The 72089-nt window shown below is 43.6% G+C and overlaps 1 protein-coding gene across 1 annotated transcript; it reads right to left on the reverse strand.

The window, feature by feature from the left end:
- Window positions 1-4488: 4488 nt before the first annotated feature.
- Window positions 4489-23567, reverse strand: LOC120913875. Its single transcript, XM_040324187.1, has 6 exons — window positions 23434-23567; window positions 19481-19601; window positions 17544-17665; window positions 13648-13718; window positions 7335-7476; window positions 4489-6022 (listed from the first exon to the last, which is right to left on the reverse strand). The coding sequence occupies exons 1-6, from the start codon at window positions 23547-23549 to the stop codon at window positions 4792-4794; spliced, it is 1803 nt and encodes a 600-aa protein (XP_040180121.1). The 5' UTR covers window positions 23550-23567; the 3' UTR covers window positions 4489-4791.
- Between the last annotated feature and the right edge of the window lie 48522 nt (window positions 23568-72089).

Genomic DNA, 72089 nt, shown 5'->3' on the forward strand with positions numbered 1-72089 from the left:
AAGACGGACCTGTCAGAGCCCCGCTCTCCTCTATGGGGAGATCGGATGAAAATGGACCGCTTGTCCGTTTTCATCCGATCCGCCAGATGGATGTTAAATAGGGTCATCCGTCTGGATTTCATGGACAGGAGCGGGGCTTCAGTGGACATGTCACCGCTGACATCCGCCTCTCCATAGGGCAGAATGGAGTGTCCGATTAGATCCGTGTGAAAAACTGACTGGTGGACCTGATTGGAAAGCCTGTGTGAAAGGCCCGAACAGGTTGCTTATCGATTTCTGGGGCTGCAATGTTCATCCAGTTTGGTTTCTACAGAGCACAGGAGGCTCTCTGAGCCCTGTAACTATTTATTTTACTGGATCCTCATAACTGTTGGGTGTCGGTTTTCTGCACTCTGCAGATCAAACAACAAGGTTTACATTTGCAAGGCTATTGGTGGATTGCCATTCTGGTCATTTCCACTGGACTGCGGCAGACTCATTGGTAATATGTTACTTTAGGTCTAGAGATCTTCTGCAACAGGCTGGTTGACTTTTTAAGGGCCTATGCACACCCATGTATTTTCCATTTAAATCAATGGAAACAAGTCAACATTCTTTACCATCCATTGTCCTGTGTTAATGTGCGTTGCAATGCACTTTTTGTGTTGAATGTCAACATGCATCATAACCTAAATTGGCACGTGTAGTGCTACATTGATGTGCAGAGTTATCTGTTTAGTCCGGTGGTAAATGTTTATATACAACTTGCAGCCCTGTGGGGTACAGTGTAGTCCCAATTTTTATTTTATTTGGGTGTATATATATTTTACAGGGGCAAAGAATTGTTTTCAGTCTTTTTATTCATTCGGTTGTGTTAAATATATGAATTGTCAGTTGACCATATCCTTATTTACGCACACACTCGCTCTGGATCTGATTTTTGCTTTTTGTAGAAATGTGTTTATTTTTTACAAAACTGAAATAAAATTTTGTTTTGATAATACAGTTGTACAGTTGATTGGTAATTTTTAGTATCTTTCTTTTATATTTACCCGTCCTTCTATATCATAATGCATCACATACAAGCTTTTTATATGGCTTTATTGCAACCAATTTAAAGGGATACTGAATTCTGGAAGCGCTGTGAAAAAAGGCAGGCATAAGGCAAAGGACTAGTCACCAGTAGAGATGGGCTCGGGCGTGTTTGGGATCCCACCAGGAAGCCGACACTGCACACCGCTAATCACAGGCAGTGACATTTCTCAATCTGTGCAGCTGCAGATCAGGAAATGTCTCACTGCCTGTGATTAGCGGTGTGCAGTGTCGGCTTCCTGGTGGGATCCCAAACACGCCCGAGCCCATCTCTAGTCACCAGTATTGCCTTTGGTCTCCCTGCAGCTGATTTTGCCACAGACTTATTAAGAATTTTTTCTGTGTATGGAGGCCATCTTGGTAGAGGCAGGGATTTTCTTCTTCATGTCAGAGGCTCCAGCAAGAACAACAATGAGCATCTATCGGAGGAAACCTTTTCTTTTTGTAACATTGCTGACAGTCACTTTATAATGCATTGGTGTACTGCATGGGTCTTCAAACTACGGCCCTCCAGTTGTTCAGGAACTACAATTCCCATCATGCCTAGTCATGTCTGTGAATGTCAGTGTGTTACAATGCCTCATGGGATGTGTAGTTCTACAACAGCTGGAGGGCCGTAGTTTGAGGATCCCTGGTGTAGTGCAATGGGCTAAATCTTTCTGTAAAATTGTAGCTTAGAGTGTGTGATATATATTTGTGAAGTGGAAGGAAAATAATAAATGGCTTTAATTTTTTTTACAAATATCAGAAAATTGTCCATTTCAACCCCCTACTCGGATACCCCTAACTAAAATCTAGTGGAATCAATTGCATTCAGAAGTCACCTAATTAGTAAATAGAGTCCACCTGTGTGTGATTTAATCTCAGTATAAATACAGTTGTTTTGTGAAGCCCTCAGAGGTTTGTTAGAGAACCTTGGTGAACAAACCGCATCATGAAGCCCAAGGAACACATCAGACATGTCAGGGATAAAGTTGTGGAGATGTTAAAAGCAGGGTTAGGTTATAAAACAAATATCCCAAGCTTTGAACATCTCACGGAGCACTGTTCAATCCATCATCTGAAAATGGAAATAGTATGGCACAACTGCAAACCTACCAAGACATGGACGTCCACCTAAACTGACAGGCTGGGAAAGGAGAGCATTATTCTGAGAAGCAGCCAAAGAGGCCCATGGTAACCCTGGAGGAGCTGCAGAGATCCACAGCTCAGTGGGAAAAACTGTCCACAGGACAACTATTAGTTGTCCACTCCACAAATTATTATTATACAGGATTTATATAGCGACGGCAGCGCTTTACAATATAAAAGGGAGACAATACAGTTATAATACAATAAAATACAAGAGGATTAAGAGGGCCCTGCTCAGAAGAGCTTACAATCTAATAGGGTGGGGCAGGTGGTACAAAAGTTTGTAACTGTGGGAAATGAGCTGATGGAAGTGGTAAAAGATTAGTTGGGAGACGTGATAGGCTTCCCTGAAGTGATGAGTTTTCAGGGATCGCCTGAAGATAGCAAGAGTAGGGGATAGCCGGACAGGTTGAGGTAGCGAGTTCCAGAGGATAGGAGAGGCTCTGGAGACGAGAGAGCTTGACAGTAGCAGGTCTTGAGAAGAGCAGAGAGGACGGTTTGGGATATGTTTGGAGATAAGATTGGTGATGTAGCTCGGGGCAGAGTTGTGGATGGCTTTGTAAGTTAGTATTCGCTGGGTGATCGGGAGCCAGAGTAGGGATTGGAAGAGAGGGTTGGCAGACACTGAGCAGTTGGTAAGGTGGATAAGTCTGGCAGTAGCATTCATGATAGACTGAAGAGGGGATAGCCTATGGAGAGGTATGGAAGAGTGGCAAAAAGACAGCCAAAAGAAGTCCCGTTTGCGAGAAGCCGTGTGGGGGACACAGCAAAAGTGGAAGATGGTGCTCTGGTCAGATGAGACCAAAATTTTACTTTTTGGCCCAAAAGCAAAACTCTGTGTGGCAGAAAACTAACACTGCCCATCATTACCCTGAACACCCCATTACTACCGTGAAACATGGTGGTGGCAGCATCATGTTGTGGGGATGCTTTTCTTCAGCAGGGACAGAGAAGCTGGTCAGAGTTGATAGGAAGATGGATGAAGCCAAATACAGGGCATAGAAGAAAACCTGTTAGTCTCCAAAAGACTTAAGACTGGGGCGGATGTTCACCTTCCAGCAGGACAACAATCCTAAACATACAGCCAGAGCTACAATGGAATGGTTTAGATCAAAACATATTTATGTGTTCGAATGACCCAGTCAAAGACCAGACCTAAATCCAATTGAGAATCTGTGACAAGACTTGAAAAATTGTGTTCACAGACGCTCTCCATCTAATCTGACAGAGCTTGAGCTATTTTGCAAAGAAGAATGGGCAAAAAAAAAAAAAAAATATCACTCGCTAGATGTGCAAAGCTGGTAGAGACATCCCCAAAAAGACTTGCAGGCAAAGGTGGTTCTACAAAGTATTGACTCAGGGGGGCGGAATACAAATGCACATCACATGTTTCATATATTTATTTGTAAAAAAAAATGTTGAAAACCATTTATCATTTTCCTTCCGCTTCATATTTATGTGCCTCTTTGTATTGGTCTATCACATAAAATCCAAATGCAATACATTTAAGTTTTCAGTTGTAACAAAATATGGAAAATTTCAAGGGGTAGGAATACTTTTTCAAGGCCCTCTATATGTCCTAACTAAAAAATTGTGTTTGTTTAACATCGTTTCCTTATCAGTAAAGATATGATACTGTCCCTGTGGAACCAGCTGAGGTGATATTTGTTTGGCAGTCCCAATGTCATGGCTGGAAATTGCAACAACTCTTTCCCATGCTGAGGTAAAGGGCACTTGTTAGGTATTTTGTTTCATAAGTGAAAAGCCTCTGATGTAGGCTGGCATCTTCTAACCCCCCCTGCAGTCTCATTTCAGAGCAGTGAAATACTGTATGTTGTAAAACCAATGGCCCTGCTTCATGCCCAATAACTAGTTTACAGTCCTGAATCAGGGAATGGCAGGCATCATCTCTCCATGTTTCTGCCACCAGGGAAGAGTGATTGTCATTTACATCTATATAACCTGATGTAGCTCAACATGAGAAAAGGATGTAAGAAGTGATGGCGTTGGAAATTTTGGTTATAGAGATTTGTTCAGGCATGCTTATAAGAGAAAATAAATGTTTATTTTTATGTAATTTGTAACGCTGAACTGGTCTGTTCTCAATGATGAATTCACAGTTCTTGTAGAGCATTCCATAGCTCACCAATGAAAACGATAAAAATGCTGTTGTCTACACCAGTGGTCATCAACCCTGTCCTCAGGGCCCACTAACAGGCCAGGTTTACAAAATAAATCACAGGTGATATAATTTGCTGATCAGTGATTGCAGTATTCTAGTCTTAATCTCCCCAAGGTAATACATAAAACCTGGCCTGTTAGTGGGCCCTGAGAACAGGGTTGATGACCACTGGTCTACACCAACTAATCACCTCTTTTTCCCTACAGGGCGGAAATAGGTAGATTCTGGTTGCTATGGACATCCTCTTTTCCAAGCTTCCGTCTACCAATCCAATCACCTCTGGTGACCATACAACCCACTATGTAATGACTCTGTGTCCCGTGGTGTACGATAAAGAAAAACAGCAAGTTGTGAGTTGATCTTTCCCACAATGTGCACAAGAGGTATTTTGTCTGAAGCCGTGTCTTCTAATCCTCATCACTATCTTCCTCCATCAGTAATATTTTGGGGATGTCTTTTGGTATTTCATCTCCCTGGTATTTATCTTGAAATGAAATGGAGAGGTCCACAATCCCATAGAGTGGAGAGCAATTGTCTTTTGCAGAACTTTCTGCTCCAAATGATCCTGGAGTAGATTCAGAGTTGCCCTTTGCAGCTGGAAAATACCCTTGAGAAGCAGAGGACTTCTTCAGGACACTTTTGCTGAATGAGGGTCCTCTAGGGGTGCATGGCCTTGTAATCCTGGGTTTTTTCTCTTTGACCTGATTGCCGTGCTTGTCTGGTAGCGACTGAGGCAATGCGGTCCAGTCTATGCTGTTATCAGGGGTGAACTGAAAGTTAAGTTTAGGGATAAAGATTGCATTTTCTTCTGTACTTCTTGTTAGTACCAGTACTCCCTGACTCCTCCTTATGACATCATTTCTCCTTGAAGAAATGTGTGACTTGGTGTCCTCTTGGCTACTAGATGCTCTTATGTCTGCTATATTTGAGGCTTGGCCAAAGTCCACACTGATTTTCTGTGCCAATAGGTTCTCTTCTACTGGTAATGACACACACCGTTCATCTGTACCCTCTGCATCATTGGCCCTAGGACTTTTTGATGTAATATTTTCACTGCTTATTTTGACCCTAGGACTTTTCTTCAAGTGTTCATGACTTGATATGGTATCTTCTTGACTCTGCGTTTTGGTGCTCACTTCTCCTTGTGTGTTGTGTAAAGCATTTGCTTGAGACTGTGTAAGGTCAGAAGATGCTACCTCAGGCTGAAGTCCTTCAGTTTCATGGTTCTCCTTACTACTAAGGTGTCGTTCATAATCTGACTCAGTTTCTCCTAAAAGTTGTCCTTGGATTTCTACTTTTTTCTTTGTTTCAAAATCTTCTTCTTTGACATCTTTAATATCCAAAATTCTTTCTCGAAAGGTCAGCATTTCCAGTGGGTCTCTATTTTTGGTTTCTTCTATGGAACTACCATCAATCCAAGCTGTCTCATCATGTTTGCTTTTACATTTCTCATTGGTAATAAGCTGGGGTAAAGTTTGAGGGTTATAGGACTCTTGCCCGATGTTGGATGAGCTGGATTCTGATTCTGAAGCATCCTTCTCACTAAGGACCAGACCATCTATTTGGTGGGTCAGCAGCAGATGGCTTTCATGATCTTCTGAGGGTTTGTTCTGTTTTGTAGATAGGTTACTGTCCTGCCTGGAGAGAAGTAAAATCATTTTATGCATCACTAATTGTGTGTTATACAGCAAGTAGTAGAACAAAGATCAGATTGATGGTCCCGGAGCACGCAGTTGCAAAAACAGGTTGGCCATAGAACTATCTGGGCAAGTTCAGTTTAAACTCTCTACTTCCTGTCCCAATAAATTGTTCGGGATCATCTACCCTCTGATTGGACAATGAAGGAATACAGACATTGGGGCAGATCCACATACATCTGCGCCGGGCGCAGCGTATCTAAGATACGCTACGCTGCTGTAACTTACTTTTGTTTGGTTTGAATTCTCAACGAATTTGTGCCGTAAGTAACGGTGGCGTAGTGTATCTGTTGCGGCATAAAGGGCGCGGAATTCAAATGGAAGTGATGGGGGCGTGTTTTATGTTAATACGTCGTGACCCGACGTAAACTACGTTTTTTTTTAACTGCGCATGCGCCGTCCCTGGGGGTATCCCAGTGCGCATGCTTGAAATTAAACCGGAACCAGCCAATGCTTACGACGGTGATGTCATTCTACGCAAATTCCTATTCGGCGAACGACTTACGCAAAAAATTCAAAATTGTACGCGGGAAGGACGGCCATACTTAACATTGAGTACGCCTCAGAACAGCAGCTTTAACTATACGCCCGAAAAAGCCAAACGCAAACGACGGAAAAAAATGCGCCGGGCCGACGTACGTTCGTGGATCGCCGCAAATAGCTAATTTGCAAACTCGACGCGGATTTCGACGGAAACGCCACCTGGCGGCCGCCGAAAAATTGCATCTAAGATCCGAAGGCGTACGCCTGTCGGATCAAGCTGAGATGCCGTCGTATCTTTGTTTTGAGGATTCAAAACAAAGATACGACGCAGGAATTTTGAAATTACGCCGGCGTATCAATAGATACGCCGGCGTAATTTCTTTGTGGATCTGCCCCATTATCTTTTCTTTTCTGTATGCTTTCTTTCCAATAAACAACAAGGACCTATTGGCTCATAGTGATGCTGTGCACGGGGTCATGGAAAGCTTACAGAGGTACTTCTATCCTATTTAAAGATACATGTAACTATTTTTCTAAAGTAATAACTCAATAAATAAACTGTACCACTCACCTGATTTTTTATTTATGCCACACAAAAATAAACTCAAAAGAGAGACACGTTGTTGGGGCAGTGCCAAGGAATGTGGTAGAAACATCACAGCAATCCACAAGAGATATCAAAGCCATTAAATAGACTGAACCTATGTTTCGTACAAAATAGGCACAAGCTGAACATTATCTTTTGTTACATAATAAGTAAACTCTCTCACCGTCTTCTAGGAATTCCAGCGCTCTTCCTTGAAAGGGACACCTGTTTCACTGGGAATCTGAGAACTGTTATGTGCCTGGAGTTCAAAGAACGCTGCTTGCTGGCATGTTCCTGGTGAAGATATGAGTGCAATCTCGCCTCTCCTGCTCAAACAAACATGCAGAAGGGTTTTAGAGTCAGAGAGGAATATATAGGCTGTAAATAAAACAAACTGCCCTCAGCCCTTGTAAGTGCTTCCTTCTCATTGGAATTATAATATCAAAGTACCGGTAATATTAAAATTCCTACATTTAACGTATAACTTTATTTCACAGTAGCAATCAGTTGTTTGTGTAGCACCAACAATTACTCCTACTCCAGAGGGTCTTACATTCTAATGTCCCCACCATAGGATATGCCCACATATTCCAGAGAACACTGAACAATTCATATGAGTTTCTGCATCAGAGAGTTTACACTCTTAAGTCTCACCACTATCATATGCTAGTGTGTGTGTATATATATATATATATATATATATATATATACACAGCGCTGACACATTCTGTAGTGCTGTGTGTGTGTGTGTGTGTATATATATATATATATATATATATACCCCATGCACCAGGGGAGCTTACACTCTGTTTCCACAACATATGTATATTATCCCAGTGAGGGATGGGGCATGGGACTGTACGAATGCTGTTGGATAGTTCTGAGACCACAGAAACCATACACCAGAAACAGTTTACAGATAAAAAAATATATAATTTTAATTTTACATATTATATACATACAAAAATCGAATAAAATCATATATTAAGTTTCACCAATAGTTGATTGTTGAAATATTATATACAGTGGGGTGTCCAACATGTTTCGCCCATTCGGGCTTCCTCAGGGACGTATGCACATGTATATATAAAAAGATCTCAATCTACAATAAGAAACAAAAATGGTGAAGACATCTTTACCTAATATATATAAATGTATATTGCAAGAGTATTTTACAAAACATATTCATGTTGTTATTAAAATAAGTGTGATTCTATATGTCTAATTCTTTAAGATAATGGAGATAACATACTAGCGAAAAGTCGCTGCTTTTTTGCTGTTCCATAATGGCACCCCTATTCATACAGGAAATTACCGACTTGTGTAAATAATTACCTCCTTGGTAAATTTCTCTCACTGGCCACAGAAAACGTAGACATAAAAACCCCAAAGGTGGGCAACCGGATCAAGGACAGAAAGCATGTAGTGCTAATCAATCCTATTTGGGTGTATAAGGATATTGAGTTAATTATCAATAATGACAATGATCAGAAAAACGAAAATACTTATAAGGTACCATGTATTGCTGGTCATACCTATTAGTGGGCACTCAGGGATGACCGCCAGGCGCATTCCAGCCCTGAACCATGGCGGAGGCTGTGATGTTGTGGTCACCCGTTCTATGTGTCTATCGCAGCGCGTTATAACAACCAGCGCAGGGAATCCCTGTTCTCAAAGCTCCACCCACGGGGCGTGCTACACATCCCCGCCTTGCCACTCTGATGGGCTACCAGCGCTGCGTTCATTGGAGGTGCTGCACACACCCCCTTTGACACACACATCCCGCCCACCACTGCGCTCTGACGTGTGCTACGTCAGAGCACACTGGGATTATATAAGGCTTCATTCAGCACACACACCGCTCAGGCCACTAGGAAGCCCACACGCTTTCAATTGCATGACAGGTAACTAACTTCTGCTTCTCAACCAATTTGTTTTATATTATCAGTCTGACGACTGCCCCTAAAACTCGATTGAACTATTTTTCCTTTGCTTGTCAGACATCTGATTAGCGTCGGCTGTGTTCATTACAAAGTCTAATCTGGTTTACCCTCCTCTATTGAGTGCCTTATAAGTGAACATTTTCAAGGTATTTTTTCTCCTCACATTTTTTTCTCCTCTTTTTTCATGCATTACTCTACACTCCGCAGACATTGATGTTCTATCATTGTCTTATGCTTATACATTTATGTGATTATCTTACACAGTTCCAACTTGCAGCTGCGGTGCACAATCAGTGCATTGTCTGCCAGCATAATCACGGCTTCCTATCAACATGTATACGTCCAATCGTAGCAACATATGTGAGTTCAATTAAGTATGCAACTTTTTATATTTCATATATATATTTTTTACGTTTTTATACATTTTTATATTTTCCCTTTTCATCATTATACTCTATTTCTTTTACACAGCTCCTCATTTACACAAATATACAATATAATTTTATTAAAAATAAAAATATAATGCTGAATATATACTTCCTATTAATTATTATTTTTCTCTTACCCATTCGTTGATTACATCCATTGAATGGTATCCATGGTTACTAGCTATGGACACCTAAATATGCGACACATATATATTTTATATTATTAATTGTACCTAATGTAGCTATCAAGGAGGCTTATGCCCCTGATTAATAAATCTGGACGCCATACAGATGCATTCATGGGTAGTAACAGATTCACTAATACATTAATTTTTAGATCTTTATTAGATCTTTGTACCAGTGCATATATTCCATTATTGCTTTTTTCTTATACTACATTTTCTTCTTGATGTATGTTACATATTAAAATAGCCCAATATACATTTGAACCATCACGACTCTCTCAATACATAGTACCTTATAAGTATCCAATTAATTAATAAATTTTTTCGTTTTTCTGATCATTGTCATTATTGATAATTAACTCAATATCCTTATACTCCCAAATAGGATTGATTAGCACTACGTGCTTTCTGTCCTTGATCCGGTTGCCCACCTTTGGGGTTTTTATGTCTACGTTTTCTGTGGCCAGTGAGAGAAAGTCACCAAGGAGGTGATTATTTACACAAGTCAGTAATTTCCTGTATGAATAGGGGTGCCATTATGGAACAGCAAAAAAGCAGCGACTTTTCGCTAGTATGTTATCTCCATTATCTTAAAGAATTAGACATATAGAATCACACGTTTTTTTAATAACAACATGAATATGTTTTGTAAAATACTCTTGCAATATACATTTATATATATTAGGTAAAGATGTCTTCACCATTTTTGTTTCTTATTGTAGATTGAGATCTTTTTATATATACATGTGCATACGTCCCCGAGGAAGCCCAAATGGGCGAAACATGTTGGACACCCCACTGTATATAATATTTCAACAATCAACTATTGGTGAAACTTAATATATGATTTTATTCGATTTTTGTATGTATATAATATGTAAAATTAAAATATATATTTTTTTTATCTGTAAACTGTTTCTGGTGTACGGTTTCTATGGTCTCAGAACTATCCAACAGCATTCGTACAGTCCCATGCCCCATCCCTCACTGGGATAATATACATATCTTTAGGGACGGTAATGCTCTTGGCTACTCATTACAATATTTCCTGTGCACACTCTATGCTTAATTAATTTTCTCTCTGTTTCCACAACAGTCATATACAAAATTGTTATTTAGCTCTGATATAATGCACAGTGCTGTACAAAGTATACTGTTCCATTTACATCGGTATCTGCTTTGAAGTATTTTACACTAATGTCTCACACTATTATTTTACATTAATAAATCTCTGACGTATTCCATAGTGTTGTATGAGGAACACTGAGCCATTTACACAAAACACAGGAGCTTACATTCTAATTTCTCACCACAAGCACACACCCAATTATTATATAATGATAAAGCTATCACATATTCCACAGTGCTGTCCTATTAGTGACAGTCTCTGCACCTTGCCATTTAATGTCCTATACATTCACACACTATTATTACTACCTAGCTCTTCTAGGATTTGGGTAGCAACAGCCCCTGCTCAGAATCAAACTTTAAAGTGATTGTTTTTTTTTTCCTATAAAAATAAAAAACAAGTTATACTTACCTGCTCTGTTGCAGTGGATTTGCACAGAACAGCCTGGATTCTCCTCTTCTGTGCTCCTGGCCCCTCCCTCCTGTTCAGTGCCCCGACAGGAAGCAGCTTACTATGGGGGCACCCGAGCCGAGTCACAGCTCCCTGTGTCCATTCAGACACAGAGTCCCAACCCCTCTTTCCCCTGATTGCCTAGCTGAGTTTGATTGACAGCAGTGGTATTTTGGGAGCCAGTAGCGCTGTTGCTATGTCTCAGCCAATCAGGAAGGAGACTCTGGAGGGCTGAGACATTCGTGGACATTGCTGGACAGAGAGGGACCTCAGGTAAGTTTTTTAGTGGGGCTGCTGCTGCACACAGAAGGCGTTTTATCTTAATGCATTAAGATTTAAAAAAAACTTCTGCCTTTACAACCACTTTAACCACTTGCTGACCAGCCACCGTCATTATACTGCCGCAGGTCAGCCCGTTCCCACAAACCACTGTAGGTGTACGGCGGTCACTTTAACAACTATAGCGAGCACATGCGACCGCCGCATGGCAGGGGAGCTGGTGCTCTTGATAGGTGGCCACAATATCTGCTTGCCACCCCCGCTCCACAGAGAGGCAGAATGGGGATCTGTCAATGTAAACAAAAAGATCCTGTTCTGTCAGGGGAGTAGAGAGTGATCGTCTGTTCCTAATGATTAGGAACAGTGATCTCTCTGTACTCCCAGTCAGTCCACTCAGCCCTCAGTTAGAAACCCCTCCCTAGGGAACACATTTAACCCCTTGCTCGCTCCATAGTGTTAACCCCTTCCGTCAGTGTAATTTATACAGTAATTGGTGCATTTCTATAGCACTAATCGCTGTATAAATGTCAGTGGTCCCAAAAAAGTGTCCGATTGGCCTGCCGCAATCCCGCTAAAAATCGCTGATCACCACCACTACTAGTGGGAAAAAATGTATAATAAAAATGGCATAAATATATCACCTATTTTGTAGACGCTATAAATTTTCCGCAAACCAATCAATATACGCTTATTGCATTTTTTACCAAATATATATAAAAGAATACATATATTGGCCTAAACTGATGACATTTTTTGGGGGATATTTATTATAGCAAAAAGTAAAAAATCTTTTTTTTCAAAACTGTTTTTTCTGTTATAGCACAAAAAATAAAAACCGCAGAGGTGATCAAATACCACCAAAAGAAAGCTCTATTTGTGGGGGAAAAAAAGGACGTCTAATTTGTTTGGGTACAACGTCGCACGGACGCGCAATTGTCAGAGGTGACACAATGCCATATCGCAAAAAAATTGCCTGGTCATTAAGGGGGGAAATCTTCCGGTCTGTAAGTGGTTAAGCTAAGCCAGATAACTGTAAACTATGGAAATGATCATGAGCTCTAATGGTTTATTACAAAGCTGAAACAGCATGTTTTCTTCACAGATCCATACCCGAGTCTCAGGCCCCATACACACCATAGAATCTATCCGCAGATAAATCCCATCAAATGGGTTTCTGCGGATAGATCCTATGGTGTGTACACTCCGTCGGATATTTATCCGCGGATAAATCTCCCCTGGGATGGATTTCCAGCAGATGGATATTTGCTGACATGCTCAACAAATCCATCTGCTGGAATCCATTCCAACGGATGGATCCGCTCGTCTGTACAGACTTACCGGATCCATCCGTCCAAAGGGATTCCCCGCACGCGTCGTAATGATTTGACGCATGCGTGGAATTCCTTATATGACAGCGTCGCGCCCGTCGCCGCGTCATAATAGCGGCGACGGCGCGACACGTCATCGGCAGAGGATTTCAGTGCGGATTTCAATGCGATGGTGTGTACACGCCATCGCATAGAAATCTTCTGAAATCCTCGAGAGGATTTATCCGCGGATACGGTCCGCTGGACCGTATCTGCGGATAAATCCTCTCGTGTGTATGGGGCCTTATGCCGCGTACACACCATCACTTTATGTGATGAAAAAAAATGACGTTTTTAAAAACGTCACTTTAATTGACCGTGTGTGGGGGAAAACGTCGTTTTATGTCTTCTAAAAAACGACCAAAAAAAATTGAAGCATGCTTCAATTTTATGTGTCGTTTTTCAAAACGTCAACTTTTACTTCACAGAAATTGACCGTGTTTAAAACGACGTTTTTTCACCCGCGCATGCCCAGAAGCTACTTATGAAGCGAGCTTCAATGGAAAAACGTGGTGAACGTAACCTCGCTTTGCTAGAACATTGTGAGAAAAACGATGGTGTGTAGGCAACTTCGTCTTTGAAAATTGAAGTTTCAAAAACGTAATTTTTTACTTCACAGAAAATGTCGTTTTTTTTCATCACATAAAGTGATGGTGTGTACGCGGCATATCACTAAAGATATAGAGAAAAAAATTAAAATCCCCCCATTGCAGTACCTGACTCAAAAGGCATAGCTGCTGCTAGGGAGGTCAAATTCTTCACTTTCTCAGGGTCCAAAAGTTTCAACCTGATAAACATAATCACAGAAAACATTACACAGCAAGAGACAAGCTAACAGTGCGCTATGTATAATGCAGAATTTTGTCTATGCGGCAGAAACAGATTAAAGTGCAAACAATGAACTGCAAATAGGCACTGCCCTTTCCCCCTCCCCAATTAATGAATTAATGTACTTTCAAAGTGTGACATTAAGGCTTCATTCACACTGTGGTGTAGACATCAGGTTTTCTGCACACGTTGTTCAAGGGCACAAAAAAGAATTGTTCTCTATGTGCACTGGTCACACTGTTTTTTCTGCGTATGAATCTGCAATGTGTATGTCGTTTTCTGCACAGTAAAAAAACTGACATGACATCAACATTGCTGTGAATAGGGCACTTAACTGACGTGCGTGAAAACTGATGTCTCTGCAAGTGAAATCTGTGCGGTTTTCATGCATGTATGGTGTGAAGGAGTCCTAAAACAAACCTGTCAGCCATATTAAATCTTAGAAAAGTGAATGTTCTCCCTAAGAATCGATATCACAAGATACGTGCCATTATCTTTGTTAAAAACCTTCCTCTCTATCTCTCGGTAACTAATTGCAGGTTGATGGTTGGAACCGGTCTTACCTGACTTCAAGGCTACGCAACATCACCTATGGTTACCTTGTTCAATGAGACTGTCCTAACTGGCATCTGATTGGAAAGGGGATGGTAGTTGGTGATGCCTATCCTGGTCTAAAGCTATTTGAAATTAAACACAAACAGGAGGTAACAGGAAACATTTTGTGGCAGACACTTATGGGTTTTGTTCCACCTTAATTTAACAGTTTAAAAAAAAAACTGTTACATTCTCATCACATGCCAGGAATGTAACTGTCACGTTTGTTGTACTCTCAACCAGTGGTGGCTGGTGCTCATTTTTTTTTTGGGGGGGGGGGGGGGCGCAAACAAACGGAAAAAAAACACATCAATTGCAGCCACTGTGCACATCAAACGCTGTCACTGTGCCATCAAATGCTGCCACTGTGCCCATCAAACGCTGCCAGTGTCTCTATCATATGCTGAAAAATGGACAGGCGGACCTGATCGGACAGCATGTGTGAAATGGGCCCTTAACCTCTTAAGGACTGACCATGTAGATATACGTCGGCAGAATGGCAAGGACAGGCATAATCAGGTACCTATACGCGGCCCTTTAAATGCCTGCCGTGTGGTCGCGAGCACTCTGCCGGTGGCGAGCTCGCGACCATGCCACCTTCCCCGTGGGTCCCGCAATCGTCTCACAGAGGTATAGAGCAGGGAGATGCTTGTGTAAACAAGCATCTCCCCGCTCTGCCTAGTGACAATGACACTGATCTCCGCTCTGTGTACTCGGAGCGGAGATCAGTGTCATGTGACAAACAGCCCATCCCCCCTACAGTAAGAAACATTCAATAGGGAACACTTAACCCCTACAGCGCCACCTAGTGGTTAACCCCTTCACTGCCAGTGTAATTTTCACAGTAACCAGTGAATTTTTATAGCACTGATCGCTGTAAAAATGACAATGGTCCCAAAAATGTCCCAAAAGTATCCGATGTGTCCGCCATAGTGTCGCAGTCAGGATAAAAAAAAAAAATCGCTGATCGCCGCCATTACTAGTAAAAATAAATATTAATAAAAATGCCATAAAGCTATCCCCTATTTTGTAGATGCTATAACTTTTGAGCAAACCAATCAATAAACGCTTATCAAAAATATGTAGAAGAATAAGTATCGGCCTAAACTGAGGGAAAAAAATGTTTTTATATATTTTTTTGGGGGATATTTATTATAGCATTGCATTGCATAATATTGCATATTTTTCAAAATTGTTGCTCTATTTTTGTTTACAACGCAAAAAATAAAATCCGCAGAGGTGATCAAATACCACCAAAAGAAAGCTCTATTTGTGGGAAAAAAAGGACGTCAATTTTGTTTGGGAGCCACGTTGCACAATTGTCAGTTAAAGCAACGCAGTGCCGAATCGCAAAAAGTGGCCTGGTCTTTGACCACCCAAATGGTCCGGGGCTTAAGTGGTTAACCACTTCCCGACCTCCTCATGTACATATACGTCAGCAGAATGGCACGGACAGGCACATGTACGTACCTGTACGTCCTCTGCTAGACGTGGGTGGGGGGTCCGATCGGGACCCCCCCGGTACATGCGGAGGTCGGGTCCGCTCGGGGAGCAATCCGGGACGACGGCGCGGCTATTTGTTTTTAGCCGCTCCGTCGCGATCGCTCCCCGGAGCTTCGCTGTGGCGGCGCATCGATCGGGTGATCACCCTTTATAGGGGAGATCCGATCGATGATGTCATTCCTACAGCCACACCCCCCTACACTAGTAAACACACACACAGTGATCCCTAAATGTTACAGCGCCCCCTGTGTTTAACTCCCAAACTGCAACTGTCATTTTCACAATAAAGAATGCAATTTAAATGCATTTTTTGCTGTGAAAATGACAATGGTCCCAAAAATTTGTCAAAATTGTCCGAAGTGTCCGCCATAAAGTCGCAGTCACGAAAAAAATCGCTGATCGCAGCCATTAGTAGTAAAAAAAAAAAAAAAAAAAATGCAAAAAAAGTATCCCCTATTTTGTAAACGCTATAAATTTTGCGCAAACCAACCGATAAACGATTATTGGGATTTTTTTTTACCAAAAATAGGTAGAAGAATACGTATCGGCCTAAACTGAGGAAAAATAAAAATTGTATATATGTTTTTGGGGGATATTTATTACAGCAAAAAGTAAAAAATATTGCATTTTTTTCAAAATTGTCGCTCTATTTTTGTTTATAGCGCAAAAAATAAAAACCGCAGAGGTGATCAAATACCACCAAAATAAAGCTCTATTTGTGGGGAAAAAAGGACGCCAATTTTGTTTGGGAGCCACGTCGCACGACCGCGCAATTGTCTGTTAAAGCGACGCAGTCCCGAACTGTAAAAAACCCTTGGGTCTTTAGGCAGCAATATGGTCCGGGGCTTAAGTGGTTAAAGTACAACTAAAGTCCAATTTTTTTTTTTTTTCGATTTGGACAGAGTGGAGATGAATTTGAACACCTGTCAGTTTTTATTGCTAGCTGTGCCTTTGTTAGTGAGAGTCACCCTCTTTATTTATCCTGAAAATTCTAAATTTTGGGTTGTCCCCAGAAAAGTAATAGAGGGGAAATCTTCCAATGGGGACACTAGTTCTGGTGACCTGGAGGTCCCCAAGGAATTCCCTTAATTTGCAGGGATTTCCTCTTACTTCCTGTTTGACTATGTGACAGGAAGTGAAGGGAAATCTATGCAATGGGACACAGATGGGGGAAAAAAAACTTTGGGATTTATAACCCTCGCTTAAGCCCCGTACACTAAATCAGAAAATCGTTTGAAAAATACCGCTTTCAAATGGATCGTACGATAATCGGACCGTTAGTACAGAGCTTTCAAAAGCCAGACATGAGAGTTCATGTGATATTATCTTAATACGAAAAAAAAAAAATCGTACGATGCCATGCGATTTTCTTTTTAATCAGTATAGCTGTCATTGGAAAATACAATACAAATACATTTTGTATGTAATACATCTGTCGTACAAGAATTTTTGTGACTTTAGTAAACTCTTCAGATTAGATCTGAGGTTAGTATGCAAAAGTAAGACCCAGCGCTCTCAGTAAAATCGGTGCAGCGCCGCAGATGCAGTGTTGCACCGATTAGGACGGTGCCATTTCTGGCAAATGAAAATGCCGCCGATTAGAAATGCGATTTGACAAAACGCATATGCACTTATATCCCACCATTGAAATCCCTGATTCAGACAAAAATACCTTGCACTTACTTACCCAGCCTTCTTCATCCTGACTGGTACCATCATGTAGGTGGCCTGTCTCTGAGTGCGAGGCTGTGCTAAAGGAGCACTCTGCCTCTCTCTAGGAACCCCAAGACTCGTACTGCTTGCACCTTGCTATGGAAAACAGATGCATTTCTTTTATTGAATTTTATTAAATTGTATCCATCAATCATGTTGAATTGTAACAGAGATACATTTCAATCCAGTTTTATGTTAAAGTGTTACTAAACCCTCAACAGTAAAATCAGTGTCTATATACAGAATAGCGTGCTTGTTATACTCGCTGTGGAACTTAAGAGTTTAATCCTCTGCATTGTGTAAAAAGGCTGCTTTATCCTATATACATAGATCCTTCCGTTATGAACTTTCTGTGTGGGGAAGGCCAGCTAACACTGGCAGGGTAGCCGACCTGCACATGCTCAGTTGTCTTTTATGCTGGAGAGAACAGTTACATGTTTTCAAACTACGATTGTCATTTTCACAGTAAACAGTGCATTTTTATAGCACTTTTTGCTGTGAAAATGTCAATGGTCCCAAAAATGTGTCTAAATTGTCTGATGTGTCCGCCATAATGTCGCAGTCACAAAAAAAAAAAAAAACGCTGATCGCCGCCATTAGTAGTAAAAAAAAATTATTAATAAAAATGCAATAAAACTATGCCTATTTTGTAAATGCTATAAATTTAGCGCAAACCAATCTATAAACGCTTATTGCGATTTTTTTTACCAAAAATAGGTAGAAGAATACGTATCGGCCTAAACTGAGGAAAACATATGTTTTTTTATATATTTTTGGGGGATATTTATTATAGTAAAAAGTAAAAAATATTGCATTTTTTTCAAAATTGTCGCTCTATTTTTGTTTATAGCGCAAAAAATAAAAACCGCAGGGGTGATCAAATACCACCAAAACAAAAGCTCTATTTGTGGGGGAAAAATTACGCCAATTTTGTTTGGGAGCCACGTCGCACGACCGCGCAATTGTCTGATAAAGCGACGCAGTGCCGAATCGCAAAAAGGGGCAAGGTCCTTAACCTGCATAATGGTCCGGGTCTTAAGTGGTTAATGCATAAGATGCATTAGGGTGAAAAAACATGAGGGTTTACAACCCCTTTGAGGCTGGGTTCACACTATCTTCGCATGCGGCTCACAGCAGGGGTCCGGTGTGTCACCGTTCACAGTTTCAGGTCCGATTTCAGCCCGAATTCACTCCGGAACCACAGTGGAGATGTGAAACGGCTCCATAGGGAGCCAGTTAAAATCTCCTGCTATTGCGAATTGAATGCGAACAGCCCGCATCCAATTCACAATAGTGTTAACCCAGCCTGAGACTTGAGCGTGTCAATCTACGCAAAGGATTATCATCAGATAAGGTATAAAGAAGCAATTTTGTATGTAGTCATTTTTCTTTATAGATTTAAATCTTTTCTTAGAGAGGTATAAACTGGAAGTGAATAGACACGCTTCATCAATTTCCATTCATTTTCAATGAGAATATAATAGTTTTCTCTTGTTTTTATTTTTCATTTCAATCTTTTTAGGCACAGAAAATCTATCCAATAACAAAGTAATGTTGTGGGTCTGTGCTGCAATTTTAGACAGCTCACAAACCGGCACAACATAAGGCATCATTGACGGAAAATGTTCTACCTGTATTAGAAAAGTAGCTGCCGAATCTGTAATCAGAAATACAAATTCTCTGGAATGACATCACCAGGTCAAATTGAAGCTTTGCCCATAAACACAAACTGGACCTGAAAATGACCTCTGACCTAAGGCATCTCATCTATAACACTGAGTGGGCAACAATAAAAGACTAATCTTGTATTATTTGCCCTCATTAAGTCATTAGACATGATTATCTTTAGCTATGAAAGTGTTATCTGAAGAGCCAAACAGATATTAATCATTGTCTTGCTGGCATACTAACCTTAGCTGTAAGTGGTGGATTTGTAGCTGTTTTTCTCCCTGCTGGCAGTCGAACTATAGTGGCTGGTGCACTGGCACATGTGGGTTTATGAGATGGCAATCTAGAAATCACCTTTGCTTTGCTGGGAAAATAATTGTAAATGTCAAATACCATGCTTGTAAAACTTTTTCATGATTCAACAGTGACAGCAAAGTAACATAGGAACCGGTCAGCTATTTATAAATGTTTTCATATAAAAACCATGTCTAAGTACAGTCTTTTAACCACATCTTATGTGGCTGTGGAACTACAACTTCAAGTATGTTGGGTTGGCTGTGCAGGGTTCTGTAGTTATACTGGGTCCTTAAAGCGGTGGTTCACCCTAATGAAACATTTTTTTTTTATAGCATTAAATTAGGCATAGTAGCGCGAGCTACAGTATGCTTGTATTGATTTTTTTATCCCCGTACTCACTGTGCAATCCTCTATAGAAGATTCCGACTCCCTGCGGGGAATGGGCGTTCCTATCAAGAGGGAGGATGATTGACGGCCGGCTATGGCATGTCACGCTTCTCCGGAAATAGCCGAAATAGGACTTGGCGCTTCACGGCGCCTGCGCATAGTCTGTGCGCAGGCGCCGTATAGCGCCGTGAAGAGCCGAGACCTGTTCCGGCTATCTTCGGGGAGCGTGACGTGCCATAGCCGGCCGTCAATCATCCTCCCTCTTGATAGGAACGCCCATTCCCCGCGGGGAGTCGGAATCTTCTATAGAGGATTGCACAGTGAGTACGGGGATAAAAAAATCAATACAGGCATACTGTAGCTCGCGCTACTATGCCTAATTTAATGGTAAAATGTTGTTAGTGTGGGTGAACCACCACTTTAACCTCTTGACCACTGGGCACTTAAACCCCCTTCCTGACCAGACCAATTTTCAGCTTTCGGTGCTCTCACAATTTGAATGACAATTACTCCGTCATACAACATTGTACCCATTTGAAATTTTTGTCCTTTTTTTCACACAAATAGAGCTTTCTTTTGGTGGTATTAGATCACCTCTGGGTTTTTTATTTTTTGCGCTATAAAAGAAAAACGACCGAAAATTCTGTAAAAAAACAAAAAACAAACATGTTTCTGTCATATTCGCAGGTTATTTCTCACACACAGCATATGCATACCACAAATGACACCCCAAAACACATTCTGCTATTCCTCCCGAGTATGGCGATACCCCATGTGTGCAACTTTTACACGGCGTGGCCACATACAGAGGCCCAACATGCAGGGAGCGCCATCAGGCGTTCTGGAACACCCAGGCCAATTCTGACATTTCTCTCCTACATGGAAATTTATTTGCTAGAAAACTACATAGAACCCCAAAACATTATATATGCGGAGTATTGGGGTATTGCGGAGTATTTGGGTATTGCAGAGTATTGGGGTATTGAGGGTATTGCAGAGTATTGGGGTATTGCGGCGTATTTGGGTATTGCAGAGTATTGGGGTATTGGGGGTATTGCAGAGTATTGGGGTATTGCAGAGTATTGGGGGTATTGCAGAGTATTTGGGTATTGCAGAGTATCACGCAGGTTATTGGGGTATTGCAGAGTATTGCGCAGGGTATTGCAGAGTATTGTGCAGGGTATTGCAGAGTATCGGGGTATTGCAGAGTATCGGGGTATGGCAGAGTATCGGGGTATGGCAGAGTATCGGAGTATCAGGGTATGGCAGAGTATCGGGGTATGGCAGAGTAACGGGGTATGGCAGAGTAACGGGGTATGGCAGAGTAACGGGGTATGGCAGAGTATGGGGTATGGCAGGGTATGGGGTATGGCAGGGTATGGGGTATGGCAGGGTATGGGGTATGGCAGAGTATGGGGTATGGCAGAGTATGGGGTATGGCAGAGTATGGGGTATGGCAGAGTATGGGGTATGGCAGAGTATGGGGTATGGCAGAGTATGCAGAGTATGGCAGAGTATGGGGTATGGCAGAGTATGCAGAGTATTGCAGAGTATCGGGGTATGGCAGAGTATCGGGGTATGGCAGAGTATCGGGGTATGGCAGAGTATCGGGGTATGGCAGAGTATCGGGGTATGGCAGAGTATCGGGGTATTGCAGAGTAACGGGGTATTGCAGAGTATGGCAGAGTATGGGGTATGGCAGAGTATGCAGAGTATGGCAGAGTATGGCAGAGTATGCAGAGTATGGCAGAGTATGCGGTATTGCAGAGTATGGGGTATGGCAGAGTATTGCTGAGCTGGGAGGGATGGCTGGATCTGTGACTGCAGTTGTCACAGATCCAGCCACAGCACTGCTGACACCCCGCGCTCCCCCCCTCCTCTCCTCTCCTCTCGCACTGTACCGAACGGTACAGAGAGGAGAGGGAGGAACCGGCGTCATCAAATGACGCCGGTTTGTTTACAAGTGATCGCTCCGTCATTTGACGGAGCGATCACGTGGTAAACAGCCGCGATTCGCGGCAATTTACCGTGATCCGTGATGCGCCGGGTCTTCTAGACCCGGCGAGCACGGACACTTCCGCGAGCGCGCCCCAGGGGACGCGCAAACGCGGAAGTGCACGAGGACGTCCCAGGGACGTCCTGTCACAGTAACTCGACCGCGCTGTAGCAGTATTTTTGCTATAGCGCGGTCGGCAAGTGGTTAATTAAAGTGGAGTGCCACCCAAAAATGGAACTTCCGCTTTTCGGAACCCTCCCCTCCTCCGGTGTCACATTTGGCACCTTTTAGGGGGAAGGGGGTGCAGATACCTATATAACACAGGTATTTGCACCCACTTCCGGGGAGAGACTCCCACGGGAGTCACTTCACTTCCTGCCCCCCCGCCTTCTGGGAAACACACAGGTCCCAGGAGACAGCGGGGACCACCGGGAAAGCGCCACGCTACTCGCGCATGCACAGTAGGGAACCGGGCATTGAAGCCGCAAGGCTTCACTTCCTGATTCCCTCACTGAGGATGGCGGCGGGGCAGCAGAGAGACCAGCCATTGCTCGTCTTCTGCGGCCAACATCGCGGGCGCGCTGGATAGGTAAGTGTCCATTTATTAAAAGTCAGCAGCTGCAGTATTTGTAGCTGCTGGCTTTTAATATATTTTTTTTCGCCGGACCTCCGCTTTAAGCCTTTCAATAGGATTTGGCTGCTCTGTTCACACCAATTGCTAATTGAAAAAATGAAAAGCAACTGTCCATTCAAACAAAGGAAGTTTTATCCTGGCATTAAACATGTGAACCTCTCTGACCTGCTAACTAAATTTGTAATTGCTATTATTTTTATCCTCTTAAATGCCCAGATTTTGTACCTGCATAAAGTCTCCTTATGTACTGGGGCATGAAAAGGAGCCAACAAAGCCCATGTCATGCCCTGGAGCACTGGAAGGAAGCGTATGACTCTGGCTATATGTGATTATAAAATATTATTGAACTTGGGTTTGCCCATCAATGCCCAAGCAACACATTTACTTTATATTAGGGATGCACCTATACCCGTTTTTTTAGACTAATGAAAAATTATTACAGTTTCTTTATAATTATGAACAGTTCCTCTGCGGCTTTTAAATCGCGCTACTTCAGCACGATTTCAAAGCCGCAGTTCGGTGCATTTTGGACCTCGGATTTCATTGCCACTTGCAACTTCATTTAACAGAAGTCCCAATGGAATCACAAAAAAAGTGTTTGTTTTAGTATCGGAGCATTTGTACAAGTACTCATGCAAATGCTTAGTATCAGAACCACCTGAAGCTGCACATTCTAACCTTGTCTTTGCTCCTCACCACTCCATTCAAGTGAGGAGAAGCCTTGGGTAACTCTAAGTTGCTCTGGTAGCAGCTTACAGAGAACTAAGAACTCTCTATCTGCATGGCATGGCATGAGTGCCTGAGCGACCAAACATACACCATTGCTGTCATATAAAAGGAAACAGACTAAGCCCTCCATACCTGGAAGTACAAATGATTTACCTTGCACTGGATATGGCTCCCGGATTTGTACTAGATGAAATTTTACGCTCTTGCCTCTGTGTCGCCATTCTCTTTGCATATGGAGATAATACTCTTGCTGCTGAAGAATTCTTCATGTTGGCTGCACGATTTACATTCTGTAAAATACAAAGTAAAATTAAAGTCTTAAAGACAGAAAAGACTCCTCATCCGTCGCGACTGGTGCTCCATTCTTTGGGGGGCGGCAAACAAATCATTCAGTCGGCCGTCCAGTCCCCCCCAAAAATCCATACCAGACCCTTATCTGAGCAAGCAGCCTGGCAGGCCAGGAAAGGAGGGGACGAGCAAGCGGCCTCCCCCCTCCTGAACTATACCAGGCCGCTTGCCCTCAACATGGGGAGGGTGCTTTGGGGTCCCCTCCCCCAAAGCACCTTGTCCCCGTGTTGATGTGGACAAGGGCCTCGTCCCCATAATCCTGGCCCGGTGGTTGTAGGGGTCTGCGGGCGGGGGGGGCTTATCGGAATCTGGAAGCCCCCTTTAACAAGGAGGCCCCCAGATCCCCCCCATGTGAATGGGTAGGGGTACAATGTACCCCTACCCCTTCACCAAAAAAGTGTCAAAAAGTAAAAACCACAATACACAGTTTTTGACAATTCCTTTATTCTCTTCAATCACGCCGCCCGACGGACCTGAAAATAAAACAGCGCTGCCTCGATGGGAGGCGTACCACCGACTTCTGTCTCTTGGCTGTGACAGCTGTTATATAGGCAAGGGCAGGGCCACCCGGTGACGTAACCGAGTTAACCCGTCCCTTCTGATGTCATGTGCTGCCAGAGGGGGGGCGGGATTATCCGGTTATGTTAGGGGTGACCCCGCCCTTGCCTATATAACAGCTGCTAGAAAGAAAAGACAGTAGTCGGCGGGATGCCTCCCATGGAAGCGGAGTATTTTATTTTTTGGGTCCGTCGGGTGGCGTGATTGACAATTGATGTACTTTGCGGGACATTTTTTTTACAATTTTACAATGTACCCCATTCCCATAGGGGGGATGGGGCCGGGATCTAGGGACCCCCTTGTTAAAGAGGGCTTCCAAATTCCGATAATCCCCCCCGCCCGCAGACCCCCACAATCACCAGGCAAGGGTTGTGGGGACGAGGCCCTTGTCCCCATCAATATGGGGAAAAGGTGCTGATACATCTTCAAATGAGGTTGTTGTTTTGAAAAACAACAGATTTACTGGACAGATCACCAAGTGAAAATAGAAGAAAGAAAGCCTAAAAAATAAACTAATACAGTTTGCAATACAATTGCTTTTGGGTTTAATACTACTTTAAAATAAAATTGCATGAGCAAACTAGTAGCTCACTATAGATATAAAAACTACTGTAGGCAGGGTCAGATTTAGATCTCGGGGGTCCCAGGGGGCTTTTCAAGTGCAGTAGGCCCCTTATACACAGGAATTAATACCAGATCTCCAGATTTACAAAGCCTGATTATTGCATATTATTGGAATGGAAAAGATATACATAAATAAAAAGGGTAAATAAACAATATGTTTGAAGTACATGTAAATACATAAAGTTAAAACAACCACTAGCCTGACCTACATGTGCACAAAATGTCCTTAGTAACCAACTTTCCTCACTAACTGATAACTATGGAACTGTTTACTTTCTCAATGGCAGTCACACATTTTGAAGCAGTAGTAAACTGCTGGCTTTTTTTTTTCTCTGCAAGGCAATGTCATAATGTGCTAGTATGCTTTGCATACTAGCACATTATCTGGAAATTACCTTAGAACAAAGCCCTCCAGCAGCGCGCTGTCACCACTGAAGGTGCTTCCATCCTCACCCAGTCTTCCTTTCAGGTTTGTAGACTTTGGATGTGTGAGTGGCCGAAACAGCAAAACGTCACTCCCGCGCATGCACACGCCGTTTACAAGACAGGACTTAAAGCACTCTGAAGGACTGGCACGGGTATGCCGTTACATCAGAGCGCATGCACCGGTGACGTCACCGGCTGCATCTACAGTAAATACCTACTAAACGGCGCACGTATAGGAGATATTGACAGTACCTGTAGGTAAGCCTTATCCTTGTCCATAGCCTTAGGTAAGGCTTACCTATAGGTAAAATTCGTGCATGGGAGTTTACATCCACTTTAGATATGTGTGAGGTTGTATGTGCATGCACAGTGTAGGCCACCTCCCTTAAAGCAGAACTAAACTGAGCACCACAAAACAAAAATGCTATTTAATTCATTTTTAATAGTCAAACCAAACTCACCCACACATCCATGTCTCTATGCTTTTTTTTGTTTTGTTAAAGCGGAGGTTCACCCTAAAACATTTTTCTAACATTACATTGTGCTCACGTGCAACATTGACAGTATGCGTTTTTTTTTTTTTGCTGTACATACCGTCGTATAGCTATTCCCCCCCCCCCCCCCCCCCCGGCTTCTGGGTAGTGGCTCCCGCAGGAGTGGGCGTTCCTATGCAGCAGAAAAGTGATTGACGTGATGACAAAAACTACCCCCGTCGCAAAAGGTTATCAGTTTGTAGTTTTTAATGAACTTACCGTGGCACGGCGTGTTCATTCATGCTTCCTGTCAGATTGTATCTGCTTACCTGTACGGGATGTACAGGCACTCAGATATACTGACAGATCTGAAGGAGACCTGCATGAGATCAAGCGGTCTGATGATCCCTTATGCAACGCTTTACAGACTAAAAAAAAAAAACATATGTGCATTTATTTTTTCCAAAAATGTATCCTTTAAATCCAACTGTGGCCACAAAAATAAATAATATATATATATATATATATATATATATATATATATATATATATATATATATATATATATATACACACACACACACACACACACATATATATATATATATATGTGTGTGTAAGATAGATAGATAGATAGATATAAAGTCCCCTTGCAGTGCCCCTCCCCCCACCCCTCAGAGCGGGGGATGGGGTAATTAATAATACCCGTTCCTCAACCCCCTAGAAATAACCAGCATTTAACCCTTGCAGGGTGGTATTTAACCCTACAAGGGTAGATGTCTTCTCATTTCTGAAGTTGGCCTTTAAAATGATACAACAAACCATATCTAACACTTTTACAGATGATTGCAGGAAAAATGTTGCCTCCCACGATAAGTTTCAATACAGACTAACATGATAAAGATTCTATGTTTGTATGGGGGACGGGTGTATCGCCCCTCTCGCCCTCTTATAACTTTATAGCACAGATTGTAGATTGCATTGAATGCAGTTGAACGTGCTAGAAAATGTCCCCTACGTACGGACCCCCCACAAGTATAATGCCCCCCAAGCTGGCAGCCTAAGGAAACACATATTGCCCGGTATGTCCCCGCTGTTACCTGCTCAGGTTCCCCTCGGACCCCCATATTGTCCCGGACACGCTTCTCCTCGCAGGCTGCCATTCAGCGTCCTGCGTCTCCTAGGCAACCAGGCACAGCGAGGATCGCTGCTCAGAGGACAAAGAGTGCCGATCGCATCGATACGGAGTCAGCACCCTGGACAGCGGTCTGAGCGAAGAGTGCAGCCAATCAAAGAAGTCGTGTGTGAGGGGGCGGGGTTGTTATGCACACAGACAGCTGAGCGATCAGAGCTGCACGTGGCTGAGATTGAAGAATATTGTAGATTGGCTGCAACGATCTATAGAACCGATCACACCGGACAGACCCGAATCTGAACGTTTCCAGCATCATAACGGCACAAGAGGATTATGGAGTATTATGTTTCTTATACCTGATTGTTCCCTTCCAGCTCCTGAGTATGCATGACGGGCCTCAAATAACACACTCCTGAGGTCATCAGAGGGTTTGAGACAGTTCATGTATTTTAAAAGCTGGCCTTCTAGAGATTACAAAATATAGCAGATTCCTATGTATGCCCACTATACACGGCATGAATGGATGAATCTTCCACTCCAGATGTTGTAGTTTAAGGTGACCAGACATCCCCAGTTTCAGGGAACAGTCCCCTGATTGAGGACACTGTCCCCGGACCAAGTCTGTCCCTGGTTTTGTCCCCAGATTGGATTTAATAAGGGGCAGGGGCAATTTCAAAGACAATCAGTGCAGAATTAAAATAAAAAAAAATGAATTACACGCCCCCCCACTCCGCTGTGCCTACTAGCATAGGGGGGTTGTATTTTTCCCATTATCTGTGCCCCTTTCGGATGATCATGTGCTGGTCAGAGCGGAGGGAATATTTCTTCAGTTTCGGGCGCATGCCCATTCAGCTCCGCTCGCATGTTCTTCTGTCTTGGCTCAAATCCTGGCCAGCCACCTGCCTATCTCCTTGCCTTCCCTGGCGAAGTGATCTTCCTCCGCTCCCCATCCAGTAGTAGCCCGGGCCCGAAGAGTAAGACTTGTGAGGCGGGCGGCGACGGGCAGAGAGTCGCTGATTGTTGCCATTACTAGTAAAGAAAAAATATGTCCCCGGATTTCATTTTAAAAATCTGGTCACCTTATTGTAGTTTGGTCATTGGCTGTGCCAACTGATACAATCCCTGAACACTGCTTGCACTTGATTGGCTCCAGGTGCTGTTCAGCCAATCATTTGCCATCAGATCCTTTCAATTTCAATCAAGGGATTTCGAGGCGGCCAACAGATCCATACACTGAGTGAATTTCAGACACTTCATCAGTAACTGTCCAAAATGTGCTCAGTGTATGGTCAGCCTCAAACCAAGAACTTCAACCTAGATTAGACAGCAATGTACAGAGACATCCTTGATGAAAACCTGATCCAGAGCGCTCTGGACCTCAGACTGGGGCAAAATGTCATCTTCCAACAAGACAACGACCCTAAGCACACAGCCAAGATAACAAAAATGTGGACAACTCTGTGAATGTCCGAGTGGCCTAGCCAGAGCCCAGACTTTAACCAGATTGAACATCTCTCCAAATAGATCATAAAAATGGCTGTGCACCGATGCTCCTCATCCCACCTGATGGAGCTTGAGAGGTCCTGCAGAGAAGAATGGGAGAAACTGGCCAAAAATAGGCGTGCCAAGCTTGTAGCATCATACTCAAAACTACTTGAGGTTGTAATTGGTGCCAAAGGTGCTTCAGCAAAGGCTGTGAATACTTCTGTGATTCTTTTTATTTTTAATAAATTTGCAAAGATTCCAAACACCTTTTTCGTGTCATTATGGGGCATTTTGCAGAAAATGAGGGCTGGCGATTAGCTGGGAGTAGGGGTACGAGCACCGCTGGCGGGGTTGATCAGGAGCCGTTTTCCCGGTGGAAGAGTGACTGGAGTTAGAGGAGAGCCGCAGGATCACTGAGCGGTAAAACACGCTGTAACAGCATTACATTGAAACTGTCTCCGCTCTGCTTACTGATCTCACACAGGCCCGACTCCTAACTAACCCTGCGACCAAAATTTTACCTTTTAACAGCAAAATGCTATGTGTGGCGGAAAACTAAGACTGGCCATACACCTATAGATTATCTTTCGATTTTCTATGGGCAGATGGAAAAAGTGGGATATTCTTCTATCCACACAGTTAAGCGTACATGGAGAAATCTGTTGCACCTTTTCCATCTAACCATAGAAAATCTGCAGATAATCTATAGGTGTATGGCCAGCTTTACACTACACATCACCCTGAACACACCATCCCCACTGTGAAACGTGGTGGTGGCAGCATCATGTTGTGGGGATGCTTTTCTTCATTAGGGACAGGGAAGCTGGTCAGAGTTGATGGGAAGATAGATGGAGCCAAATACAGGGCAATCTTAGAAGTCTCATACACAAAAAAAATGAAATTTTTAATGATCTAGAAAAAAACAAAGTTTTTTCAACCCAATCGTTAAAACGGCCTTGCCTATACACGATCGTGAAAAAAAAAAGCTCTAGCAAAGCGCGGTGACGTACAACACGTACGACAGCACTATAAAGAGGAAGTTCCATTCGGATGACGCCACCCTTTGGGCTGCTTTTGCTGATTTCGTGTTAGTAAAAGACGATTCGCGCTTTTCAATCTGTTACAGCGTGATGAATGTGCTTACTCCATTACGAACGCTAGTTTTACCAGAACGAGCGCTCCCGTCTCATAACTTGCTTCTGAGCATGCACGTTTTTTTCACGTCGGTAAAGCCCACACACGACCATTTTTTACAACGTTAAAAACGACAACGTTAAAAACATAGTGATAAATTAGAGCATGTTCGAAATTTTTAATGGCCATTTTTTTCATCGTGAAAAATGCTCTGGAGCCCACACACGATCGTTTTAAATGACATTTTAAAAAAAAATTAATTTTTTACAACCCGAAAAACGGTCGTGTGTACGCGGCATTAGAGTCTGCAAAAGACTTGAGACTGGGGCGGAGGTTCACCTTCGAGCAGAACAATGACCCTAAACATACAGCCATAGCTACAATGGAATGGTTTATATCAAAGCATATTCATGTGTTAGAATGGCCCAGTCAAAGTCCACACCTAAATCCAATTGAGAATCTGTGGCAAGACTTGAAAATTACTGTTCACAAACGCTCTTCATCCAATCTGACAGAGCTTGAGCAATTTTACAAAGAAGAATGGGAAAAAATGTCACTCTCTAGATGTGCAAAGCTGGTAGAGACATGCCAAAAAGACTTGCAGCTGTAATTGCAGTTAAAGGGGGTTTTACAAAGTATTGACTCAAATGCACACCACACTTTTCACATAAAACAATTTGAAAACCATTTATCATTTTCCTTCCACTTCACAATTATGTGCCACTTTGTGTTGGTCTATCACATAAAATACATTTACATTTTTGGTTGTAACATGACATAATGTGGACAATTTTAAGGGGTATGAATAATTTTTCATGGCACTGTAAGTATACAATTCCACACAAAAAATATACAAACTGCATTTTATCATTGGAAAGCTGTCCTTGAGTTTCAGTGACAGGAAGTAGATGCTGACCACGAATGATGCCTGAACAAAGATGGTTCTGTCCTTCTGGAGAGAAAAGCACTGAATACATTGGGCCAGATCCATGAAGAAGTTACGACGGCGTATCTATTGATACGCCGCGTAACTTCTAGTTTGCTCCGGCGTATCTTTGTTTTGTATCCACAAAGCAAGATACGCCTGAAGCGGGGCTAGATCTGACTGACGTACGTCTTAGTACGCCGTCGGATCTAAGGTTCATATTTACGCTGGCCGCTAGGTGGCGCTTCCGTCAATTTCCGCGTTGAGTATGCAAATTAGCTAGATACGCCAATCCACAAACGTACGTCCGGCCAGCGCATTTTTTACGTAGTTTCCGTAAGGCTTTTTCCGGCGTAAAGTTACCCCTGTTATATGAGGCGTATCCGATGTTAAAGCGGTGGTTCACCCTGATTTTACACATTAGGTCTATGCAATTAGTAGGCACTGACAGTAACCACACCATTTTTTTTTTTTTTTTTTTAAAGTCCTCCTTACCTCTTTTCAGCAGCCGTCTGTGTCCTGTCACTCAAAATCCCCCGCGGGGAATGGGCGTGCAAGTCCATTCTCCCCGTCCTGTCAATCAGTTTCTTACACTCCTCCGGAGACGCGCTTGACAACAGGGCGTGAGCTTGTGACGCCGGCCGTTGTTATGGCATCAGTGTAGTGTTGACGGCGACGCTCGCCGTCAACACTACACATGCGCGGGATAGAGCGGTGAATGCTGGGAGGCCAGCATTCACCGTATCCCGGAAGAAGACCCTGTCGGCTTCAAAGTGCCCACAGGTAAGATGGAAACGTCCATCGCCTGAGAATATAAAATCTTTTTAGAATTTTAGTGCTTACGCCGGCTCTAGAAGTGGGACACCCTGGTAGTGCGGGAGTACAGGTAAGCCCTGAGGATTACTGCACAAAAAAAAAACGATATCCCGCCGAACCCCCGCTTTAAGTATGGACGTCGTTACCGTGTCGAATTTAGAAAATTTTACGTCGTTTGCATAAGTCGTTTGCGAATAGGGCTTTGCGTAGAATTACGTTCACGTCGAAAGCATTGGCTTGTTGCGGGTTAATTTGGAGCATGCGCACTGGGATACCCCCACGGACGGCCATGCACCGTTCAGAAAAAAAAACGTCATTTACGTCGGGTCAAGACGTATTAACATAAAACACGCCCCCATCTCATCCATTTGAATTGTGCGCCCTTACGCCGGCAAATTACACTACGCCGCCGCAACTTTAGAGGCAAGTGCTTTGTGAATACAGCACTTACCTCTCAAAGTTGCGGCGGCGTAGCGTTACTACGATACGCTACGCCTGCCTAAAATTACGATCCGCTACGTGGATCTGGCCCATTGTCAGACTGATCTCTGTGAGAGGTAATACATTCCTCAAAGTTTAACATTTATATATCAGGTAGCATGCATGCACATGACATGAAAAACATTTCTTATGCTAGGTCTGCTTTAACATTTCACTACTGAAGTTGATATGCTGCTGAAATATGACAAATAATAATGCAATATAGAAATCAGCTGACATGAAGTCCTGGGCATGCATTTCTGCATATACTGTAGCACACTGCCAATCCCTGCTGTGCATTGCCTATGGCGGAGAGCCGTGTAGATCTTCAGAGCTGAAGGGACCATGCAGTACAATGTATGTTATTGATCTGGCTGTAAGTCATCAGACCAGGCGGCTGTGTGGTGACTGTGACACAGACATCTAGGGCACATGCCAAGGGGGAGGGGGGATGACTGTAACTGCTGTGTTGCAGCAAACCAAGGTGAGGCATGCCTATGCTTGGCAACTGCTGTTACCATGGGAACTGGATCTCCCAGCACTCAATCAGTACACCCATCAATACTGACCCTGGCAACGTACGACTACAGGGTGTCAAGACTGCCACGTAATCACAACTTTGCTAATAGGGAAATCGAGTAGTAGTGCAATGGACTTAAAGCAGAACTGTAGCTAATAAATAAACAATTGCAATCAGGAAGTTTTTTTTTATTACATATAATAATATACAGTATACCTACCTTTCTGTTAGTAATTTTCTTTAGTGTGTACACTGAGGTGTGCATGCACAGCCCAGTGTACAATCGCAGTATTGTATGCACGGGAGTGACATCATCCCAAATTAGCCAAGCAAGATGGCTGTAGATGCCAAACCATAGGTGTGTACAGCCTTTTGCATTAGGGTGTGCACCCCAGAGCTCAAACACACATGCTTGTGTGTTTGTGGTGTGTATAATATATATATATATATATATATATATATATATATATATATATATATATATATATATATCACTGTCAATGGGACAGTGGATGTGTCAGTCAGTACAACAGTGGACTTTATCTTAAGGGCAGAGGGTGGTGCTGGTAGAGCAGTGGACTGTGTCTGTAGGGCTTTGGATCAATCTGTGCTTCTAATGCACTAGTCGAGTGCCAGCAGGGCCAGTGTTACCACTAGGCAAACTAGGCAGCCGCCTAAGGCACCCTGCTGCCTAGGGCGCCTGGCCACTGGTGTTCCTACACTCTTCTCTCTGCAGCAAGCAACTAGGTCTCAGCATCAGGAGGCAGCTGCCTCTCCGTTCGAACATGGAGGTTATATACAAAAGGCAAATCCACTTTGCACTACAAGAGCACTTGGAAGTGAAGTTGCTTTAAATCTGAGGGGAAGATCTGAATTGAGGGGAAGCTCCGCTGATTTTATCATCCAATCATTTTCAAGCTAAAATGCTGTTTTTTATTTTTCCTTGCATGTCCCCCTCGGATCTACAGTGACTGCACTTTCAAGTGCACTTGCAGTGCAAAGTGGATTTTCCTTTAGTAAATTAGGTGTCCCGCCTCCTGAATAAATGGAAGCAAGCAATCATTAATTGATGGATAGGCTGCATTTGATGGGCGCTGGTAGGCTGCATTTGATGGGCGCTGGTGAGGCTACATTTGATGGGCACAGGTGAGGCTGCATTTGATGGGCACTGGTAGGCTACATTTTATGGACGCTTCATTTAAAAGGTGGGGTATAAATGGGGGTGGAGTCAGGGGTGGAGCCAATGGGGGGTGGCAAAATTAGGTTTTGCCTAGGATGTCAAAAATCCTTGCACCAGCCCTGAATACCAGTCACATCCAGTACCATGCTTTCCTTTCTGTTAGGGTTGTCTGGATCACAAGACTGACTGAGCAGAATTGTGTTTGCTAGTTCTGGATCAAATGGAAACATTTCTACAGACGACTGACTTCCTGTGTACGGTAGTAGGAAGGTGACTGTAGGCCGCCTCTGATCCTTTACCCTGGCCATAGATAGTAGATGTCTTGATGAGCAGTGAGACAAGCTGTCCCCCATCAAACACATTCCCCAAACACAAGCGCATTCTCGTCGTAGTCGATGACGTCACCGCGTTCTTGCCATTCAAAAGAACACCGGTTCTTTTAAATGGCCCGTGTGTACAATCGGCGAACAAGGAAAGCTTGCAAGGAATCTCATCAGGAAAACCAATGTTTTTTTCCTGACGAGATTCCCGACCTTGTGTACAGGGCTTTAGACAAAATTATATTGGTATGTTATCTTGCTTTCTCATACATTAACCCAAGAGAAAGAGAGAAAAGGGGATTCAACAAATTCGAGTGGAAACTCCTCTCCTCCATTTACTGTAAAGCCCTATAAAATATGTCTGAACTAGACAAAAAAATAACAGTTGTGTATCTAACTGTGGCGAGGAGTGTAAGCTCCTCTGGTGCAGAGACTGATGTGAATGTTTCAATGTCCTCAGTACAACACTTTGGAATATATCAGAGTTAGGTAAATGTATAATAGTAGTGGGCATTAGGGTGTAAGCTCCCCTGATGCAGAGACTAAAGTAATTAGTACAATCTTGATAGTACAGCACAGTGCAATATATCAGAGCTATATACTGTAAATGTATGTAACCTGGACTATAGCTGAAACTTCTTCCTTTGTTGCTCATGTACTATCCTTCTGCAGTGTGGACAGGGTTGAATTGAATATTCATTAATGCAGCAGAGGGCGGCCATTTTGGCTGAGTCTGGGTAGATCCTGGTAAACTGGACACAAGAGCATTGTGTTGGAGCTTTAAAAATGTATAGTAATAACAGTGTGACTGGAGGAACACAGACGTGTAAGCTCCTCTGGTGCATAGATTTACTTGACTGGATTAGTGCTCTCTGTACAGCACTGTGTAATGTATTAGATCTATATTAAAGTGGAACTAAACCCATGGGTTTAAAGTAGAAATTAAGGTCAAAAATAAAAACTGGAGAACAGAGACGAATTTGAATGCAGAAGAGACATGCTTTGTCTCTTCTGCATTAAAGTTACTTGCCTGCCTGTCCGCCCTGTACAATGAGCCGCGCACATGCAGTTCACTGTACAAATTCAGCAATGCCAAAGTTGACTGAACTCATGTACAGGAGTGATGTCATCCCTGCCCGGCCAATGAAAGTAGCCGACGATTGAAACATGGCTGGTGTCATAGCAGATTACATGTACAGCATCATGGCAGTTGAATATCAAACAGAGACCAAGATGGCAACTTCCTTGGCTGAAAATGATAGGAGGGTGTAATAATATTGCCATGTGGCGGTGGTGGAACATTAAAGGGGTTGTAAACCTTCGTGTTTTTTTTTTTTTTCCCCACTTTTATGCATTAAGGTGAAAAAACACCCCGCAGTGTCCAGCCCCCTAGCCCCCCATTTTACTTACCTGAGCCCCAAATTTCCATGTGCTCAATCCCGCGTCGCTCTCTCCACCGCTTTTCGGCTCTTCATTGGATATATTGATAGCAGTGTAGCCATTGGCTCCCACTGCTGTCAATCAAATCCAATGACGTGGCCGCCTGGGGGCAAGTCATACACTCAGCACTTATGGATGCCACGTGTATGACATGGGAGCGTGCCGCAAGGTAACCCCCTTGGGAGAGAGCTTCCCAGAGGGGGTTATCTATTGCGGGGAGGAGCCGTGAGAGCCGCCATGGGACTAGGGTTGCCACCTCATCCCTTTAAACCAGAACACATATTAATTATACAGGTTCTGTGGCTGATTAAGGTGGTAATTAAACTCACTTGGTGCCTTTCCTGCATTAAATTAGCCTCAGAACCTGTGTAATTCATATGTGTTCGGGTTTAAAGGGATGAGGTGGCAACCCTACATGGGACCTCAGAACAGGAGGATCGGGGCCACTCTGTGCAAAACGAACTGCACAGTGGAAGTAGGTATGACAAAAAAACGGAACCTTTACAACCACTTTAAATTGTAGGCGGCTCTGGTGTAGAGGTTGATGTAACTGGCTCAATGTTCTCTGTACAGTACTGCAGAATTGATCAGAGCTATATAGACATAGGTGTGCGCAGTGTATTGCATTAGGGTGTGCACCCCAAAGCTCAAGCACACACTACTGATCACTCACAATGTTCATTGAGAAAGGGGATGGTCAATTACATATTTACCGGCCCCTTCCTCCACTCATTCTAAAACATCCTTGCAGCAACAGCTGGTGGGAGAGGAGAGAAGCTGGTAGCACTGCAGGGGGAAGGGGGGAGCCAGGGTAGGAGGGGGAATCTGTGCTGTAAAGGGTGATTAGAGTGTGCCTGGGCACCCCTGGCACACCCTGTGTGCATGCCTATGTATATAGATAATAGTGTGACTGTGGTGGAACATTAGAGTGAAAGCATCTCTGGTGCTGAGGTTGATGTAACTGACTCAGTGTTCTTTGCACAGCATTGCGGAATATATCAGATCTACTGTATATCAATGTATAATAATATTGCCATGTGACTGTGATGGAACATTAGAGCGTAAGCTCCTCTGGTGCAGAGATTGATGTAACTGGCTCAGTATTCTCTGTACAACATTGCAGAATATATCAGAGCTATATAAATGTATATTAAAAACAGTGGCGGAACATTAGAGTGTAAGCTCCTCTAGTCTCTGGAGGATGTAAATGGTTGAGTGTTCTCTGTACAGTACTGCGGAATATATCAGAGCTGGAGAAATGTAAAGCTGTGAAACCTGCTGGCTGTATATAAAGGAATAACATACAGTATACAAGTACTCTATATCAGTGGGGGCTTATAGCATGGGTGGGATGGCAGAGAATTAGCGTTGCAGCAGGCATGAGAGAGCTACATGATTGGTGGATGTGAGAAAAGAGCAGATTAATTATAAGGCAGACAATGCTCTGGTAACACACAGGACAGATGCAGCCTCTGTTAAATACATGTCTGCTCCTTGTAGCATCCTCCTCCCCCCATCCCCTGGGGGGGCTTCTACATCATTCATGAGTCTTCCTCATCCTCCGTCTCCTGTGCAGCGATCACATCTACACAGCTCGTCATCCACCTCTGTCGTCTGCCATGGCAGGGGAGATGGACTCTGAGCACCCCCAAATAGATCCCCGCATCCTCATCTTCCTCCTCTATATGGTCATCCTGCAGGAACTGGTCAGTGGCTGGATGGAGTACAAGAAACTGGCATGTAAACCCAAGAAGAAGGCTGGACCAGTCTGGTCATCCAGGTGAGTCCCTGCCCAGCTGTAGACATTCCATTATCTGTGGGTAACCTATGACTTGCTATCTGCTGGGGGACTACAAGCTTCAGCATCACCTACTTGTAGTCCTACAGATCCTCCTCTGCTTATGAGCAATCTCTGGCTTTCTACGCCAGGGGATTACAAGGCCCAGCATGACATGTACTAAATCTTCTCTTGTTGTAATGGGATAACATTCTGCCTAATCCGCAAAGAAAAAAAATGGTTATACATCCATCCTATGGCTGTACTACACTTATAAATCTTTGTCTTATTACCATAAAAACATATCACTGAGAGTGTATCTAATGTAGTATATTGATAGCTAGACTGCATTTGCATGGAGTTTGTATTTGGGTGCATTTGCCAAGGGTCACTTTATAGATAATTTATATTGCAAATATAAAAAGGTAGTGCGGTCAACTGTGTTTAATATGCACAAACCACAGTTTGGACACACTGGGCCAGATTCAGAAAGGACTTACGACGGTGCAGCGCCATGTACGCCGTCGTAAGTCCTAATCTGGCCCGTCGTATCTATGCGACTGATTCTTAGAATCAGTTACGCATAGATATCCTTTAGATCCGACAGGTGTAAGTGTCTTACGCCGTTGGATCTAAACTGCAATTTTTTTTCCCCTGCTAGGTGGCGCTTCCGTTGATTTCCGCGTCGAGTATGCAAATTAGCTAGATACGCGAATTCACGAACGTACGCTTGGCCAACGCAGTAAAGTTACAACGTTTACGTTAGGCTTTTCCCGGCGTATAGTTGCCCCTGCTATATGAGGCGCAGCCAATGTTAAGTATGGCCATCGTTCACGCGTCGAAATTTTAAAAAGTTACGTCGTTTGCGTAGGTCGTCCGTGAATGGGGCTGGACGTCATTTACGTTCACGTCGAAACCAATGACGTCCCTGCGACGTCATTTGGAGCAATGCACACTGGGATATTTTAGGAACGGCGCATGCGCCGTTCGTTCTGGGCGGGGACACGCTTCATTTAAATGATACACGCCCCCTACCTGCCGAATTTGAATTCCGCCGGGTGATTTACGCTACGCCGCCGCAACTTTACAGGCAAGTGCTTTGTGAATAAAGCACTTGCCTGAAAAACTTGCGGCGGCGTAACGTAAATCGGAAACGTTACGCCGCCGCACAGATACGCCAGCTGTACCTGAATCTGGCCCACTGCTTTCATCTCTATTTAGTTCAAGTGTCTGGTATTCTTCAAGTTTTTAGGATTCAAGATCATTCCGATTAATAGGAACAGGCTAGAAATACTTGAAATACAATGTGGAAATGAATGTATGAATTTACAATTTTTTTTTTCCACAAACTATTTATTTATGAGCAGCAATTCCCAAAATAGCAAGACATTGTAAAAGAACACAATATACTGCATAGTACAATATACCTCAAAGATGTCCTGACGTTCATGTAAACAATGCAGAATGACAAAAGAGGACAAGTAACAGATATCCTGAGAAGTCTAAAAACATCAACTTAGTATAGTCCCACTCACCAGGAAGTGCAGGTATGGAGACAAAGGGGCAGATCCACAAAAGAATTACGCCGGCGTATCTATTGATACGCCGCGTAATTTTAAATTTCCTGCGTCGTATCTTTGTTTTGTATTTACAAAACAAGATACGACTGCATCTCGGATCGATCCGACAGGCGTACATCTCAGTACGCCGTCAGATCGTAGATGCATTTTTTCCCCCGGCCGCTAGGTGGCGTTTCCGTCGAATTCCGCGTCGAGTATGCAAATTAGCTAGTTACAGCGATCCACGAACCTACGTCCGGTCGGCGCATTTTTTTACGTCGTTTGCGTTTGGCTTTTTACGGCGTATAGTTACCCCTGCTATTATGAGGCGTACTCAATGTTAAAGTGGAGGTTCACCCAAAAAGTTAATTTTTAACACTAGATTGAGGCTCATTTTGTCAAGGGGAATCGGGTTGTTTTTTTAAAATCGAAGCAGTACTTACCGTTTTAGAGATAGATCTTCTCCGCCGCTTCCGGGTATGGGCATTCCTATTTGATTGACAGGCTTCCGACTGTCGCATACATCGCGTCACGATTTTCCGAAAGTAGCCGAACGTCGGTGCTCAGGCGCCGTATAGAGCCGCACCGACGTTCGGCTTCTTTCGGCTACTCGTGACGCGATGTATGCGACCGACGGAAGCCTGTCTGAAGACTGTCAATCAAATAGGAATGACCAGTTCCGAAGACCATACCCGGAAGCGGCGGAGAAGATCTATCTCTAAAACGGTAAGTACTGCTTCGATTTAAAAAAAAACACCCGATTCCCCTTGACAAAATGAGCATCAATCTAATGTTAAAAAAAAAATTTCGGGGGAACTCCCGCTTTAAGTATGGCCGTCGTTCCCGCGTCGAATTTTGATTTTTTTACGTTGTTTGCGTAAGTCGTTCGCGAATAGGGATTTGCGTAGAATGACGTCACCGTCGTAAGCATTGGCTTGTTCCGTTCACAAAAAACTTTTTTTTACGTCAGGTCACAACGTATTTACATAAAACACGCCCCCATCACATCCATTTGAATTCCGCGCCCTTATGCCGCCAAAGATACACTACGCCGCCGTAACTTACGGCGCAAATTCTTTTGAGGATTCGAAAAAAAAAGTTACGGCGGCGTAGTGCATCTTAGATACGCTACGCCCGGCGTATATATGCGCTAAAGTACGTGGATCTGCCCCAAAATCCGCAGAGACAGAACCTGATGATAAAAGTTAGATAATTAATTTTCAAATGAAAATATATATAAATATAATACTGTATACGTTGGTAAATACTGTATAAACATAGGCATGGAAAAGGGGGATACTGCAATGATTTTACTAGAAAAGGTAGAACAATAGGAAAGGGGTGGTGGGTCTGGGAAGGAAAGAAGTAAGGGGATGAAAAAAATAAACGTTTATATAAAGGGGAAGGGAAAGGGTTGACATTGGTGTGTATGGATGGAAGGTACCACAGGCACCCATCAGCCAGCAGAACCCACGTCAAAGAGCGCTTTGCCCTCCTCTGAATGGACAAACATGGTCCATAAGGTCCAGGTTTTAGAGTGCACCTTGCTTTTTTGTTGCGCAGAAAGAACAAGGTCTACCATCTGATTCAGTTCTTCAACTCTACTAAGCCAAAGTCAGATGGACAGGAGGTTCTGAGTCTTTCCATTTGAGAGATGCATGATTTGGCAGCGTTAAGAAGATGGCAAAATATAGACTTCTTATACGTTTTGGCTGGTATATTCGAGACGTGAAGGAAGAAAAAGGTCGGATCCTCAAGAATGTGGTAGTCCATAATATTTTGAGCTAGCCTCAGTTTGGGGCAGGACCCAAAGATGTGCAACAGTGTCCCTCACTCCTCCTGGCATCTACATCAGCAATCCACAGTGGTCAGGAAGTATTTATGAAGGATAGATGAGGCACGATACCATGGAGTTGATCCTTGTTCAAGTAGAGGATTGCAAAGCATATTGATTGATGTTGTTCCTTTGGTCAACTGAAAAAGTCCTACCCACATCTGATTCCCACTTCTCAAGATTGGGCAACTGGAAATCATCTGGGGGAACTACTAACAAGTAGTAAACCTTGGAAAGAGCATGAGGTAGTATCAGTGTTTATTTGGCAGCAAATTTTAATTTAGTTTTAGTCTTAGGACTAAAATGGCATTTTAGTTTTAGTCCCATTTTATTCTTCTGCAATTGTTTTAGTTTTAGTCGACTAAATCTCAAGGACATTTTAGTTGACTAAAATCATTTTAGTCAACTAAAACAAATTTTAGTCGTCTAAAATCGAATAGATGTAGTTAAATTGTAATGTATTATTTAAGTATTTCTCTACAATTTTTAAACTCATTATATACTGCTGGAGTGAAAAATCAAATATGTTATTATTTATGGTATTGAGGTATGAGCATGCACTACAGACCAGTGTTAATTTTGACGTCAAATTTCAATTTAGTTTTAGTCTTATGCCGTGTACACATAACCGTTTTTCATGTCATGGAAAAAAAACGACTTTTTTCTCGACGCGATTCTTGTCAAGCCTGCCTTGCATACACAAGATCGTGAAAAAAAATGCTCGAGCAAAGCGCGGTGACGTACAACACGTATGACGGCGCTATAAAGGGGAAGTTCCATTCGAATGGCACCACCCTTTGGGCTGATTATGCAAATTTCCCTTCTCATAACTTGCTTCTGAGCATGCACGTTTTTTCCCCCCGTCATTAAAGCCTACACACGACCGTTTTTCACGACGAGAAAAACAACGGCGAGAAAAAATAGAGCAGGTTCTAAATTTTTAATGCCCATTTTTCTCGTCGAGAAAAATGCCCTGGAGCCTACACACGGTTGTTTTTAACCACTTGTTTACTGTGCACATATACCCCCTTCCTGCCCAGGCAAAATTTCAGGTTCCGCCACTGCGTCGCTTTAACTGACAATTGCGCAGTCGTGCGACGTGGCTCCCAAACAAAATTTACGTCCTTTTTTCCCACATATAGAGCTTTCTTTTGGTGGTATTTGATCGCCTGTGCGGTTTTTATTTTTTGTGCTATAGACAAAAAAAGAGCGTCAATTTTGAAAAAAAAACACAATATTTTTTACTTTGTGCTATAATAAATATCCCATTTTTTTAAAAAAAATATTTTTTTTTTTAGTTTAGGCGGATACGTATTCTTCTACATATTTTTGGTAAAAAATAAAAATAAAAAATAAATCGCAATAAGAGTATAGCGCCTACAAAATAGGGGACATCATTTTTTTTTTTTTTTTTTACTAGGAATGGCGGTGATTTTAAAGCCCTAGCGGCTTTAAAAGACGAGGACGTCATATGACGTCCTGTCAGAACAATTGAGTTACTGTGTCGCCGTCAATTGACGGCGGCCGTTAGTTGAGTGGTTAATGACCAATTAAAAAAATTGCATTTTTCTCGTCATGAAAACGGTCGTGTGTACGCGGCATTAGTCTTTTGACTAAAATGGCATTTTAGTTTTAGTCCCATTTTAGTCTTTTGACTAAAATGCCATTTTAGTTTTAATCGTATTTTAGTCATCTCATTTGTTTTAGTTTTAATTGTATTTTTGTTGATAAAATGGTATTAAGTTAGTCGACTAAAATGTTTTAGTCGACAAAATTAACACTGAGCAGTATACCTTGTTAAGGCCCTTCAAGTATCCAGGTTATAAGGTCTTGTGGGATCCATCAAAGTCTGAATGGAAGGCCAAGCATCTGACACCAAAAAGTGAAGCACAGGTTACCTAAAATTAGGAAGAGAGGGCCAGATTCAGAAAGAATCGCGGCGGTGTAACGTATCGTCTTTACGTTACACCGCCTCAAGTTTTCAGCGCAAGTGCCTGATTCACCAAGCACTTGCGTGTAAAAACTTACGGCGGTGTAACGTAAAGCCGTCCGGCGCAAGCCCGCCTAATTCAAATGGGGCGTGTACCATTTAAATTAGGCGCGCTACCGCTCTGAACGTTCTGCGCATGCTCCGTTAGTAAATTTCCTGACGTGCTTTGCGCGAAATTACGGCGCCCCGACGTGTTTGTGAATGGCGACATGCGTAACGTACTTACGCCGAAAAAAAAAACTTAAAATTTGACGCGGGAACGACGGCCATACTTTAACATGGCTGGTGTAAAGTTAAGCCATGAAAAAGCAGGCTTAACTTTGCGACGGGAAAAAACGACTTGCGACAACGTAACGCACGTGAGTAGCTTCGTGGATCGCCGTAAAAGCTAATTTGCATACCCGACGCTGGAAAACGACGCAAACTCCACCCAGCGGCGGCCGAAGTATTGCAGCCTAAGATCCGAAGGCGTACGAAGCCGTAAGCCTGTCGGATCTTAGCCAAATGCCATCGTATCTTGTTTGTGAATCACAAATTAAGATACGACGCGGCAAATCAAGTCTGCAAATCAAGTCTGTGTAGCACCACGGCTATCTATAACGCAGTATCTGACTCAGTGCTTTCTAGTTGCGGCCAGAGCTTGATATCCACATGACGGCACCAGTCTACTAGTCTTCCCAAGTGGGCTGCCTAATAGTATTTTTTCATATCTGGTATCTTGAGGCCGCCATATTGTTTAGGCAGTGACAGCAGGTGACGACAGACCCTGGGCTGTTTATGTGCCCAGATGAAATAAATTTACATTTTGACCATAGATACACTTTAAGGGAAGTTCTGCTGACTGCATCATAGAAATAAAAAAAAAATTGTTGTGTATACATGGCCAAAAATAGAGCCAAATGTCCTTTTCATATTGGATAATACCATGTCAGACAGGGTGAGCTGTACCATTCCCAGCACAGGAACAGAACTGTTCCTAGTAGGCTAATTCAATAAGCTGTTTAAAATTCTGGACATTTCTTAAAGTGATTAGAAACAAAAGCTACATTTATAGAAGCTTATAAACTGCATCCGTAAAGGAAATTCAATTTTCTTTTGAGGTGGGGAGCAGTTATAATAAATACGAATGGTTTAAAGGGGTTGTAAAGGTTTTTTATTTTCTAAATAGGTTCCTTTAAGCTAGTGCATTGTTGGTTCACTTACCTTTTCCTTCGATTTCCCTTCTAAATGTTTTTTTTCTTTGTCTGAATTTCTCACTTCCTGTTCCTCCTCAGTAAGGTTTCCCCCATAATCCGAGCCGTTCTGGCTGGGGGTTAGTCAGCGTGCTCGCCCCCTCCCTTGGGACTACATCCCTGCGGGGAGATGCTGTGAACACAGCTGTGACACAGCGTCTCCCTGCAGGGATGTAGTCCCAAGGGAGGGGGCGAGCACCATGACTAACCCCCAGCCAGAACAGCTCAGACGATGGGGGCAACCTTACTGAGGAGGAACAGGAAGTGAGAAATTCAGACAAAGAAAAAAAACATTTAGGCCTGATTCACACCTATGCAGTTTTGGTGCTTTTTGCATTTTGCACTACAGTCCATTTAACATGGTTTCCTATGGAACACATTCTGTAGTGCAAATCTGCAAAATGCAAAAATCACTAAAAATGCATAGGTGTGAATCCAGCCTTAGAAGGGAAATGGAAGGAAAAGGTAAGTGAACCAACAATGCACTAGCTTAAAGGAACCTTTTTAGAAAATAAAAAACAAACCATTACAACCCCTTTAAGTCATTGTCATTTCATAATCTTATTGCCCAACTCTAGCCAAACATTCTATTCTGGTGTTGGACAGAGCAAGGAAGAGTTAACACTAGGGCTGTAACTAACGATTATTTTCATAATCCATTAGTCGGCCTATTATTGTTTAGATTAATTGGATAATAACCTTAAAATAATATGTGAGGTATAATTTAGTTAATTTGTAAAGTTTAAAAAGAAAGGGAATTTATTCTTACATATCTATATGGAGTGGTAAATCTAAATAACCAACTACTATATATGGTTAGGGAGCAAAATCTCGAATCCACTCTGAGAATAACAGACAGAAGAGATATACTATATATTCTAATAGAGAAAAATATCATCAGACTCAGAGATCAAATTTTTTATTTAAAGAAAAAAAAAATGAAAGACTGTTTTGCCAATTTTCAGATGGAACTGTAATATTTTATGTATGACAGACTCCCTTGTCATAGGCAGGTGGCTTGATAAAAGATACCTGCGCCTGCTGTCACTTATGCTGGCCATACAAAAACAAAGTCTTCCTTCAAATTCTTTTTATTTTAATTACTTAAAGGGGTTGTAAAGGTAAAAAAAAAAATTTCCTTAATAGCTTCCTTTACCTTAGTGCAGTCCTCCTTCACTCACCTCATCCTTCCATTTTGCTTTTAAATGTCCTTATTTCTTCTGAGAAATCCTCACTTCCTGTTCTTCTGTCTGTAACTACACACAGTAATGCAACACATTCTCCCTGGTGTGGAGTGTTGTGCTCGCCCCCTCCCTTTGACTACAGGAGAATCAGGACGCCCACTAACACACAGTTCCTTTCTCGTAGTAGAGTGCCCGTATAGCAAGGTAAAAAGAAACTCTGCCTTTAGAACCACTCACTTCCTGACCAGGACTACATGTCCCATGAGACATTGCTCCTCACACATTTGCATTCACAAGTTCTCAGGCACTTACTGACATGTATGGATGGAGTACTGAGCTGTGCATGTGCTTAACCTCCCTGGCGGTATGATGCTTTCAGAAAAAAGGTGCTGAAAGCGGTACCATTATTTGCAAGGAAATTTGGCGTTTTATACTGTAGGCCTGTAATTTTTAGGAATAACTCACTTAAATCTGACCAAACAAGAGTCTTGTAGGCATCCCGGGTATGACATTTTTTAAAAAACAAAATTATAAATTATAATATAATAAATCATTATAAATAATTATAACAAATAATAATATAATTATAATAAAAATTATTCAATAATGTAATCAACTCAAAATCACTGAAATTTTTTCAGTTGCAGAATTGTCGCTGTCATTTTTTTTTTTTATGCCGAATTTCCCCACAAATCGCTATCGCACAATTCTGCAAGTGATTATAATTTATTATCGCTGTTTTTTAGCTGCTCTAAAACCATTTTTGACATAAAGGGACACTTTTGGTTGCTATGGACAATCTACAGTTTGCAGGCAGAAAGAAAGGTTTTTATTATATAAAACTACATGTAGGACACTGGACAGACCACTAGGGACAAGGGGGTGTGTGTATTTTTTACATACAGTACTGTAATCTATAAGATTACAGTATACTGTATGTAATGTGTTTGTTTACGTTTTTGAATTTGACGCCGTTCTCCGCTCCCGTGCGTCGTAACGTCGCAGGGAACGGAGATCGGCGGCACAGGAGGACGCTGTGTGAATCGAGCGAGGTCCCGCTCGCTCACACAGCGCGGTGACATCGTTGGATCCAGGGACAAGGTAAGTAAACAGTGCCTGTGAATCCAGCGAGGCGAGCCCGAGTCTGACTCGGGGTTACCGCTCGCAGCATGAAAATCTAACCCCGAGTCAGACTCGGGAATACCGCCAGGCAGGTTAAAGCCTAAAAGCAAACATTTATTATGTTGCAGCTTAGTAATCCTTATGCTCCGTACACACGATCGGAAATTCCAACAGCAAAAGTCCGATATGAGCTTTTGAACGGAAATTCCGACCGTGTGTATGCACCATCGGACTTTTGCTGTCGGAATTTCCGCCAACAAAAGATTTAGAGCTGGTTCTCAAATTTTCCGACAGAAAAAATTCCTATCGGAAAATCTGGTAAGAGTCCATTCCTAGTGATGATGGTCAACGTGGTGATCACGGAATTCTTCTCAATTAGACACCCTTTATCATTTTCATTATATGTACTGAAAGTGAACTTTCACGTTTATTTCACTATTGCACCAAATTGGTTTGTTTTGCGCATCTTTATTTTTAGCGCGGCAAACTATTTTTGTGAATTTGGTTGCACATTGTGTCTAACTGCTTCTTGCCAGCAGCTTAGTTTATACCTGTCAGTGTGTTTTATACTATAAATGTGTTTCATTTATGTAAAACCTTTATTGCAAAAGAAATAAAAAGTTTGCTGTAACTGCTTGTGTAACTAATGTGTGCGCTGGAGTTTGGCTTCAGTTTGTTAGTGTATCTAAATCTGCAAGTCCATCTAACACTCCCCTTCCCCAAAATTAGGACTGCTACGGTCTGCTGTGTCCCCTGTGCTCCTTCATCCAGAGGGGGGGCACGCTAATACAGGAGGTGTGTTACTGGCCAGATCATCAGGTAAAAACAGAGGGGGAAAAAGCCCAAGAGAAGGAAAACGAAGGCAGCCACCACATCTAATGATTGGTAAGCTGCAGTATATTACATATTTGGTTTTGAGTTTAATACTGATTTATATCTACCCCTAAGTTAGCACTTTCATTTTATAAATAAACTCCATTAAAATCACTTTTGGAAACATTTACATACAGTACTTATTTATTTCTAAAACCAAACTCCAATCCAAATTTGTTTTGTTTTACAGGGACCAATAAAGGGTTAGAGTCAGGGGTCAAGTCTTGGGGAAAAAAGTGTGGGAACTCCCACCCAAGATCCACTCCCCCCACCAAAAAAAAAATGATACGCTCATATGCATAATTACTAAACCGCATGTTTTTTTGTTTTTTTTCGATCCACTGTACCTTAGTAATCCTTTATGTTACTGTCCGCTTCCTGTATATGGATTCATCGGGTAGTGTGTGGGTATTCCGTCACTTCCTCGATGCCGCAATGTCTGACACTACCCGATGAATCCATATACATGAAGCGGCCAGTAACAAAGGATTACTAAGGTTCGCCTGACAGTGACTCGAGCTGGGCATCGCCGCTTAGTGAAGGATTGGCTCGGGCCGCTCGGCTGCTCTCGGCTGCTCTAGTCCTGCAAAGGGAACTGCGTTCCTGCTGTGAAAAAAGTACAGGAACTCCGTTCCCACGCGTTCCCGCAGGACTTGAGCCCTGGTTAGAGCCTCTGACAATTATTGCTGCCAATTCTACCCTTAGCTAGAAAAAATTTCCCTCACTTTCTGGTGATAAAGACGGTGATGGGAAGCCTTCCAAAGTAGACACAGAGGCCCATATTCTCTGTAAATGTCTGCGGGCGGCGCGTAAGGCATTTACACTCCGCCACCCCAAACTACAGGAGCAAGTGCTGTATTCCCCAAACACTTGCTCCGTAGTTTGGGGCGGCGGAGTGTAAATGGCCCGGCGTAGCCACGCGTATCTTCAAGGGGGCGGCTTCTATTCAAATTAAGCGCGCCCCCGATTCTAAGTAACTGCGAATGCGCCGGGCTTAAAAAAGCCCAGTGCGCATGCTCCAGTTCTCGGCGGAAAACGCCGACGTGTGCGTCATTGACGTAAAGTCGTATTCAAGAACGACTTAGGGAAACGACGTAGCCGACGGAAAAACACGACGCGGACCCGACGCTATCCGTAACATGGCCTACGTGGGACATGCGGAAACTTACTCCTCATATAGCAGGAGTAAGTTTCCGCTTACGCAAACGACGTTAGCGATGGGTGCGCGACGTGAAATTGTTCGGGAATCGGCGTAGCAGGCTCATTTGCATAAACAAATGAGACCTTCACGTAAATGCCATCTAGCGGCGGGCGGCATAATTACATTTAAGATCCGACAGTGTAAGTGACTTACACATGGCGGATCTTAAGTGTATCTATGCGAAAATGATTCTAAGAATCAGTCGCATAGATACACGGGCCAAAAAAGAGAGATACGATGGAGTATCCTGAGATACTCCATCGTAACTTCTCTCAGAATATGGCCCAGAGATACAAATTTAGTAGAGCAAGGATGGTTTACATCATCTGCCAAGGTTTTTTTTTTTTTTTCTATTGCTGTATTCAGTGAGGAAAACAAGTATTTGATCCCCTGCTGATTTTGTACATTTTACCACTGACAAAGAAATGATCAGTCTATCATTTTAATGATAGGTTTATTTTAACAGTGAACACAACAAATATATCCAGAAAAAGCATTTAAAAAAAGTTTTACTTTGATTTGCATTTTAATGAGTGAAATACGTATTTGATCCCCTATCCATCAGCAAGATTTCTGGCCCCCAGGTGTCTTCTTTACAGGTAGGGAGCTGCGATTCGGAGCACTCTCTTTAAAGGGAATGCTCCCAATGTCAGCTTGTTACCTGTATAAAAGACACCTGCCCACAGAAGCTATCAATCAATCAAATTCCAATCTCTTCACCATGGCCAAGACCAAAGAGCTGTCCAAAGATGTCGGGGACAATATTGTAGCCCATTCCAGCCTTGTGTAGGTCTACAAGCCCATCAGCAAGCAGTTTGGTGAGAGGGTGACAACAGTTGGTGCGATTATTTGCAAATGGAAGAAACACAAAATAACTATCAAACTCCCTCAGTCTGGGGCTCCATACAAGATCTCACCTCATGGAGTTTCAATGATCATGAGAACAGTGAGGAATCAGCCCAAAACTACAAAGGATCTCAAGGCAGCTGGGACCATACTCACCAAGAAAACGCCGTAAAGGACTGAAATCCTGCAGTACCCGCAAGGTCCCCCACATGTACAGGCCCATCTGAAGTTTGCTAATGAACATCTGAATGATTCAGAGGAGAACTGGGTGAAAGTGTTGTGGTCAGATGAGACCAAAATGTAGCTCTTTGGCATCAACTCGCCGTGTTTGGAGGAGGAGCAATGCTGCCTATGACCCCAAGAACACCATTCCCACCGTCAAACATGGAGGTGGAAACATTATGCTTTGGGGCTGTTTTTCTGCTAAGGGGACAGGGAAACTTCACCCCATCAAAAGGGACAATGGACGGGGCCATGTACTGTCAAATCTTGGGTGAGAACCTCCTTCCATCAGCCAGGGCATTGGAAATGGGCCGTGGATGGGTATTCCAGCATGACAATGACCCAAAACACAGCCAAGGCAACAAACGAGTTGCTCAAGAAGAAGCACATTAGCCCTTCCACGCCGAGCGTACGCATATAGGCGTCCTCGGCTTCCAGGGGTTATACCGGGATGATGCCCGCAGCTGCAGGCATCATCCCAGTACCGTTGTTTAAAGCCGGCGATTGGCTTTCCAGGCATAACAACCGATGCAGAGAAAAGCCACTCAGTTGTTATGCCGGAGGAGCGGGAGAGGACATCCCCCCCTCCCGCCGCCTCTCGCCGCTCTGACCGGGCCCCCCGTCCCACCGGGAGACCCGATTCTCGATCCTGCAGCTCCAGTGTTCAGTCGCAGACTGAAACAAAGCCGGCTTTGATTCGGTCTCCGCAATGTAAACACGGAAGCGACATCATGACGTCACTTCCGGGTTTCTCGGCTGCCAATGGCGCCAGATTTTAAAAAATATACAGTATTCAGAATCGCAGTTTTCGGTGATCTGAATACTTTGAAGTGCAAAGGAGGGATCGGGGATATTTTTGCGTGCAATTATAAAGCGTGACATGTTTGGTATCTATTTACTTGGCGTAACATTATCTTTCACATTACACAAAAAAATTGGGCTAACTTTACTGTTTCATTTTTTTTAAATTCATGAAAGTTAATTTTTCCTAAAAAGTTGCGTTTAAAACACCGCCGCACAAATACCGTCGGACATAAAATTCTGCAACAATCGCCATTTTATTCTCTAGATTCTCTGCTAAAAATATATATATATATATATATATAATGTTTGGGGGTTCTAAGTAATTTTCTAGCAAAAAATATGGATTTTAACTTGTAAACACCAAATGTCAGAAATAGGCTTAGGCATGGAGTGGCGTAGCCAGACCTTAATCCCATAGAAAATATGTGGAGGGAGCTGAAGTTTCGAGTTACTAAACCTTGAAACCTTAATGACTTGGAGAGGATCTACAAGGAGGAGTGGGACAAAATCCCTCCTGAGATGTGTGAAAACCCGGTGGGCAACTACAAGAAACGTCTGACCTCTGTCATTGCCAACAAGGGTTTTGCCACCAAGTACTATGTCATGTTCTGCGAAGGGGTCAAATACTTATTTCACTCATTAAAATGTAAATCAATGTATACGTTTTTTGAAATGTATTTTTCTGGATATTTTTGTTGTTATTTGTCTATCGCTGTTAAAATAAACCTACCAATAAATTATAGACTGATAATTTCTAGGTCAGTGGGCAAACGTACAAAATCAGCAGGGGATCAAATAATTTTTCCCTCACTGTATGCGCTTCTGTCCTGGTGACAAAATGCTTATTACTTGACAGGTGTGAAAAGTATAGAAACTGAAGAAATAACTCAATGGGATGCCAGAAAAAAACGAACAGAGGGCCAGATTCACGAACAATTACGGCGGCGTAACGTATCCCCTTTGCGTTACTCCGCCACAAGTTTTCGTTGTAAGTGCTTGATTCACAAAGCACTTGCGTGTAAACTTGCAGCGGCGTAGCGTAAAGCCGTCCGGCGCAAGCCCGCCTAATTCAAATGGGGCGTGTACTATTTAAATTAGGCGTGTTCCCGCGCCGAACGTTCTGCGCATGCTCCGTTAGGAAATTTCCCGCTGTGCTTTGCGCGAAATTACGGCGCCCCGACGTGTTTTTTGAACGGCGACGTGCGTTACGTCCTTTCGTATTCCCGGACATCTTACGCAAAAAAAAATTTGAAATTCGACGCGGGAACGACGGCCATACTTTAACATGGCTGGTCTAAATCTAAGCCATGAAATAGCAGGCTTAAGATTGCGACAGGAAAAACCGACTAGCGACGACGTAAGAGAATGCGACGAACGCGCGTACCTTCGTGGATCGCCGTAAACAGCTAATTTGCATACCCGACGCGGAAAACGACACGAACTCCACCCAGCGGTCGCCGAAGTATAGCCAAAAACCGTTGTATCTTTGTTTGTGAATTACAAATAAAGATACGACGCGGCAAATTTGAAAGTACGCCGGAGTATCAGCAGATACTCCGGCGTACTTTTTCTGTGAATCTGGCCCAGAAACTTTAATTCTACACCACCATAAACTAAAACAAACAGCCATAGATAATCTTTACACATTATTATAACTGTTTTGAATAAGCCAGCTACATAACTAAGATTTAGTGTCTAAGAAATGCATTGCATTTTGTGAATTGTCGGATGATCCTGTACGACGTGTTAACAACTTGGCACAATTTTTTTAAATATTTGACCTAATTCATTTTCCTGAGTAGCTGAGAGCCAGGTGGCACCCGCCATGTACACATGTCTTGCAGGCTGTTTTTGTGTACGCTGCCATATTGGAGTAATCTCTCAGCACAAGCGGATGGCAAGGAGAGAGGCAGCTGTCTGGCTCCCATCTTGTTTTTCTGTTCTGCTACTTTGATGATTATTTCTGTCATTGTCTTCTAGTTTATTTGCTTGTAATCTAGAGATAACCGGTTAAATATTAAATCTTGCCATTTTCTACATCTGCTATTTAATTAAAGCTTGACTCTTGGAAACAGCTAAACACGCAGTTGAAATACATATGTGTGAACTATTTTACCTATCCAAAATTGTTTAATTATCTTCATCTCCAGGCACCACGGCAGGGCAGCTAGACTAGTGACCAATTACTTGGTTGGTATGGTGTAGGTGGCTACAAGAACCATAACAACTAATGACCCTGTGCAACCTGGCCACCTGCGTTATAGCAACTAATGAAACTGTGCGGCCTGGCCACCAGTGTTCTAGAAACCAGTGAAAAATAAAATCCCAAATGTTTCTTATGCATATGTTTAGGCTACGACGGTGACCTCCATACAGGAGGAGTGACTACCTATATGTTCATGGGAATAGTATCTAAATTTGTTAATAAGGAGGTGCTCACCTCTGTGGTGTTTGTTCTAGAAACCAGTGACCCTGCCACTTGTGTGCCACTAATGACCAATGAAGTCTGCCCCATGTGCTCCTTCATCCAGAGTAGGGTTTGGTCCCCATTTTTTTTTAAATGAAATCCGGGGACTTTTTTTTTTACCAGTAATGGCGGCAATCAGCAACTCTCCGCCCGTCGCCGCCGCTGCCCGCCTCACAGCCTGTCAAGTCTTTCACTCCGGGCCCCGGCTACTACTGGGTGGGGGGCGGAGGAAGATTACTCCGCCAGGGAAGGCAAGGAGATGAACAGGCATGCGGCTGGCCGGGACTTGAGCCAAGGCAGAAGAACATGCAAACGGAGCTGGATGGGCATGCACCCGAAAATGAAGAAATATACCCTCCACTCCGACCAACACATGATCATCAGAAAGGGGCACAGATAATGGAAAAAATACACCCCCTCAAGCTAGTAGGAGTGGCAGAGCAGGGGTGTGTAGTTCATTTTTTTTTTATTCTGCACTGACTGTCTTTGAAATTGCCCCAGCCCCTGTTCAAATCCAATTCTGGGACAAAACCGGGAACAGACTTGGTCCGGGGACAGTGTCCTCAATATGGGGACTGTCCCCGGAAACAGGGGATGTCTGGTCACCCTAGAGTAGGGGCACCTTAATACAGGAGGTATGTTACTAGCCAGACCACCAATGCAAAACAGAGGGGAAAAGGCCTAAAAAAGAAACGTATGCAGCCACTAATGGTTGGTAAGCTGCAATAAATTAGATGTTTGGGTTGGGGTTTTTAATCAGACAACCTCTGTTTTGGTAAATTATTGTTTTCTCTGGGTAAGATACTGTAGCATTGTATTGAGCAAGCCATTCTTACAAGGTAGAAGGTGAAGGGAATAATCATTTTGGAACTATCAGATTCATAGCCAAAAAGAGCAACCTAGTTACTGGGACTATAAGGCAGGCCATATTCGGTTTGAATCCCAACCTGTTCAGCATGAACTGGCCGAGATTCAAACCATTAATGGGCAGGCTGAATGTACCAAGGTGATCGCATAACTTGGGTACAACTGTATTCCCTTCTGATTATCACAAGCAGCTGCTATAGCTGCTAGTGATAATCACTTATATCTCCCAGCAGGGATGGCTTCCTCCACCTGCCCCTTCCCGGGAGAAGACAATTGCTTGGCAGGAGGAATTCCCCTGTCAGCACTGTCTGCGTTAATGGAGGAATCATGCAAATTTCTTTCCTGAAGCTCATAATTGCAGGAAAGAAATTCGCACCATCTATGGGCTGCCTAACTTCTTGTTGGTAGGCTTCCTCACCTATTTCCTCCAAAAGACACTGAACCGGGTCCATGGTAATTGAAGTCTGATAAATGCTATGTATAACATCCACTATAAATTGCCAATATCGAAAAAGTTTGGGGCACTTCCATAGCACTGACACAACTTTGAATTGACTGCACAACTGCTACAATAAAATGTCCCACATAAAACGTGTAGATTTTCTAAAGTGATAATGGGTTTAAGAAGTAGTACTCGTGTAGTCTTCAGTGATTTTGGCAACTACAAATTTCAGTATGTGCAACAATCTTGAAAAAAAGACTTGTAGTATATTAAATGTTGACTTTTGTCTCCTTTTCTGCAGTTACACCAGGTCCTCCTCACGCATGACTCTTTCCCCACTTAATGTGAACACAGTACGAAGAGATCGCACGAAAGATTACCGAAAACCAGGGAGGATTTTCAGGAAAGCCTAAACCACATCAATACAAAAATTTGATCGATTTGTTGAGCCTTGTCCCCATTTACTGTTTGGCCTGTCGATGTGACACCAGAGCGGGGTTCTGTGCCCAGAAGCCATTATGGGTGTGGAGAAATTGGTATGGAAAAGTGGACCGGTTTTGTGAAGTATTGGGGCAGCTATACTGTGTGCCAAGACAAAATATATATGAAAATGAGACTTGTTTCTCCAGAGCCTACATGACCAACTCAATAAGAATTGGCAAGGTTAATGTCTCAGTGACATCGCTATTGGCTAAAGATTTATTTATTTATTGGCTTCTTTATTTATTGTCACGTTCAGTAAATATGCTTTAAGACAACTTTTTGCAAAGACATTTGTAGTACATGTGCCATATGTTTCAAGATAGGTGCTTTTTGGTCATGTTGTGGGTTCCACAATGGTTTTAACAGAGTCCTGTTAAAATGTAACTGACACATCCATGTGAAATTCTGCACATTGGCCATGTCTTCTGATTGATGTGAAGAAAGACCTGTCTACATTGTTCATAAAGTTTACGCAATCTTGCTTTTATATCCTAATACTGTACCAAGAACATAAACATGTGGATCTGATTTATTGCCGTGGCAGAAATTCCAATTTTTCTTTATTTCTTCAAATTCTGTCACACAATTTTGACTATCATGTTCTCTTCAGACAATTTGTCCAGTAATTGACTTTCCCACAGGTTGTTAAGTGAAGGTGCTGGCTGCATGGTCTGGTTTACTGAGAGGTAAATCACACGTGAAATGTGATTATGTAAAATATACTGCAAAACTAATAAGTCTTGTCGACAATGGTTTCCAAACAAATGGTAATGGGTATTAAAATAAATTTACTTATGTTTGACCATTTTTGTTGGGTTAAGGAAGACCGTGAACCAGCAGATGCTAAAGAACGACATGTCCAAGTATGGGTGTTAATTTTTTGGAAAGAAATGCATACTAGGAGCTGTAATTCTTCAATAACTCTGGGGCAAGAGATCTGGTCTGCAAACAAAAATTTCCAACCTAAAACAATAATTTATAATTCAACTGCCCAAAAAATATTGTGGTCAAATGAACTCCTAACAATAAAAGGATTCATTTTTGCCAGTGGTGCTTTTTTCAGGTACTGATAGAAATCACTGTCTCCTATTCCAGCTGTTCTTTGCCTGATTGCACTACCATCTCAAGTCTGTTGTGCCTTCATAGAGCCAGGTAAGAAACCCTTGGCTGATTACCATTGCTCAGCCATCTCTTGCCTTCATTAAGTAAAATTATTAGTTTAGCTAAGCCAAGCTTGCACGTCCATGAACCTTGCTTCTCTGTCCTTAGCTTGTTCCTGGCAGCCTCAGCTTTAGAGCTTGTTCAGCCTAAATTCGTTTTTAGGTATGGAGATAAAGTTGCATCCAGTACAGCCTGTTCACACCAACATGGTGTGTTGCATGGAGTTCTCCTGCAGACTGTTTTGTGTACATTCACAATGGCACACAAGTGAAGCAGGAGTTTTTGTGCAGGAAGGTTGTTGATCTTTGGAATAGAAGATCCAAGCCCGGGAAGGGGTGAGTAGGCAAACAAGGGGTTAGGTTTCCATATGGAATGGTTGGTGTAAGGGTTATTGGAAGAGACCTGCTTCAAGCTTCTGTTACATTCCCATTGACTTGAACAAAAACAGAAGCTCTTTGACATAGGCCTTTACAGTGACAGAGTGTTATAGAGTGAGTATTGGGGGGGAAGGGTGTGAGTCTTACATGGAGAACTAGTGTGAGATTAAAGCCAGGTACACACTAAAAGTTCTAACAGCGAGTTGCACAAAAAACTGACAGCTCCGGTCCGAGCCGCTGTACTAACCATGCAAGGTTGGTTCAGCAATATCCTCTGCTCAGCTGTTGTGTTCTGACAGAAGGACAGCCCCCCACCAGAACACTCTAATCAGCGCTCTCTGCCATTGGCTGAGAGTGCCGATCAGGAGTCAGTCAACTGCTGGTTTTCCAGTATGCACGTCCAACAGAAGCCTGACAATCAAAGGGCTTCTTTTGGACAGATCGACATACACACGAGGCAAATATCGGCCATTTTTTTTAACCGGCTGTTGTTTCGTCATTCGGCCCGTTTATACCCAGGTTAAGTATTAAAGAAAGGGCCAACAAGGTGGATAGCGGAATCTCTCCCATGGGACATTGGTCTCTGACAGCGAGACCTTCCACTGTCAGAATAGACTGATCATCAACTGGTCACTGTTAAAAAAAAAGTTTTCCCAGCAAGTCCCTTCAAGAGAAGTTGATCAAAGGATCAATTTTTATGATGCAAAAGCAGCCACACAGTCACTGATGAACCGGGAGAATTTCCGTCAATGTATTGTCTACTTGGGTCTGATGGTTAGTTTTAGGGTTACTGACAAGGACTAGTGTTTTTGGGAGGGTTAGTGTTACATGAAGAGGTGGTTATAGAGTTACACAATGGGTTTGTGTTAAGATTATGGGGAAGGATATTGCTAAGGTGGAAGGGTGGGTTGGGGTTACAGGAAGGGTAAGTGTTCCTGAAAATGTTATTGTGAGGGTTGCAGGAAGAATTGGTGTTAAGGGTATGAGGAAGGGTAAAGCTGTCCATCCACAGCTCAAATATTTAACAGATTCCTGATAAATAGGCCAAAATTTGAGTCATAAGTGGCCCGGCCATTACCACCCAGTTTAACAGACTTCAATTTAGAAATTAAAGGAGCCTGGTGGAAAAAAGTCAGAATACAATAGCGAACAGCGTGAGATTCGTCCATCTATGCTGTTTAACATTTCTCTACATGTATGACTAGCTTTATGCCCTGTGCACACAATCGGATATCTGATGGAATCTAATCCGATAGATTTTTTCGTCGGATATCCGATGAAGCTGACATTCATCAGTCTTGCCTACTGTATCGGTGTCTCAGAATCAAGTCGACACATGCTCGGAAGCATTGAACTTCATTTTCCTCTGCACGTCGTTGTTTTTTACGTCACCGCGTTTGAAACGATCGGATTTTTAACTAATGTTGTGTAGGCAAGACTGATGAAAGTGAGCTTCATCGGAAATCTGATGAAGAAATCCATCGGTCCGTTTTCATCGGATGAACCGATTGTGTGTACGTGGCATTAGGGTTAAAGGGTTACAAGAAAAATAAGAGTTGCTGGAAATGTTAGTTTAAGGGGGCCTTAGGGTTCAGCATTGTTCTATGTGTCAAAAGCTTTGTACTGAAAACTAACAGAGCTTATCTTGTGGTGCCAAAAGCGAACCTACTATGACTAAATGGATCTAGAATGTGCGTCAATGAAACGCAAATTAACATGCATTTTAGTGTGAACAAGTCCCAAGTCACATTTTAGCGGTGACTAATGTGATTATGTGCAGTAACCCTTATACATGGGAGATGTACTATTCAGGCTGTGTGGTATCATACTGTATACAGGAAGCTACTCATTATTTCAGATGCCTCCAAATAAAAATTATCAGCACTGCATAAGATTCAATCGTTACATAAAATGTGATTAGCAATTAAGCAAAAGAAACAAATAAGAACCCTTTTTAGTTTCTAATTTTACAGATTGCCAATTGCAAATTTCATCAACCAAGACCCACTATGTTTCAGACATTGCCAATGCTGCATGCTTAAAACACATTTCTCAGTGGATTTTTTGACACCCAACACCATCAGCAGAAAACAAGTGATACTTTAATGTAAAGAACACCAAATGCCCATATCACTCGAGATTGTTTTTAACAGTTGATCACTTCTGGTAGTGACAGACAGTACATAGTGGATTTACATTAGACAGAAAAGAGGTACAGAGGGATTGTGGTCCAGCAGAGGGACATGTGGGAGCAACGTCTGTGGAAATGTCATTGCAAGCCTCATTACCCAGGCAGCTGCTGAGTCCTCAGGCGGACAGCGCAGGACGAGGTAGAGGGCGGAAAGGCGATGTTGGATTATATATTAGTCATGTGTGATCTCAGGCCATGGGCCGATGTTTTCATTCCTTCCTGAATCACCCACCATCTGTTGCCTTTATCATAAACTGCTGTCACAAGAGATCCTGACTTGTCATTTACCTCATCCCGTACACACAAGGGGGCCGTTTAGGACACAAAGCTGTAATCACGTTTCTCTTTTTTCTATAGATGGTTTGTAGTAGCTCACTAAAAATGTTTCTAAAACTCTGGAGAATATGGAATCTAGTTAGCCGGGACAAGAAAAGATACCGGTAGCATGGTCTAAAGGGCTATTGAAAGGGTGAGTGCACTTAGTATGTTCCCTTCTCCTCCAGGAGTATTCCTCTGAAGGCATACTGTGTACTTGATGTGTTAAACCCTTATGCTACGTACACACGATCGGACATTCCGACATCAAAACCATGGATTTTTATCGGACGGATTGTTCGCTCAAACTTGTCTTGCATACACACGGTCACACAAATGTTGTTGGAAATTGCGAACGTCAAGAACGCAGTGACGTACAACACTACGACGAGCCGAGAAAGCGGAGGTTCACCCTTAGAGAGCACTTTTTAGCCTTAGATTCCTGCTCGTTTTGTCTAGGGGAATCGGCTATTTGTTTTAAAATATGAGCAGTACTTACCCGTTTACGAGATGCATCCTCTCTGTCGCTTCCGGGTATGGGCTGTGGGAATGGGCGTTCCTTCTTGATTGACAGTCTTCCGAGAGGCTTCCGACGGTCGCATCTCATTTGTAGTCGGAAATTCTACTTTTGCACGTGCAGGATTGCTGTCCCCTACGGTAACAGTCTTTAACAGTTCCTAACTCAATGTAACAATTTCTTCAGCTTCATTACAATCTCTTCTTGTAGTTTATTACCACTGGGCTCCTGGTCTTTCACTAGGCCCTCTGATTCACTAACTCCGAATCCCTTAAGCTCCTCCATTCTTTGCGGTGGTATCCCTTCAAGCATCACCCCTGCTTCCCTGCTGGGTCCCTAGCTTGGCATTCCAGATACTTCTCAAGCTTCACCCCTGCTAGCCCGCTCGGTCCCTGGCTTGACACATAAGGCTGCTCTGCAAGCATCACCTTCGCTGTCTGGGTCCCTGACTTGATCACCACCTGAAGTTTCCCCGATTCTCTACCGTGCCCGTTGGGTGAGAATGTGTCCCAGGTACTTGCTTCAGTTACTCACTGTGGTCCCTGAAAATAAGGCCGGTGGTCCCTTTGTGGCAACAGCTTCCCCTCTACCTCTGACAGGTTCTTAGGCCAACAGAACCATCACTTCTGGTTGGACTGCAAGCTGCAATCCCAAGCCTGCGCTGCTCCCTTGCTTCCGGATAATCCCTCACACAGCCTAGCAGCCAGACGCCCCCGGGATAGGCCCAATCTGTGGCCTAGCAGCCCAGGGCAAACTACATATGTCTACCCAGACAGCCATCCGGGTGGAACAGAACATAGATCCCCTGACTCCACCAGAATATATATGCTCTCCCAGCAGGCCAAGGGATTCAAGAAAACCCCTGCCCATTGGCTGAGATACCCCACATACCCATAAGCTGACCTTGGGTTGCCCTTCTCATATCTAGTACCACCAAGTACCCGGCCACCTAGTGGTAAAAAAGAAAAGTGCAACAAAGCCAAACTTAGGGAGAAATCAATAGATCTCTATTAATCAACCAGGATAACTACTCCTGGCAAGTAAATTTGTGAGGCACTCCCTACGTAAAAAAATGCACCGGCCGGACGTACGTTTCTGAATCGGCGTATCTACCTAATTTGCATATTCCTCGCGTAAATCGACGGAAGCGCCACCTAGCGGCCAGTGTAAATATGCAACTAAGATACGATGGCGTAAGAGACTTACGCCAGTCGGATCTTAGTTAAATTCCAGTGTATCTTGTTTTCTGAATACAGAAAAAAGATACGCCGTAGCATCCTAGAAGTTTTGCGGCGTATCAATAGATACGCCAGCGTAACTTCTTTCCGAATCTACCCAATATCTTTTATTATAATAAATATCCCAGATTTTCTTTTAAAAAAAAATATTTTCCTCAGTTTAAGCCGATATGTAATGTTCTACATATTTTTGGTAAAAAAAATAAAAAATATATATATATATAAGCTTATTTTGATTGGCTTGCGCAAAAGTTATAGGGGTAGATTCACGTAGATCCGCGTATCTTTGCGGCCGCGTAACATATCCGATTTACGTTACACCTCTGCAACTTAGACGGGCAAGTGCTGTATTCTCAAAGCACTTGCTCTGTAAGTTGCGGCGGCGTAGCGTAAATCATCCGGCGTAAGCCCGTCTAATTCAAATGTGGGACAGGGTGGCGTGTTTTACGTTAATGTTGTGTGACCCGACGTGATTGACATTTTTCCCGAACGGCGCATTCCCCGTCCGTGGAATTTCCCAGTGTGCATTGCTTCTGAAACGCCGCAAGGACGTCATTGGTTTCGACGTGAACGTAAATGACATCCAACCCCATTCACGAACGAATTACGCAAACAACGTAAAAAATTCAAAATTCGACGCGGGAACGACGGCCATACTTAACATTGGTACGCCGCACTTACGCCACCATATAGCAGGGGTAACTATACACCGGAAAAAGCCTAACGTAAACGGCGTAAATGTACTGCGTCGGCCGGGCGTACGTTTGTGAATTTGCGTATCTTGCTGATTTACATATTTCGACACGTAAATCAGCATACACGCCCCTAGCGGTCAGCGTAAAAATGCAGTTATGATCCGACGGCGTAAGAGACTTACGCCGGTCGGATCTAATAGAAATCTATGCGTAACTGATTCTATGAATCAGGCGCATAGATACGACCGGCCGGACTCAGAGATACGACGGCGTATCTGGAGATACGCCGTCGTATCTTGTCTGTGAATCTACCCCATAGTGCCTACAAATTAGGTTATTGATTTATGGCAATTTTTTTGTTTATTACTAGTAATGGCGGCGATCTGTGATTTTTATCGGGACTGCGACATTGTAGCGGATAGATTTGACACTTTTTACAAACCATTCACATTTATACAGTGCTCAGTGCTATAAGTAGCCACTGATTACTGTATAAATGTCACTGGCAGGGAAGCGGGTTAACACTATCAAGGGGTTAAATATGTTCCCTCACTGTGTATTCTAACTGTGGGGGGATGGGACTGACTATATACTAGGAACACACGATCTGTCTCCTCTCCCGACAGGATGTGGATTTCTGTGTTTACGCACACAGATCCACATTCCTGCTCTGTCACGAGCAATCGCAGGTGTCCGGCGGACATCGCGGCCAGGCACACGCATTGGCTGCTCAGTGACGCGGCGGGCGCGCGTGCCCCTTATACCCCTTAAAGCAGCCACCGTACAGCTACGGCGATTCACGCAGGGGAGCCATTCTGACGCTGGGTGGTCGGCATGTGGTTAAGCTGGGGTCAGGGATTCTTTAAAGTGTAAGTCCAGCTTTACAAAAAACATACTATCCTGTCACATATGGCTATAGCAGCATAGTGTGCTAAACCCACCTACCAGCCAGGGCTCTCATTCTTTTTAAACAGTGAAGTCTACAAGCACATTTGGAAGAATCCAGTTCCTCTTAAAATCTTCTGGAATCAGGTAATAAGTGCGGCAGGCTTCTTGCTCAAACCCTGCGGACACAGCGAATTGCGTCCTACATACCACACATAGTAAATTCCACCGGCCAAAAAAAAATCACTACCTCAACAAATTGCCCAGGAATTCGGGACCTTTTATGGCTCTCTATACAACTTGAGTGGACCTATCCCTGCACATGAGGCTATGGTGTCATATCTGTCCCAATCTGCTATGCCTTCATTGCAGTCGGAAGCGCGTGAGCTTTTGGAAGACCCTATTACGGTGACCGAACTCCAACAGGCCCTAAACAGTACGAAACTGGGCAAACCCCCGGGACCAGATGGTCTTACTACTGCATACTACAAGGCCCTGTTTCCATCCTTAGGACACCGTTTAGTAGACCTATTTAATGGCACGGGGAGAGTCTTTCACAAAACTACATTACAAGCACAGATTTCGGTCATTCCGAAGGAAGGTAAAGACCCGACCCAATGTGGGAGCTATCGGCCTATCTCTCTTCTGAATACTGACCTCAAGTTGTTTACTAAGATCTTGGCCGTTAGACTCCAACAGCACCTACCGTCCCTTATCCATTTAGACCAGGTGGGGTTTGTCCCGACTAGGGAGGCTGGGGATAATACCACTAAAGTACTAAACCTGTTACACGTTGCGGTAGATAGTAAAACACCATGGGCTAGTTTTACATACCTATACTCTACGCCGCCGTAACTTTGAGAGGCGAGTATGGTATTCTCAAAGATTTTGCGCCAGAAGTTACGGCGGCGTAGCGTATTAGGGCCGGTGTAAGCCCGCCTAATTCACGAGTTACGCAAACGGCGTAAAACTTGAAAAATTTGACGCGGTTCCGACGTCCGTACTTCACATTGGCTGCGCCATCTTTTTGGTGGTTTATCTTTACGCCTGAAAACCCCTTACGTAAACGGCGTATCTTTACTGCGACGGCCGGGCGTACGTTCGTGAATCGGCGTATCTAGCTGATTTACATATTCTAGGCGTAAATCAGCATACACGCCCCTAGCGGCCAGCGTAAATATGTAGTTAAGATACGACGACGCAGGAGACTTACGCCGGTCGTATCTTAGCAATATTTAAGCGTATCTCAGTTTGAGAATACGCTTAAATATAATGCGGCGGGGATTCGGACTTACAACGGCGTATCTACTGATACGCCCGTCGTAAGTCTACCTGAATCTGGCCCCATGTCTTTTCCTTGGGACGGACGCCGAAAAGGCGTCCAACCGGGTCAACTGGGCGTTCATGTTCGAGACGTTGGGATATGTAGGCCTGGGGAGTAAGATGCTCCGTTGGATAACCGCAGCCTACACTGAACCCACGGCCAGTGTTAGAGCTAATGGGGTGCTCTCAGAGACCTTTACAGTTACCAATGGCACTAGACAAGGTTGCCCCTTATCGCCCCTCCTGTTTGCACTCTCCCTGGAACCCTTCTTGGGCCACATCCGACTGAATTCAAACATCACAGGCATAGGAGTGAACGGAAGGCAATATAAAATCTCTGCCTACGCTGACGACCTGATGTTCACCCTTACAAATCCCATGGTCTCCCTGCCAAATTTGTTACGTGAATTTGAATTATATGGCCAGCTCTCCAATTTTAAGATAAATTTTACCAAATCTGAGGCAATGGGCATAGGGATTTCACCTCCTCGACTTACTAGACTCAGAGACGGCTTCCATCTGAAATGGACGGATACAGCTCTGAGGTATCTTGGTATCCATATACCTACGACTTTCTCCCGTGTTTTTAAGTTAAACCCCCCCCCCCCCCTTTTGAAGACAATCCAACAGTCGCTGGACCAATGGAGCAGTGGTCTGCATTCCTGGTTGGGCTGCTGTAATATTCTTAAAATGGCGGTGTTGCCTAAACTTTTGTATCTCATGCAGGCCCTCCCAATTCATATTCCCAGGACTTTTTCTAAACAAATCCATTCTATTTTTACTCGTTTCCTATGGTCAGGGAAACACCTACGACAGTAGGGCGACACTCTCATTACCTAAGTCGCACGGGGGGTTGGCATTACCAGATATGCGTCTTTACAAAACAATAAGAGGTTATTGTTTTGTCGCTTTCCCTGGGCAAGTTTGCAAGCTTCTTGGGATCCAGACTTTTTTTCCCCCCATGAATTATAAATGGGAGAGATTCAGGTCCCCAGGGGGCTAGAGCGCGGGAGCGGGATCCATTGAAGAAGGTTGCTGGTCCACCTCAGGAATGGTGACTTGTTGGGAACCTGTAATGATGGAAAACTTCAGTCTGGATCTACCATATGTAGACTTCATCCACAACCCAGATAGCATGGATAACTTGCCACAAATGTGTGGTAGTGTTGAATTGTAAGTCTGCACATTATCACTGGCATATAGCACACCTTCAGAGCACTTGAAGCACAAGTTCTAGTTGACACTTTTCCAATTTGTAGCAAATTTGCATGGCAAGTCTCTACCGGTAGCAAGAGCAAAGTTGCTCAGTATCGGTCCCGATACCGATACTGGTATCGGTACAACCCTAGAAAAAACAATGAGGCGACCAGGCAGAGAAACAAGACTTACCGCCGGGAATGCACGGGAATCAGCCGCTAGCGGTGCGGTATTAACCCCCGCTAGCGGCCGAAAAAGGGTTAATACCGCCCGCAATGCGCCTCTATAAAGGCGCATTACAAGCGGTATTGCCGCGGTTTCCCATTGTTTTCAATGGGAAGGGGCGGTATACATGCCTATGTATGTTATCCACTCTGGCTCCCCCTCCACTATATACCTTACTAACCCTGGACCCTTGCACTATGTACATTTGATACTCCTGCACTTTGCACGATTTTGCCACACCCACCATTTGTTGCGACCCACTATGCACACAACTTTTAGCCATGTCGCAGACATTCTGATTTTCAAAATTTCCCAGGTATGCCATTTAGGTAAAACTGCACATTTAGATAACAGTAAGGGATTTTATGAAAGTAGGCCTAAACGCTAACTTGTTGACATTTGCTAAAGCACTGAATATCATAAACAGCGTGCTACATAAAGAATGCAGATCTCAGAAGTGCACTACATAAAAGAATGCAGGGTTCAGGAGTGCATTGCATAAAGAATGCAGGGCTCAGCTGTGCCCATCAATGCAGCCTGACCAGTGCCCATCTATTAAGCCTTGCCGATGCCCATCTATGCAGCCTCACCAGTGCCCCTCCAATGCAGCCTTACCAGTGCCCATCAATGCAGCCTCATTGATGGTTCAGGGGATCGGAGAGAGAGGAAAGGAAGAGGAGAGTCGGCCAGATCATCACAAAGGCTGGTGTTGCCCGCTGTGACCGCTTTAATTTAAATCGGCAGGTGCCCTCCATCACACAAGTCCTGCCTTCTGGATCAGCTCCTACCTATGATAGACAGCACATGTCCCAGCATTTGACAACTGTGCTGTCTATCAAAGGAGCCAAACCAGGAGATGGTACTTTGTGTGATTCACAGTGATTCAAATGAAAGCTGTCACAGCGGGCGACACCCACCTGACACACCCCAGTGTGTGGCACCCGGGGCAGACCTCCACCTGTTGGTATGTCACTGGGTTCGGAGCCCCCCTCTTCCTCAGCACCCGCCCTGCACCTAGCGCCGCCCCTGTCTGCCGGGGACAGACTTGCTCTTGGGACAGTGTCCTCAGTTCGAGGACTGTCCCCAGAAACCGGGGATGTCTTGTTACCCTAGGGTATAGTGTTCAGCAGCAATATAATCACACCACTATCATCGATTTTTTCGCTCTATTACACTAAATGGGGCACAACTTCTGATTCAACATGTGCTCTTAAAGTCGGAGCGCATGTCGCATCAGTGCGAACAGGGGCTAAAAAATGATCTGCAATGGCTGGCCTACCTGTTAGATGAAACCGGTCTATAATAGACTTAGAATATTGTGCCACCAAAAATGAATTTTTATGGCCCCCATAGTGGAATGCAGTCTCTAGGGTGTGAAGTGAACAGTCAAAGCAAAGACTCCCAACTGTCACTGGTGTGCAATAATGTCATATAGACAGTTCCAATGCCAAGTCCAGGTGAGGCAGTGAACAAGAGAGTCACCAAGGAGCTTAATAGGAAATTGACTCATAGAAAAAGTCCCTAGTAAAAGCAAAAAAAAAAAGCAGACAACCCCTTAGGAATGACAGCTAGCTGCTCGGAGATTAATGTGCTATACCCAGTGTTGAAGTTCCGCTCCACCTTTGGCCACCAGGGGGCTCTGGAAGAAACACCATATGTACTGCCCATCCCAGAGACTGCACTGTGCTATATAGAGCCATAATTATTGTTTTTTGGTGGCACAATATTCTATTATAGACTGCTTCCATCTAATAGGTGTGTTTGCTCTAGGATTAATTTGTTTGTTTTCCTTCTATCCACATCCAGTCTTCTTTGGATTTTGCTCCATCAGCGCCTCTTCTTAGAGGGGAATTTTCTTATCATATAAGCTTTCAAGATTTTTTTATTTCATGTGATTTATGGTTTGATATGTTTTTTTGGTTCAAGCTTTCCCTCTAATGCCGCGTGCACACAATCGGAATTTCCGACAAGAAAAGTTCGATGTGAGCTTTTGGTCGGAAATTTCCGACCGTGTGTAGGTCCCATCAGACATTTTCTGTCAGAATTTCCGACAGCAAAAATTTGAGAGCTGGTTCTCAAATTTTCCAACGGCAAAAGTTCTTGTCGGAAATTCCGTATGCAATTCTGATGCACAAAAATCCTACGCATGCTCGGAATCAATTCGACACACGCTCGGAATCCTTGAACTTCATTTTTCTTGGCTCATCGTAGTGTTGTACGTGACTATGTTCTTAACGGTTGGAATTTCCGACAACATTTGTGTGATCGTGTGTACGCAAGACAAGTTTGAGTTAACATTCCGTAGGAAAAAAATCCACGGTTTTGTTGTCGAAATTTCAGATCGTGTGTACGCGGCATAAGTCCTGGCGCCATCACCATAACTTTTTAGAATGGCTTGCTTGAATCTGATATAAGTATGTATATGTGTACATCAGATATTGTGTATACAAAAGACAGTAAGGAGTCTGTAGAGGGTGTTATTTTAATTCCTCTTCTACCTCACAAACCAGGTTCCCCAGGTTCACCAGATTACTCGCAGTTAGAAATGATTTCAGGTATTTTTGGACCTGAGACGCCTTTGATTGGCTGTTCTCTTAGAAAGTTTCCTCTGCAGGATAGCCTCAGAGGCTCTGAAGAAGGTCGGTCCGTCGAAACATGTCATCCAGCAGGGTCCTATTCAACACCCCTCACCTCGGTCTGGTAGTCCAAGCTATCTGTGAGAGACTAGTCACCCATGTGGCTTGATGAACGAGTTTACATATTCATGTTTGTGAGTAGACATCTTTAGGGTAGGATGACCACATTTCCAAACTACCATTCAGGGACACTACCCCCCCGCCCTTCCCAAAAATCAGCTTGTGCTGTAACGAATCACAGCACAGTGATTGGACTATGGATTTATGATTTCTCCAATCACACACAGGGGCGGGGGTTGTGCTGCTTTAGGCATTCCCGGTGCATTGCCATGAAATGTGATTTGCCATGAAATGTGATGCTCCGCCTCCATCACATCCCATTGGCTCACTCATGTCATGTGACATATAGACACGTCATCAGTCTCAGCTAGGCTATCATAGGGAGAGGATCTCCTCTCCCTGTAATAGCTGAAGCTGCACGGAGCTGTAGTAGTAAATGTAGCTTACTCGCACACCCAGGGAGGTCAGCCCCCGTGCAGCTCTTCAAAGGGCTAAGAGAGAGGAGAGGGGGGCAGGCAGATGGGAGGCTGCTCCATTATACAGGCTGCCCATGGTGTGTGTGTGTGTGTGCTGCTGGCCACACAGCCTGAGAGCAGGAGGAGGGGAGAGGCAGCCTATAGATGTGTGTGACATCATTGTTTCTATACATTGTTACACCAGCAATGCACTCACTGCAACACTCACTATCACACTGCCTTCTCCTTCCTAACAGTATATACCAGCTCCGTGCAGCTTCAGCTATTACAGGGAGAGGAGACTGCCCCCCTCTCCTCTCTCTTAGCCCTTTGAAGAGCTGCACGGGGGCTGACCTCCCTGGGTGTGCGAGTAAGCTACATTTACTACTAGTACAGCTCCGTGCAGCTATGATATGTCACATGACATGAGTGAGCCAATGGGAGGCGGAGCATCACATTTCATGGCAAATCACATTTCATGGCAATGCACCGGCCAGGACAAGTACTGTCAGTGAGTAAAATGGTGATGTGGCGGCCTTATTTGGGGGCAGCTGATTGGCCCGGGGGGGGGGGGGGTGGCTGTGTCAGTTTCATTCCGGGACACTGTATTGTCCTGGAATGAATGTGCCCGGGACAGACCTGCAAAATGCGGGACAGTCCCGGGCAATCCGGGACATGTGGTCACCTTACTTTAGGGTTTTATTAGATATTTTTAATACATTTGTTGAATAATACACTAGGCCAGTGCAGCCTCTCTTGTTTCTTATATTCCTACAGTACGGCCAGGATGACCACTGTCCTAGAGGGCAGCAAGGCATCTAAGGGATTATCCGTTTTTTGATCTATCCATACAGCACTATTGAGACAGTTCACAGATGCGCAGAAGTATGTTTTTCTATTTGTTGGTGAGATTCAGACTCATGCCTGAACCTGCCTTAGCTCATCTCTACTAAAGCCTTGTACACACGATCAGTTTTCCCGACGGGAAAACTGTTAGAGCTTTTACCCGGGAATCCCGACCGTGTATATGCTCCATCGCAGTTTTTCCGACGTTTTTTTGCTTCCTGTACATATTCCTGTACATATCTCAGGGTTTTATCTTCAGTTTTGACTGGTGTGTGCCTTGAGGGGATGACATTTTTAATGCTCTTTGATGTCTCTACTTTCAGTTCTAAAAGTCCATCCCCAACAATTAGCGTATCAGAAAACCAGTTCCTTCCAGTGGTTTGTAAAAGAAAAAACAAGAGGGAGGGCGCACCGACCTAGTACATTATCATAAGAGATTTTTATTTTAGTAAAAACAAGTGATTTATACTAACAAACGAGAGTTTGAATACAGCTTTGTCAATTAACCACTTAAGGACCCCTTCACGTCGGTTTACGTCGGCAGAATGGCACGGCTGGGCACATCAACCTATATGCACGTTGCCCTTTAAGCCCAGCCGCGGGGTCGCGGGCACGCGACCCGGTCCGAAGCTCCGTGACCACGGCCGCGGGACTGGCGGACCCGATCGCCGCTGGAGTCCCGCGATCGGTCCCCGGAGCTGAAGAACGGGGAGAGCTGTGTGTAAACACGGCTTCCCCGTTCTTCACTGTGGCGCCGTGATCGATCGTGTGTTCCCTTATATAGGGAATCACAATCGATGACGTCACACCTACAGCCACACCCCCCTACAGTTAGAAACAGACATGAGGTCACACATAACCCCATCAGCGCCCCCTTGTGGTTAATTCCCAAACTGCAATTGTAATTTTCACAGTAAACAATGCATTTTAAATGCATTTTTTGCTGTGAAAATGACAATGGTCTCAAAAAGGTGTCAAAATTGTCAGTAAGTGCTTTCTTGTGAAAAAAAAATTGTCCGAAGTGTCCGCCATAATGTCGTAGTCATGAAAAAAATTGCTGATCGCCGCCATTAGTAGTAAAACAAATAATTAATAAAAATGCAATAAAACTATGCCCTATTTTGTAAACTCTATACATTTTGCGCAAACCAACCGATAAACGCTTATTGCGATTTTTTTTACCAAAAATAGGTAGAAGAATACGTATCGGCCTAAACTGAGGAAAAAATGTTTTTTTTTATATATATATTTTTGGGGGATATTTATTATAGCAAAAAGTAAAAAATATTGCATTTTATTCAAAATTGTCGCTCTATTTTTGTTTATAGCGCAAAAAATAAAAACCGCAGAGGTGATCAAATACCACCAAAAGAAAGCTCTATTTGTGGGAAAAAAAGGACGCCAATTTTGTTTGGGAACCACGTCGCACGACCGCGCAATTGTCAGTTTTTTTTTTAACAGAAAGAAAGAGACGCAATTGTCAGTTTAAGCGACGCAATGCCGAATCGCAAAAACTGGCCGGGTCCTTTAGCTGCCTAAAGGTCCAGGTCTTAAGTGGTTAATCAGACCAGTCTTCTTGGTCCCTGCCAGCAAGACTTGATGGTCTGATTAATTTACAAAGCTGTATACTCTCGTTTGCGAGTATAAATCACTTGTTTTTACTAAAATAAAAATCTCTTATGATAATGCACTAGGTCGGTGCGCCCCCCTCTTTTGTTTTTTCTTTTCTCTCAGTCTGTGAACAATCATGGTTCAGAGGAGGGCTGCAAGACCTGTCGTTTTATCTTATGATTGGACTGCATTACCCCATAACAAAAACACCAGAGCGCAGGAGAATTTTTCTGTATTGTTCCAGTGGTTTGTACCATTGATGGGCAAATTTGTTACAAGTAGCATTACAAAGACAGCCATTACAATGGTGGCCTTCTATGGAGCGGGGGAGGGGGTGAGCTGTTCCTGGGAAGTTACCTCAAATCATCAGTGAACACTCCCTGTGTAACCTGCCAAGTGTGCGATACCCGCCAGACATTGCCTGCCTAGCCCGTGCACACCTCGTGATACTGTGGGAAAACCTCCAATTTCATCTGGGGCCAGAAAGAGTCCAAGAGGTACAGAGGAATGATAACCATCTGCCGGCTGAGACTTCTTTCAGGCTCCAGATAATACAATAACAAGCTGCCAGTACATTGTCCTTTACCTGTTTACTGAGTCAAAGAAAAGTAAAGATAACGCAGTGGCTGCTAGCGTCCTGAGACTTAATGCACACCTTCAGGAGCGACATACAAGGGCGGCCGCTGCTGATCTACTACAAATGCTGCCTGCTTTTTATGCTGACCCTCTGGCTTTAATGCCGGGTACACACGGTCGTTTTTTGTCTTGTAAAAAAACATTGTTTTTTCTCATGAAAAAAAACAAAGTTTTTCAAACTTCATTTTAAAAAACGACGTTGCCTACACACCATCGATTTTTTAAAATGCTCTAGCAAAACGCGGTTACGTACAACACGTACGACGGCACTCTGTTCCATTCAAGCTCGCGTCATAACTTGCTTCTGAGCATGCGCGGGTTTAAAAACGTTGTTTTAAACGTCGTTTTAGCCCACACACGATCATTTTTTATAACAAAAAAAACGACTTTTTGAAAAACGACATAAAAAATTGAAGCATGTTCGAATTTTTTTTTTGTCGTCTTTCATAAGACATAAAACGAAGTTTTGCCCACACATGATCATTTTAAATGACGTTTTTAAAAATGTCGTTTTTTTTCATCACAAAATACTTTTTGAGCTACTGGCCAGAGCAAGCAAGCCTGTGAATGAGAGAACAGTCTAAGGCCCCATACACACGATAGAATCCATCCGCTGAAAAATCCCAGCGAATGGGTTTCAGCGGATAGATTCTATGGTGTGTACACTCCAGCGGATCTGTTTCCGCGGATATTTATCCCCTGGGATGGATTCCAGCAGATAAATATTTGATGACATGCTATCAAATCTATCTGCTGGAATCCATCCCAACGGATGGATCCGCTGGTCTGTACAGACTCACCGGATCCATCCGTCCGAAGGGATCCCCCGCATGCGTCGTAATGATTCGACGCATGCGTGGAATTCCTTATATGACAGCGTCGCGCACGTCGCCGCGTCATAATCGCGGCGACGGCGCGACACGTCATCGCCAGAGGATTTCGGCGCGGATTTCGATTCGATGGTGAGTACACTCCATCGCATGGAAATCCGCGGAAATCCTCGAGAGGATTTATCCGTGGAAAAGGTCCGCTGGACCGTATCCACGGATAAATCCTCCCGTGTGTATGGGGCCTCAGGCTCCATTCACACCTTGGCGACAAAACGCCCGACGCTCGATACGCTGGAGGGGCGAATTTCCATTGCTGTCTATGAGATGGTTCACATCTCACGCCAAACGCCGAAACGCCGTACGCCTGCCAACAAGTCCCGGACCCTTTTTTTCAGGCGGGATTGGCGGTCGGCCATAGAGAGCAATGGAAATGATTTGTTAAAAAAAAGTTAAACGAATCGCGGGAAAATACGCCGCGTACGCGGCGTTACTTGTCGCCAAGGTGTGAATGCAGCCTTAGGCCTCATTCACAATGGGCCGTTCGGGTCCGTCTGTCACGGACCTGAACGGCCGCTCCATGCATTGCTATGGAGCGTCGGATGTCAGCGGAGACATGTCCGCTGACATCCGACCCGATCCGACCCGCTAAAAACAGACGTATGTGGGGCCACGTTCCCATCCGTCCATGCGGATCGGATCGGGTCGGGTAAGATCTGATGAAAACGGACATGCTGTTCGTTTTCATCAGATCGCTCCATAGGACACAGCGGTGCCTGACAAGCCCCTCCCCGCTCAGTGAGCAGAGAGGAGCCTGTCATCCGTCGGCTCAGTGGAGATCTGCGGA

Source organism: Rana temporaria, chromosome 9, assembly GCF_905171775.1.
Source record: "Rana temporaria chromosome 9, aRanTem1.1, whole genome shotgun sequence".
NCBI lineage: Eukaryota > Metazoa > Chordata > Amphibia > Anura > Ranidae > Rana > Rana temporaria.

What these genes read in the sequence shown, in the direction of transcription:
- LOC120913875 (XM_040324187.1), bottom strand. Translation starts at nt 23,549, where the DNA reads ATGAAGAATTCTTCAGCAGCAAGAGTATTATCTCCATATGCAAAGAGA. An exon ending in GTCAGGATGAAGAAGGCTGG is followed by an intron (nt 13,719 to 17,543) that starts GTAAGTAAGTGC and finishes TATGTTTATCAG; the next exon opens with GTTGAAACTTTTGGACCCTG. An exon ending in AGCTATGCCTTTTGAGTCAG is followed by an intron (nt 7,477 to 13,647) that starts GTACTGCAATGG and finishes TTGTTTGAGCAG; the next exon opens with GAGAGGCGAGATTGCACTCA.